The sequence below is a fragment of the Scyliorhinus torazame genome, chromosome 4 (genome assembly GCF_047496885.1).
Source record: "Scyliorhinus torazame isolate Kashiwa2021f chromosome 4, sScyTor2.1, whole genome shotgun sequence".
Classification (NCBI taxonomy): Eukaryota; Metazoa; Chordata; class Chondrichthyes; order Carcharhiniformes; family Scyliorhinidae; genus Scyliorhinus; species Scyliorhinus torazame.
Window position 1 is genome coordinate 34,041,241 of NC_092710.1, and position 54,131 is coordinate 34,095,371.

The 54,131-nt window shown below is 50.6% G+C and overlaps 2 long non-coding RNA genes across 9 annotated transcripts in view; one reads left to right on the plus strand and one right to left on the minus strand.

Annotated features, from left to right (window-relative positions):
• Window positions 1-10,285, minus strand: part of LOC140410180 (uncharacterized) — a 424,392-nt gene extending 414,107 nt beyond the window's left edge. Inside the window, exons 1-5 of one of the 8 annotated variants that reach the window (XR_011940524.1) lie at window positions 10,177-10,285; window positions 9,479-9,612; window positions 9,033-9,139; window positions 7,551-7,656; window positions 19-124 (exon numbers count right to left, since the gene is read on the minus strand). This is a non-coding gene — a long non-coding RNA (uncharacterized lncRNA). Of the gene's footprint in view, window positions 1-18; window positions 125-7,550; window positions 7,657-9,032; window positions 9,140-9,478; window positions 9,613-9,702; window positions 9,721-9,778; window positions 9,899-10,021; window positions 10,066-10,134; window positions 10,154-10,176 lie in introns of those variants that run through there. The other 7 variants (XR_011940526.1, XR_011940529.1, XR_011940525.1 and 4 more) reach the window with 7 other exon arrangements.
• A 17,120-nt stretch (window positions 10,286-27,405) lies between these two features.
• On the plus strand, window positions 27,406-53,788 carry LOC140411581 (uncharacterized). The gene is made up of 4 exons (XR_011940874.1): window positions 27,406-28,026; window positions 36,033-36,107; window positions 51,064-51,138; window positions 53,652-53,788. It is a non-coding gene; the product is annotated as an uncharacterized lncRNA (long non-coding RNA).
• The last annotated feature ends 343 nt before the right edge of the window (window positions 53,789-54,131 follow it).

Sequence of the window (54,131 nt, forward strand, 5' to 3'; positions counted from 1 at the left end):
AATAAAGAGACAACTCACGTGAGTGCGGCCTGTGGAATTGGCCTCAGTCCATCCACGTGTCCTCTGGAGAATAGCCTTTGTCCAAAGATTCCTGGTCGCATTGCAGTCTTCAAATTTCAAATTCCTGGGGAAAAGAGGGAGAAAATTAACTGAAACGCAGGAAAATGTTTAAACTTGTAGCACAGCAAGAGGCCAAGATCCCCCTCTCAGTTACACCCAAACTCTCAGCAACATCCACCTACAATAATCTGTTATAAACCACAGAATAAAAAGATTGAGAGACAGTTCCCGTTCCCTTGTGTTTCTCTTTCTCTCTCTCTCGCTATCTCATTCGGTCTCTCTATCCCACTCATTCATATTTCTGTCTCCCTCGTTATCCCTCATCACCCTCCCAGCATTTATTTCTATTTATTTCCCTAATTAGGGTCTCCCCAGAAAGATGTGATGAGACTCCCCATTGCAGTTTGTGGGGTGGTTTTCTTAGATTAAAGGTTTAAAGAGACACTAAAAAGCTGCAGAGAGATGGACAGATAGTGGCAGAAAGGCTGGGGAGATAGAGAGAGGCAAGAATGGAAAGAAGACAGAAAGGGAGAGAAAGCCTCTCTTTTTCACGACCTCCCTCTCCCTCCACATCTCTGTCTTTCTCCTCTCCCTCTCTCTAATCTCCATTACCCCCAGCCCCACACTCTTTCTGTACTTCTCTCTCTCTCTCTCTTTCTATCATTCTAATAGTTGGGAAGAGAAGAGAGAGAGAGACAGGGTCACACACAGGAATCCAACATTCACAACCACAGCAAACTAAATTCAAATGACCTGCAAATTTAATTTCACCTGATACTTGTGTCTCGGCCGAAACACAGGCTTCATTCCAGAATTATACCCGCTTCAAGTTAAGGGACTTTAATTCTGGGCAATCGAGATTACTTTACAGTCAATGGATCCATTTTAAAAGTGACTCCACTATCGATAATTTTGTGAATTCTGCAGGCAACCTGTGCACAGGGAGAGCCCAACAAACGATGACCACTTTCAAAATTGAGTTCAGAGTTTCTGATCTGAGATTTCTCTCTCTCTCTCTACCAGATTGCAGAGAGTGGCAGAAACAGTGAAATGCCCCCACCCCCACACCGCACCCCACCTCCATCCCTGGGACGCTCAGAATTAATATAACCCCTGTTATTTGGAACAAAATTAGTCAGCTTCATATTCCAGATTGGTATTTTACTCTTTCCGCCCACCAAACAGACAGAGAGGGAAACAGACAGAGGGCAGAACAGACCGAGAGAGAGAGAGAAACAGACAGAGACAGAACAAACAGAGAGACAGAGAGAAAGGAAAAATGCAAAGTCAGTACTCCACTAAACACAAATCCAAATATTTCCTGTGCATTTAACTCGACCTGGATTTATTGTAATGTCAGCTGTGTTGAGCCCTTTAAAACATGTGGCACACATTGCACACAGAGACAGACAGAAAGAGAGTGACACAACGTCACGCAGACAGGCAGGCAGAGACACAGGAGTGAGAGAGAAGTAAAGAGAGAGACAGGTAGTCAAGAGAGGTAGAGACAGACCGACAGGGAGAGAGGCACAGACAGAGACAGAAAGGGGAGACAGAAAGAGCCAGGTAGTCAGAGAGAGGTAGAGACAGACCGACAGGAGAGAGACACAGACAGAGACAGAGGGAGAGAGGAATCGGTGACTAACAGAATCAGGCAGTCAGAGAGAGGTAGAGACAGACCGACAGGGGAGAGAGAGAGAGACAGAAAGAGTCAGGCAGTCAGAGAAAGAGACAGAATGAGAAACGGCGCAGAGACCGAGGGAGAGAGAGAGGCAAAGAGAGAGACAGAGTTAGGCAGTCAGAGAGGTGTTGACAGAACGAGGAAATGACGCAGACACAGAGCGACAGAGAGAGAGACAGACACAGGGACAAATGCCAAGTCATCACGTCACTGCCTCTTTCCACTGGGAAATCAGCCGCCCATTCTTTTAGGAGACTTTTTATAATCGCCCCCCAGAATTTATTTCTATTCTAAATCAGGGAATCCCCACAGGGTGTGACAGAGCCTCCCCACCCCACCCCCATGCCTGGGACTGGGAGCTGGGCACCTTCACACTGGAGACTCCCAGATACTGTCTCTCTAACCATCCCCCCCCACACCTCCCTCGGCCCACCCTCCAAACTCCACCTCTATTCTGCCGTCTAGTCCTGTTTCCCTCACTCTCCCCTTTCTCTCTCTCTCTCTCTCTTCAAACAATTTCTCTCAGTCTGGCAGAACGATGGGGGCTGCGAGGGAGAGGGGGCTGCGAGGGAGAGGGGGGCTGCGAGGGAGAGGGGGGCTGCGAGGGAGAGGGGGGCTGCGAGGGAGAGGGGGGCTGCGAGGGAGAGGGGGGCTGCGAGGGAGAGGGGGCTGCGAGGGAGAGGGGGGGCTGCGAGGGAGAGGGGGCTGCGAGGGAGAGGGGGGCTGCGAGGGAGAGGGGGGCTGCGAGGGAGAGGGGGGCTGCGAGGGAGAGGGGGGCTGCGAGGGAGAGGGGGGCTGCGAGGGAGAGGGGGCTGCGAGGAGAGGGGGGCTGCGAGGGAGAGGGGGGGCTGCGAGGAGAGGGGGGCTGCGAGGGAGAGGGGGGCTGCGAGGGAGAGGGGGGCTGCGAGGGAGAGGGGGGCTGCGAGGGAGAGGGGGCTGAGAGGGAGAGGGGGCTGCGAGGGAGAGGGGGGCTGAGAGGGAGAGGGGGGCTGCGAGGGAGATGGGGCTGCGAGGGAGAGGGGGGCTGCGAGGGAGAGGGGGGCTGCGAGGAGAGGGGGGCTGCGAGGAGAGGGGGGCTGCGAGGGAGAGGGGGCTGCGAGGGAGAGGGGGGCTGCGAGGGAGAGGGGGGCTGCGAGGGAGAGGGGGGCTGCGAGGGAGAGGGGGGCTGCGAGGGAGAGGGGGCTGCGAGGGAGAGGGGGGCTGCGAGGGAGAGGGGGCTGCGAGGGAGAGGGGGCTGCGAGGGAGAGGGGGGCTGAGAGGGAGAGGGGGGCTGCGAGGGAGAGGGTGGCTGCGAGGGAGAGGGGGGCTGCGAGGGAGAGGGGGGCTGCGAGGGAGAGGGGGCTGCGAGGGAGAGGGGGGCTGCGAGGGAGAGGGGGGCTGCGAGGGAGAGGGGGGCTGCGAGGGAGAGGGGGGCTTGCGAGGGAGAGGGGGCTGCGAGGGAGAGGGGGGCTGCGAGGGAGAGGGGGCTGCGAGGGAGAGGGGGGGCTGCGAGGGAGAGGGGGCTGCGAGGGAGAGGGGGGCTGCGAGGAGAGGGGGGCTGCCGAGGGAGAGGGGGGCTTGCGAGGGAGAGGGTGGCTGCGAGGGAGAGGGGGGCTGCGAGGGAGAGGGGGGCTGCGAGGGAGAGGGGGGCTGCGAGGAGAGGGGGGCTGCGAGGGGAGAGGGGGGCTGCGAGGGAGAGGGGGGCTGCGAGGGAGAGGGGGGCTTGCGAGGGAGAGGGGGGCTGCGAGGGAGAGGGGGGCTGCGAGGGAGAGGGGGGCTGCGAGGGAGAGGGGGGGCTGCGAGGGAGAGGGGGGCTGCGAGGGAGAGGGTGGCTGCGCGGGAGAGGGGGGCTGCGAGGGAGAGGGGGGCTGCGAGGGAGAGGGGGGCTGCGAGGGAGAGGGGGGCTGCGAGGAGAGGGGGGCTGCGAGGGAGAGGGGGGCTGCGAGGGAGAGGGGGGGCTGCGAGGGAGAGGGGAAGACAGACGGGGAGAGAGAGAGACTGAGAATGTTACAAGCAGAAACTCAATTCAAACGGTCCCCTGGGCTTTCACAAGGAACCGTGACATTAATCACAGTACAACACGGGCACCGTGCGCTTGGGAAATTGTCTGATTAAATGGAAGCCCCTCTTTAAAATTGACAGTGGGGCAGGGGGGTGGGGGGGCAGCCTGGAAACTTTGGAGAACTCGGTGAGCTGAATTAACCCCCCTCCCACACACACAACCCCCCCCCCCCCCAATCACCAACACTTCACTAATCAGTCAGCCTTCAGCACGGGAGATATTCCGGGATTAGAAACAAGCCCTTACACAGCCTCACATTTACAAATTCAATCCCAGCACCTCGGGAACATTATGGAAGTCGATACGTTCATGTTTACATGTTGCAGTGTGCACAGCAGGATCCCACAAAAATAAACATGATGGAGACAGGAGCCCAGCCCAGATCCTGCATCTCTCTCTTAACCTCCCACTCAACCGCCCCCCTCCACACCCCCCACCTACACACACACACATTCGCCACCCCCACCAGCCTCCCCATTCAAATAACGACAAATCACATTGGTGTTTTTATCATTTTATTGGAAGAGGAAATATAGAGGGAAATAGCTGGAGAGAGAGGCTCGGTGAGGGGAGGGGGATGCGGTGGGGAAGAGTGAGACAGGCAATTTCTCCCACCCCCCCTCTCTTTCTCTCTCAGGGCTTCTTTCCCTCTGGAGGTATTTTCAAATCAACTCGTCTCAGGACAGGACAGGGCTGTCTCAGGACATTTTCAAATTGACTGTCTCAGGACAGGACAGGGCTGTCTCAGGACATTTTCAAATCGACTGTCTCAGAACAGGACAGGGCTGTCTCAGGACATTTTCAAATTGACTGTCTCAGGACAGGACAGGGCTGTCTCAGGACATTTTCAAATTGACTGTCTCAGGACAGGACAGGGCTGTCTCAGGACATTTTCAAATCGACTGTCTCAGAACAGGACAGGGCTGTCTCAGGACATTTTCAAATCGACTGTCTCAGGACAGGACAGTACTGTCTCAGGACATTTTCACATCGACTGTCTCAGGATTGTGTAAAATCGCACTTTCTAAAAGATAATGTAACTGGGCCGTGACAGTGAACAGCAGAACCCCCACCCCCAGACCCTGTGCCTGATCACCCCCTCACTCCACCCCACATCTCTCCCCCCGTTTTCCCTGACCCTCCCTTTTCTCTCACCCCCTCTCTTTTTCACTCCTCGCTCCCACCGCCCTCTCTCTCTCCCCCTTTTTCACTCTCTCCCTCCACCCTCTGTCTTTCTCTGTCCCCCTCCCCTTTTCACTTTATCTCCTTCCACCCTCTTGTCGTTCTCTCTCCCTCTTTTTCACTCCCTCTCCCTCCAGCCTGTCTTTCTCTGTCCCCCCTCTTTTTCATTCTCTCTCCCTCAACCCTGTCTTTCTCTGTCCCCCTCCCCTTGTCACTATATCTTTCTCCCTCCACTCTTTCTCTCTCCCCCTCTTTTTCACTCTCTCTTCCACCCTCTTTTTCACTCTCTCTCCCTCCACCCTCTGTCTTTCTCTGTCCCCCTCCCCTTTTCACTATATCTCTTTACCTCCACTGTCTCTCTCTTTCTCTCCCTGCCCTCTCTTTTTCACTCTCTTTCTCCCGCCACTCTCTCCACTCTCTCGACAAATCACATTGGGGTTCTCTATTACATTTAGTACAAGATGAAATGTAGAAAGAAATGGCTGGAAAGTAGGAGAGAGAGATAGAAAGCTGGGGTGACTGAGGCAGGGACATTTAACCCCAAACCCCCCTCAGAAATCCTTCCTATCCCACCGCCCTGTCTAAAACACAAACACCACCATTGAGGACAAACCTGTACCCAGGCTGCGGCCTATTCATTTCAGACCCTCTCCCGACTGCTGCACACTCAGTGAGCCAGTTTAATTTTAAATTGTGCGTGGTCACTAAGTTGACAGTTCAGGAAAGGCTGCAGGCCACTGACGCACAGCAGGATCCCACAACCAGCAATGTGATCCTGACCGGGTGGGACAGGCAGGTGAGTGGGGGGATGGGGGAGAGACATATTCCTTCCCTTGCCCGCTATATTCTTTCTTCCATCTCTTTCCCCCCCCCCCCCCCCCCCCAAATACCCCCACCCCTGAACACCACGGGTATTGTGAGTCTGGAGACACATCCACTGTCCCCAGAAAGTTACACTTCCCTCTTTAAACTGGGAAACCAGCTGCCTGGTCCGTCCGGAGACTTTTTACAATCGCCCTCCCAGCATTTATTTCTATTTATTTCCTAAATCAGGGTATCCCCAGAAAGATGTGATGAGACTCCTCATTGCAGTTTGTGGGATGGTTTCATTGATGAAAGGTTTAAAGAGACACTAAAAAGCTGGAGAGAGATGGACAGATAGTGGCAGAACGCTGGGGAGACAGAGCGAGAGAGGGGCTAGAATGGAAAGAAGGCAGAAAGGGAGAGAAAACCTCTCTTTTTCACTACCTCCCTCTCCGTCCAAACTCTCTCTCTCACATCTCCCTCTTACACCCCCCCACAGCCCTCCATGACCCCACTCTTTCTGTCCTCTCTCTCTCTCTCTCTCTCTCTCTCTCTCTCTCTCATCCCAGTAGTTGGGAAGGAGAGAGAGAGAGTGTCACACACAGGAATCCAACAATCACTTCCACAGCAAACTGAATTCAAATGGCCCCCTACCAATTTCATTTCACCCTCACATTTAAATCTCGGCCTAAAACACAGGTTTTATTCCAGATTTATACCCCCTTCAAATTAAGGGACTAGAATTCGAGATTACTTTACAGTCGATGGATTCATTATTAAAGTGACCCCACCGTTGGTTCATTTCCGGAATTCTGCAGGCAACTTGTGCACGGGGAGATCCCAAAAATGGTGACACTTTCCAAATTGAGTTCAGAGTTTCTGATGGTGGATTTCTCTCTCAGCAGCGATGAGATCATGGCTGAATATCACGTCAGTGCATGCAGAAAGGGTTCATTAACTCTCTCGTTCCCAAGCACTCAAATTTAAGAGTTTAAAATTCGAGACCTTCGAACCCACTTTGCAGTCCGTGAGCTATTTCATTTTTTTAAAAAAGTAGGTACTCTATATTTATTTATTTATATAAATTTAGAGTACCTAATTCATTTTTTCCAATGAAGGGACAATTTCGCGTGGCCAATCCACCTAGCCTGCACATCTTTGGGTTGTGGGGGCGAAATCCACGCAAACACAGGAAGAGAGCTATTTTATTTTAAGAGTTGTGGTCACTGTTGCTGCGCAGGCAAAGGCCACAGGCCTGTGAGTGAACAGCAAGATCCCACAGCAGCAGCAATCTGGACCTAACCAGATGGGACACTGTCCTTCCTCCCCCCACTCCCCCTCACTCCTGCTGGGAGCCCCATTCCCCACTGCACCTAACTCCCCCACCGCCGTGTCATGTGTGGATTGGAACATCCCTGGAGAAGTCCCTTCAGTTTCTGAAAGAGTTAAACTGCCTCTTAAAACGAAGAAAAACATTTTTTAAAACGAAATCCATTGGCACACAGAAAGATCCCAGGAGGTGCAGTCGGCAGTGTTGAGTGTCGTTGACATTTGCTACCAGGTTGCAGAGAGTGGCTGAGGCAGTGAAATCCCCACCCCACCCCACCCCACCCCCACCACACATACCTGGGATGCTCAGAATTAATATAACCCTTGTTATTTTGGAACAACATTAGACAGCTTCATATTCCAGATTGGTATTTTACTCTTTGTCACCCACCAAAGGGTTAATGTGTTTGTGTCGAAGTGCAAGGCCGGGGCGGCAATAAAGAGACAACTCACGTGAGTGCGGCCTGTGGAATCGGCCTCAGTCCATCCACGTGTCCTCTGGAGAATAGCCTTTGTCCAAAGATTCCTGGTCGCATTGCAGTCTTCAAATTTCAAATTCCTGGGGAAAAGAGGGAGAAAATTAACTGAAACGCAGGAAAATGTTTAAACTTGTAGCACAGCAAGAGGCCAAGATTCCCCCTCTCAGTTACACCCAAACTCTCAGCAACATCCACCTACAATAATCTGTTATAAACCACAGAATAAAAAAGATTGAGAGACAGTTCCCGCTTCCCTTGTGTTTCTCTTTCTCTCTCTCTCGCTATCTCATTCGGTCTCTCTATCCCTCTCATTCATATTTCTGTCTCCCTCGTTATCCCTCATCACCCTCCCAGCATTTATTTCTATTTATTTCCCTAATCAGGGTCTCCCCAGAAAGATGTGATGAGACTCCCCATTGTAGTTTGTGGGGTGGTTTTCTTTCTCTCTCTCTCGCTATCTCATTCGGTCTCTCTATCCCTCTCATTCATATTTCTGTCTCCCTCGTTATCCCTCATCACCCTCCCAGCATTTATTTCTATTTATTTCCCTAATCAGGGTCTCCCCAGAAAGATGTGATGAGACTCCCCATTGTAGTTTGTGGGGTGGTTTTCTTAGATTAAAGGTTTAAAGAGACACTAAAAAGCTGCAGAGAGATGGACAGATAGTGGCAGAAAGCTGGGGAGATAGAGAGAGGCAAGAATGGAAAGAAGACAGAAAGGGAGAGAAAGCCTCTCTTTTTCCCGACCTCCCTCTCCCTCCACCATCTCTGTCTTTCTCCTCTCCCTCTCTCTAATCTCCATTACCCCCCATCCCCACACTCTTTCTGTACTTCTCTCTCTCTCTCTCTTTCTATCATTCTAATAGTTGGGAAGGAGAAAGAGAGAGAGAGACAGGGTCACACACAGGAATCCAACATTCACAGCCACAGCAAACTAAATTCAAATGACCTCCTGCAAATTTAATTTCACCCTGATACTTGTGTCTCGGCCGAAAACACAGGCTTCATTCCAGAATTATACCCGCTTCAAATTAAGGGACTTTAATTCTGGGCAATCGAGATTACTTTACAGTCAATGGATCCATTTTAAAAGTGACTCCACTATCGATAATTTTGTGAATTCTGCAGGCAACCTGTGCACAGGGAGAGCCCAACAAATGATGACCACTTTCAAAATTGAGTTCAGAGTTTCTGATCTGAGATTTCTCTCTCTCTCTCTACCAGATTGCAGAGAGTGGCTGAAACAGCGAAATGCCCCCCCCCCCCCCCCCTCCCCCACACCGCACCCCCACCTCCATCCCTGGGACGCTCAGAATTAATATAACCCCTGTTATTTTGGAACAAAATTAGACAGCTTCATATTCCAGATTGGAATTTTACTCTTTGCCACCCACCAAAGGTTTAATGTGTTTGTGTCTTAAGTGCAAGGCCGGGGCTGCAATAAAGAGACAACTCACGTGAGTGCGGCCTGTGGAGTAGGCCTCAGTCCATCCATCCATGCTCTGGAGAAATACCCTTACCCAAAGGTTCCTGCTCACATTGCAGTCTTTCAAAATTCAAATTCCTGGGAAAAAGAGGGAGAAAATTAACTAAACCACAGGAAAAGAATGAAGCTATTCAATACAGCGAGAGCCCAGGGTCCCTTTTTCAGTTTTACAACCCCTCAGCAACATCCGAATACAAATAAGTCACAGCTTTCAACCAGAGGTTAAAAAAGATTGAGAGACAATTAATACTCAAAATCTTTTTATTGTCACAATTAGGCTGACATTAATACTGCAATGAAGTTACTGTGAAAATCCCCTTCTCTTGTGTTTCTCGCTGTCTCTCTATCCCTCTTATACATATTTCTGTCTCCCTCCCTCCCTCACTCTCTTTGATCCCTCCAATATTAAAATTAAACCTCAGTCAGGGTAATAACCCGGGTGAAGCCTGCGGACCAGGCCTCAGCCAGCGCTCCCTCGGGAAGAATTCACACTCCTTCGTCCTCCTCACTGGATTCCCGACCCCCTTCCAGTTTTCCAAATAAAAACGCCTCTGGAGAAAAAAAGGAGATAAAATTGATTATAAAGGCAATAACAGGGACATTTTAATAAAATATACAAAACAGCACAACAGGAGTCCAACATTTCCAATCACGAGTCAATCAGTAACATGTCAACACCCAAAATGCACAGCTCAAAACAGGCAGATTGACACACACACACACACACTGAAGCAGAGGGGTAATGTTTTCAGTGTAATGAGTTTTTGGTTTGTGAACTGAAGTCCCTCAGATACAGATATATCCTCAGTGAGCTGTGAGCAGACTCCACCCCTAGTCTCTGCCATGAGTGGAATGTCTGTCTCAGAGGACAGCTCTCTATTGACATGTAAATGACTGACTAGAGATACTGATCTCCTTGCTGCTCAGCCCCACACACAAAGAATGTGACTTCAGCCAAACCTTGGCCTTCCCCACACCAGTGTTGTTCACTGAGCAGGCCGGAAAAAGTTGGATTAAATGTAATTGTTAGACAGAGACGTTTTTATTTTTTCTACCCAAGTGGATAACCTCACATTTATCCACGTTATACTGCATCTGCCATATCTCTCACTCACTCATTCACTCCCCTCCAATAGGATTGAATCCTAATTTAAAATAGTATTGGGAAATGATTAGAAACAGTTTGGACTGAGATCTCCTCAGTGACGTGTGTACAGACCCCACCCCCGACGTTCTGTCAGGAATCTCCCTCGGTGTGTTTCCTGTGCCTGCTAAGGAAGACACTTGTCCTGTCTATGGTTATGTTAATTCAGCAGTCAACACGAGATTCAGCAATGTCCTGTCATTATTTCTGTCTTTGGTTTAACATTTGTTTCCCTCTGAATTTCTGACGTGTTTGGAATGACTATTCGTCTGTCGCCTTAGGAAGGCTTTCCATAGAATGAGTAAAAACCAGCAAGAAATCACAGAATGTGAGTTAAACACAACTTCATTTCTGCCTCCATTTTAAGAGAAGATTCCTGGCCACAAAAACAAAGCTCATTGCAAAGTTTCACTTCATATTTTACCTGTTGTTCACAGACAGATTTCTTCAATGAGCTGCTCTATAAATATGGATTCAATTTGACTTTTTCTCACTGAGATGTTAAGCTTATTCCTGAATCAATACAGGGTCATCGGCAACAACATCATTTTATTAGACAAGGAGGTTCAATGGGATTTTTCACTGAAATCCACAGATGTCAATTCCTGAGATTAGAATTTAAAATGAAACAATTTGGATTCAATGAAAACGGTCAGTTTAATAACCCCAATGTCCTGACTGCCTCACGTCCTGGCACCCTCACACCATCACATCCTCATGTCCCCTAACCCTCACATCCTGACCCACTCACGTCCCCGAAACCTCACATCCTGACCCGCTGTGTACCTCTTTCTGTGTGTGTCCCTCGCTCAGTCTGTGTGGCCCCCTCTCTCTGTCCCTCTCTGTATCCCTCTGTGTCCCTGTCTCTCTCTGTGTCCTTCTATCTCACTCTATCCCTCTATTTTACTGCGTACCTCTTTCTCTCTGTGTCACTCTCTCTGTGTCCCTCTCCCTCTGTGTCGCCCTCTCTCTGTCTCTCTCGCTGTGTACCTCTCTCTCTCTGTCCCACTCTCTCTCGCTGTGTCCCTCTCTGTCCCACTCTCTCGCTGTGTCCCCCTCTCTCTCGCTGTGTCCCCCTCTCTCTCGCTGTGTCCCCCTCTCTCTCGCTGTGTCCCCCTCTCTCTCGCTGTGTCCCCCTCTCTCTCGCTGTGTCCCCCTCTCTCTCGCTGTGTCCCCCTCTCTCTCGCTGTGTCCCCCTCTCTCTCGCTGTGTCCCCCTCTCTCTCGCTGTGTCCCCCTCTCTCTCGCTGTGTCCCCCTCTCTCTCGCTGTGTCCCCCGCTCTCTCGCTGTGTCCCCCGCTCTCTCGCTGTGTCCCCCGCTCTCTCGCTGTGTCCCCCGCTCTCTCGCTGTGTCCCCCGCTCTCTCGCTGTGTCCCCCGCTCTCTCGCTGTGTCCCCCGCTCTCTCGCTGTGTCCCCCGCTCTCTCGCTGTGTCCCCCGCTCTCTCGCTGTGTCCCCCGCTCTCTCGCTGTGTCCCCCGCTCTCTCGCTGTGTCCCCCTCTCTCTCGCTGTGTCCCCCTCTCTCTCGCTGTGTCCCCCTCTCTCTCGCTGTGTCCCCCTCTCTCTCGCTGTGTCCCCCTCTCTCTCGCTGTGTCCCCCTCTCTCTCGCTGTGTCCCCCTCTCTCTCGCTGTGTCCCCCGCTCTCTCGCTGTGTCCCCCGCTCTCTCGCTGTGTCCCCCGCTCTCTCGCTGTGTCCCCCGCTCTCTCGCTGTGTCCCCCGCTCTCTCGCTGTGACCCCCGCTCTCTCGCTGTGTCCCCGCTCTCTCGCTGTGTCCCCCGCTCTCTCGCTGTGTCCCCCGCTCTCTCGCTGTGTCCCCCGCTCTCTCGCTGTGTCCCCCGCTCTCTCGCTGTGTCCCCCGCTCTCTCGCTGTGTCCCCCTCTCTCTCGCTGTGTCCCCCTCTCTCTCGCTGTGTCCCCCTCTCTCTCGCTGTGTCCCCCTCTCTCTCGCTGTGTCCCCCTCTCTCTCGCTGTGTCCCCCTCTCTCTCGCTGTGTCCCCCTCTCTCTCGCTGTGTCCCCCTCTCTCTCGCTGTGTCCCCCTCTCTCTCGCTGTGTCCCCCTCTCTCTCGCTGTGTCCCCCTCTCTCTCGCTGTGTCCCCCTCTCTCTCGCTGTGTCCCCCTCTCTCTCGCTGTGTCCCCCTCTCTCTCGCTGTGTCCCCCTCTCTCTCGCTGTGTCCCCCTCTCTCTCGCTGTGTCCCCCTCTCTCTCGCTGTGTCCCCCTCTCTCTCTCGCTGTGTCCCCCTCTCTCTCTCGCTGTGTCCCCCTCTCTCTCTCGCTGCGTCCCTCACTCTCTCTAGCTGCGTCCCTCACTCTCTCTCGCTGCGTCCCTCACTCTCTCTCGCTGCGTCCCTCACTCTCTCTCGCTGCGTCCCTCACTCTCTCTCGCTGCGTCCCTCACTCTCTCTCGCTGCGTCCCTCACTCTCTCTCGCTGCGTCCCTCACTCTCTCTCGCTGCGTCCCTCACTCTCTCTCGCTGCGTCCCTCACTCTCTCTCGCTGCGTCCCTCACTCCCTCTCGCTGCGTCCCTCACTCCCTCTCGCTGCGTCCCTCACTCCCTCTCGCTGCGTCCCTCACTCCCTCTCGCTGCGTCCCTCACTCCCTCTCGCTGCGTCCCTCACTCCCTCTCGCTGCGTCCCTCACTCCCTCTCGCTGCGTCCCTCACTCCCTCTCGCTGCGTCCCTCACTCCCTCTCGCTGCGTCCCTCACTCCCTCTCGCTGCGTCCCTCACTCCCTCTCGCTGCGTCCCTCACTCCCTCTCGCTGCGTCCCTCACTCCCTCTCGCTGCGTCCCTCACTCCCTCTCGCTGCGTCCCTCACTCCCTCTCGCTGCGTCCCTCACTCCCTCTCGCTGCGTCCCTCACTCCCTCTCGCTGCGTCCCTCACTCCCTCTCGCTGCGTCCCTCACTCCCTCTCGCTGCGTCCCTCACTCCCTCTCGCTGCGTCCCTCACTCCCTCTCGCTGCGTCCCTCACTCCCTCTCGCTGCGTCCCTCACTCCCTCTCGCTGCGTCCCTCACTCCCTCTCGCTGCGTCCCTCACTCCCTCTCGCTGCGTCCCTCACTCCCTCTCGCTGCGTCCCTCACTCCCTCTCGCTGCGTCCCTCACTCCCTCTCGCTGCGTCCCTCACTCCCTCTCGCTGCGTCCCTCACTCCCTCTCGCTGCGTCCCTCACTCCCTCTCGCTGCGTCCCTCACTCCCTCTCGCTGCGTCCCTCACTCCCTCTCGCTGCGTCCCTCACTCCCTCTCGCTGCGTCCCTCACTCCCTCTCGCTGCGTCCCTCACTCCCTCTCGCTGCGTCCCTCACTCCCTCTCGCTGCGTCCCTCACTCCCTCTCGCTGCGTCCCTCACTCCCTCTCGCTGCGTCCCTCACTCCCTCTCGCTGCGTCCCTCACTCCCTCTCGCTGCGTCCCTCACTCCCTCTCGCTGCGTCCCTCACTCCCTCTCGCTGCGTCCCTCACTCCCTCTCGCTGCGTCCCTCACTCCCTCTCGCTGCGTCCCTCACTCCCTCTCGCTGCGTCCCTCACTCCCTCTCGCTGCGTCCCTCACTCCCTCTCGCTGCGTCCCTCACTCCCTCTCGCTGCGTCCCTCACTCCCTCTCGCTGCGTCCCTCACTCCCTCTCGCTGCGTCCCTCACTCCCTCTCGCTGCGTCCCTCACTCCCTCTCGCTGCGTCCCTCACTCCCTCTCGCTGCGTCCCTCACTCCCTCTCGCTGCGTCCCTCACTCCCTCTCGCTGCGTCCCTCACTCCCTCTCGCTGCGTCCCTCACTCCCTCTCGCTGCGTCCCTCACTCCCTCTCGCTGCGTCCCTCACTCCCTCTCGCTGAGCTCGAACGGCTGAATGGCCCAGTCCTGCTCCTATTCCTTGTGGTCTGTTATTGCTAATTATCTCTCTGTTTATCTATTTAAGATTATCCGGAAAAGTGGGATGGGAATGAATTCGGCATCGTTTTGGATTTGGATACTGGAGAAATCATCATTTGGGGTAAGTTCTGTTCTGTTGAGAATTCACTATCTTCTTTGAAAATAAAACCCTTCCTTTGAAAACATTGCCTCATTCCCACTACTTGCTGTAAATATCCTGGCAGCTTCTGTTGTGCAAATTGGAGAGGAACATTTATTCCGTTTGTAACCCCGTGGTGCACCTGTCCTGGTAGTGTTTGATGGGGACAGTATAGAGGGAGCTTTACTCTGTATCTAACCCCGTGCTGTACCTGTCCTGGGAGTGTTTGATGGGGCAGTGTAGAGGGAACTTTACTCTGTATCTAACCCCATGCTGTACCTGTCCTGGGAGTGTTTGATGGGGACAGTGTAGAGGTAGCTTTACTCTGTATCTAACCCCGTGCTGTACCTGTCCTGCGAGTGTTTGATGGGGACAGTGTAGAGGGAGCTTTACTCTGTATCTAACCCCGTGCTGTACCTGTCCTGGGAGTGTTTGATGGGGACAGTGTAGAGGGAGCTTTACTCTGTATCTAACGCCGTGCTGAACCTGTCCTGGGAGTGTTTGATGGGGACAGTGTAGAGGGAGCTTTACTCTGTATCTAACCCCGTGCTGTACCTGTCCTGGGAGCGTTTGCTGGGGACAGTGTAGAGGGAGCTTTACTCTGTATTTAACCCTGTGCTGTACCTGTCCTGGAAGTGTTTGATGGGGACAGTGTAGAGGGAGCTTTACTCTGTATCTAACCCCGTGCTGTACCTGTCCTGGGAGTGTTTGCTGGGGACAGTGTAGAGGGAGCTTTACTCTGTATCTAACCCCGTGCCGTACCTGTCCTGGGAGTGTTTGATGGGGACAGTGTAGAGGGAGCTTTACTCTGTTTCTAACCCCCGTGCTGTACCTGCCCTGGGAGTGTTTGCTGGGGACAGTGTAGAGGGTGCTTTACTCTGTATCTAACCCCATGCTGTACCTGTCCTGGGAGTGTTTGATGGGGACAGTGTAGAGGGAGCTTTACTCTGTCTAACCCCGTGCTGTACCTGTCCTGGGAGTGTTTGCTGGGGACAGTGTAGAGGGAGCTTTACTCTGTATCTAACCCTGTGTTGTACCTGTCCTGGGAGTGTTTGATGGGGACAGTGTAGAGGGAGCTTTACTCTGTATCTAACCCCGTGCCGTACCTGTCCTGGGAGTGTTTGATGGGGACAGTGTAGAGGGAGCTTTACTCTGTTTCTAACCCCCGTGCTGTACCTGCCCTGGGAGTGTTTGCTGGGGACACTGTAGAGGGTGCTTTACTCTGTATCTAACCCCGTGCTGTACCTGCCCCGGGAGTGTTTGCTGGGAACAGTGTAGAGGGAGATTTACTCTGTATAAAACTCCGTGCTGTACCTGTCCTGGGAGTGTTTGATGGGGACAGTGTAGAGGTTGCTTTACTCTGTATCTAACCCCATGCTTTACCTGTCCTGGGAGTGTTTGATGGGGACAGTGTAGAGGGAGCTTTACTCTGTCTAACCCCGTGCTGTACCTGTCCTGGGAGTGTTTGCTGGGGACAGTGTAGAGGGAGCTTTACTCTGTATCTAACCCTGTGTTGTACCTGTCCTGGGAGTGTTTGATGGGGACAGTGTAGAGGGAGCTATACTCTGTATCTAACTCTTTGCTGTACCTGTTCTGGGAGTGTTTGATGGGGACAGTGTAGAGGGTGCTTTACTCTGTATCTAACCCCGTGCTGTAGCTGCCATGGGAGTTTTTGATGGGGACAGCATAGAGGAACCCTTACTCTGTATCTAACCCTGTGCTGTACCTGTCCTGGGAGTGTTTGATGGGGACAGCGTGAGTGAGTGGTTGTGTCAGTGTATAAGTGAGTGAGTGTGTAAGTGTGAATTAGTTAGTGTGTGAGTATGTGAGTGAGTGACTGTGTCAAGAGTTACTGAATGTGTAATGGTGAGTTTGTGTAAGAGTGAGCAAGTCAGTGTGTGTGTGTATGTCAGTGTGAGTGATTGTGTAAGTGAGTTTGAGTGTGTGGGCGAGTTAGTGTGGAACAATGAGTGAGTAGGTGAGTGAGTGTGCGAGTGTGTGTGTAATAGTGGATGTGTAATAGTGGATGTGTAATAGTGGGTGTGTAATAGTGGGTGTGAGTGAGTGTGTGTGAGTGAGTGAGAGTGAGTGAGTGTAAGAGCGAGTGTGTGTGTGTGTGTGTGTGAAGGAATGTGTAAGAGTGAGTGAGGGAGTGTGAGTGAGTGTGCAAGTGAGTGCTTACGTATGAGAGAATAAGTGTGTGTAAGACTGAGTGAGTGGTGTGAATGTGTAAGTGAGAGTGTGAGAGTAAGTCAGTGTGTAATAATGAGTGAGTGTGTAGGAATAATTGAGTTTCAGTGTGTGAGCGAGTGTGTAATAGTGAGCAAGTGTGCATCAGGGTGTGTAAGCGTGATTTCGTTATTAAGTGCGTGATAGTGTGTGTTAGTGAGCGATTGTGTCAGGGTGTGAGTGAGTGTGTAAGAGTGAGTTAAATCTAACCCCTCGATTAGATTCCCGTCTGTAACTCACTCCCGGGTATCTGTTATTCTCTACATATGATGTGGAGATGCCGGCGTTGGACTGGGGTGAGCACAGTACGCAGTCTTACAACACCAGGTTAAAGTCCAACAGGTTTGTTTCGATGTCACTAGCTTTCGGAGCGCTGCTCCTTCCTCAGGTGGCAGGATTCACCTGAGGACGGAGCAGCGCTCCGAAAGCTAGTGACATCGAAACAAACCAGTTGGACTTTAACCTGGTGTTGTAAGACTTCGTCCTATTCTCTATATAAACTATCCTGAACCCCTCGATTAGATTCCAGTCTGTAACTCATTCCTGGGTATCTGTTATTCTGTATATAAACCATCCAGAACCCCTCGATTAGATTCCAGTCTGTAACGCACTCCTGGGTATCTGTTATTCTTTATATAAACTATCCTGAACCCCTCGATTAGATTCCAGTCTGTAACTCACTCCTGGGTATCTGTTATTCTATATATAAACTATCCTGAACCCCTCAATTAGATTCCTGTCTGTCACTCACTCCCGGGTATCAGTTATTCTATATATAAACTATCCCGAAGCCCTCGATTAGATTCCAGTCTGTAACTCACTCCCAGGTATCTGTTATTCTATATATAAACTATCCTGATCCCCTCGATTAGTTTCCAGTCTGTAACTCACTCCCGGGTATCTGTTATTCTGTATACCATCTATCCCGAAGCCCTCCATTAGATTGCAGTCAGTAATTCATTCCCAGATATAATCTATTCTGTGTATTAACCAATGATATGCCGGACTGAGATGAGGAGGAATTTTGTCACTCAGATGGTGGTGAATCCTGGGAATTCTCTATCCCAATGGGATGTGGAGACTCAGTCATTGAGCCGGTTCTGGACTGCGATTGATGGATCAACAAGAGGCACGTGGATAGGGCAGGAAGACGGTGTTGAAATGGAAGAATCTCCATGATCATATTGACTGGTGGAGTGAGTTCGAAGGGCTGAATGGACCAGTCCTGCTCCTATTCCTTGTGGTCTGTCATTGCTAATTATTTCTATGTTTATCTATTTAAGATTATCCGGAAAAATGGGATGGGAATGAATTCTGCATCGTTTTGGATTTGGATATTGGAGTAATCATCATTTGGGGTCAGTTCTGTTATGTTGATAATTTGCGATCTCTTTTCAAAATAAAACCCTTCCTTTGAAAACATTGCTTTGAAAACCGTGCTGTACCTGTCCTGGGAGTGTTTGATGGGGACAGCGTCGAGGAAGCTTTACTCTGTATACATCATCGTAATGTAGCTGCCCTTGGAGTGTTTGATGGGGACGGTTTAGAGGGATGTGTAATCTGTATGTAACCCCATGATGGACTTTTGCTAACAGTGTTTGATGGAGATTCTGAATCTTGAATTGATGTATTCTGTTAGTCTCCCCATCTTATCTGTCTCTGCATCTCTCTATCTCTCTCTGAGAATCTGTCTAAACAAATCCACGATCAGCAGTCAGCCATTTTAAGTTACTTAACGGTGGCCATTTTATGTGAGCACAACACTGAGACAATTCGGACAGTTGTCCAAGTTAGTGTCAAACAAAAACTGAAGGAAAGAGTTGTATTTAAACATGATATGTTGGGCAATGTGGATGTACAAATGGAGCTTGTACACCAGTCACTGAAAGAGGAGAGGGGGGTGCAGCAAGCAGTTAAGAAGGCCAATGACACGTTGGCCTTCATTGCAAGAGGGATTTGAATTCAGAAGTGGAGATGTCTTCCTGCAGTTACACAAGGCCTTGGTGAGACCACACCTGGAGTATTGCGTATAGTTTCGGTCTCCCTAACTGAGAAAGGATATAGTTGTCAAAGAGAGAGTGCAGCGGAGGGTCAATCGTCTGATAGGGAGGTTGCCGGACTGTCCTAGGAGGAGAGATTGGTTCAATAGGGCCTGAATGAGCCCTGTTTCTCCAACCTAACCCTGGAGATCAAATCCCACATTCCTGGTGATTTCTCCACTCTCAAAGATGGAAAGATATTGACTAAGTTTATAGCAGAAATTGACTGATTTCTAAATCGCATTGACATAAAGGGATATGGGGATAGTGTTGGGGAAAAGACATTGAAGTGAAGATATTTCACAGCTGGATTCACAGAATACAGACAGCAAAGTACCTTAAATTTTGGAAGTGCCACAAATGTTGTCAAACATTTGGGAAATGATTGGAAACAGTTTGGACTGAGATCTCCTCAGTGACCTGTGTGCAGACCCCACCCCCGACTTTCTGTCAGCAATGTCCCCCTCGGTGTGGTTCCTGTGTCTGCTAAGGAAGACACTTGTCCTGTCGATGGTTATGTTAATTCAGCAGTCAACAACAGATTCTGTCCTGTCCTTATTTCTGTCTTTGGTTTAACATTTGTTTCCCTCTGAATTTCTGACGTGTTTGGAATGACTATTCGTCTGTCGCCTTAGAAAGGCTTTCCATAGAATGAGTAAAAACCAGCAAGAAATCACAGAATGTGAGTTAAACACAACTTCATTTCTGCCTCCATTTTAAGAGAAGATTCCTGGCCAGACAAACAAAGCTCATTGCAAAGTTTCACTTCATATTTTACCTGTTGTTCACAGACAGATTTCTTCAATGAGCTGCTCTATAAATATAGATTCAATTTGACTTTTTCTCACTGAGATGTTAAGCTTATTCCTGAATCAATACAGGGTCATCGGCAACAACATCATTTTATTAGACAAGGAGGTTCAATGGGATTTTTCACTGAAATCCACTGATGTCAATTCCTGAGATTGGAATTTATAATGAAACAATTTGGATTCAATGAAAACGGTCAGTTTAATAACCCCAATGTCCTGACTGCCTCACGTCCTGGCACCCTCACACCATCACATCCTCATGTCCCCTAACCCTCACATCCTGACCCACTCACGTCCCCGAAACCTCACATCCTGACCCGCTGTGTACCTCTTTCTGTGTGTGTCCCTCGCTCTGTGTGGCCCCCTCTCTCTGTCCATCTCTGTATCCCTCTCTCCCTCTGTGTCCCTGTCTCTCTCTGTGTCCTTCTATCTCACTCTATCCCTCTCTTTTACTGAGTACCTCTTTCTCTCTGTGTCACTCTCTCTGTGTCCCTCTCCCTCTATGTATGGCCCTCTCCATGTCTCTCTCGCTGTGTACCTCTCTCTCTCTGTCCCACTCTCTCTCGCTGTGTCCCTCTCTGACCCCTCTCTCTCGCTGCGTCCCCCTCTCTCTCGCTGCGTCCCCCTCTCTCTCGCTGCGTCCCCCTCTCTCTCGCTGCGTCCCCCTCTCTCTCGCTGCGTCCCCCTCTCTCTCGCTGCGTCCCCCTCTCTCTCGCTGCGTCCCCCTCTCTCTCGCTGCGTCCCCCTCTCTCTCGCTGCGTCCCCCTCTCTCTCGCTGCGTCCCCCTCTCTCTCGCTGCGTCCCCCTCTCTCTCGCTGCGTCCCCCTCTCTCTCGCTGCGTCCCCCTCTCTCTCGCTGCGTCCCCCTCTCTCTCGCTGCGTCCCCCTCTCTCTCGCTGCGTCCCCCTCTCTCTCGCTGCGTCCCCCTCTCTCTCGCTGCGTCCCCCTCTCTCTCGCTGCGTCCCCCTCTCTCTCGCTGCGTCCCCCTCTCTCTCGCTGCGTCCCCCTCTCTCTCGCTGCGTCCCCCTCTCTCTCGCTGCGTCCCCCTCTCTCTCGCTGCGTCCCCCTCTCTCTCGCTGCGTCCCCCTCTCTCTCGCTGCGTCCCCCTCTCTCTCGCTGCGTCCCCCTCTCTCTCGCTGCGTCCCCCTCTCTCTCGCTGCGTCCCCCTCTCTCTCGCTGCGTCCCCCTCTCTCTCGCTGCGTCCCCCTCTCTCTCGCTGCGTCCCCCTCTCTCTCGCTGCGTCCCCCTCTCTCTCGCTGCGTCCCCCTCTCTCTCGCTGCGTCCCCCTCTCTCTCGCTGCGTCCCCCTCTCCCTCGCTGCGTCCCCCTCTCCCTCGCTGCGTCCCCCTCTCCCTCGCTGCGTCCCCCTCTCCCTCGCTGCGTCCCCCTCTCCCTCGCTGCGTCCCCCTCTCCCTCGCTGCGTCCCCCTCTCCCTCGCTGCGTCCCCCTCTCCCTCGCTGCGTCCCCCTCTCCCTCGCTGCGTCCCCCTCTCCCTCGCTGCGTCCCCCTCTCCCTCGCTGCGTCCCCCTCTCCCTCGCTGCGTCCCCCTCTCCCTCGCTGCGTCCCCCTCTCCCTCGCTGCGTCCCCCTCTCCCTCGCTGCGTCCCCAGTGTCTGAGTGAGTGTGTAAGTGCGAGTGAGTGTGTATAACAGTGAATGAGTGTGTCAGAGTCAGTGTGGATGTGAGTGTGTCATACAGTGATTGAGTGTAAGAGTGAGAATTGGTGAGAACTAGTGTGTGTGAGAGTGAGTCAGTATGAGTGTGTGTGTGTGTAAGTGTGTAAAGAGTGTGTTTGAATAAGAGTGACTGAGTGTATAAGAGTGAGCGTGTGAGTGAATGTGAATGTGCGAGTCTGTGGGCGTGGTTGTGAGCGGGTTGGTGTGTGAGTGATTAGTGTGTGAGTGGGTATGTGAGTGTGAGTGATTGCAAGTGTGGGTGTGTGTGTAAGACTGAGCGAGTTAATGTGTAAAAGTGAGTGAGTATGTGTGTGTAAGTGTGTGTATGTAAGAATGTGTGTGTAATAGTGTGAGAGTGAGGATGTGAGTGAGTGTGAGTATGTAAGATTGTGTGTGTGACAGTGTGTAAGAATGATAGTGTTTGTGTAAGTGTGAGTGTGTAAGTGTGAGTGTAAGAGGATTGTGCAAGCGTGAATGTGAGTGAGGAATTGTGTGTAAGTGAGTGTGAACAACTGAGTGTGTCTGTGTCTGAGTGAGAGTGATTGAGCGTGTAGGAGTGAGTGAATGTGTGAGTGTATGAGTGAGGATGTGAGTGTCTGAGTATGTATGAGTGAGTGTGAGTGAGTGTGAATGAGTAATTGTGTGTAAGTTAGTGTGAATGAGTGAGTCAGTCTGTGTGTGAGCGAGAGTGAGTGCGTGTGTAAGAGTGAGTGAGTGTGAGTGAATAATTGTGTGTGAGTGAGTCTGATCCTGAGTGAGTGTGTGTGAGTGAGTGAGCGTGTGAGTGCATGTGTGAGGATGTGTGTGCCTGAGTATGTATGACTGAGTGAGTGTGAGTGAGAGAGTGTGTAAGAGTCGGGGTGTAAGAGTGAGTGTGTGATTGGGTGAGTTAGTGTGTGTAAAAGTGAGTGTGGATGTAAGAGTTAGTGTGAGTGATTGTGTAAGTGTAAGTGTATAAGTGAGTGAGTGTAAGTGTGAATTAGTTAGCGTGTATGAGTATGTGAGTGAGTGTGTAATGGTGAGTGTGTAAGAGTGAGCGAGTCTGTGTGTGTATGTCAGAGTGAGTGATTGTGTAAGTCAGTTTGAGTGTGTGTGAGTGTGTGAGAGAGAGTTGGCGTGTAAGAATGAGTGAGTGGATTATTGAGAGTGAAAGAGTGTATCTGTATGTAATAGTGAGCATGTGATTGACTGTGTTGGGGTGAGAGTGAGTGATTATGTAAGAGTGAGTGTGAGTTAGCATGTGGGAGTGACAGTGTGTCAGAGTGACAGTGTGTCAGAGTGACAGTGTGTCAGAGTGACAGTGTGTGTGTGAGAGTGAGTGTGAGTGTGTTTAAGACTGAGTGATAGTGTGTGAGTGATAGTGTGTGAGTGATAGTGTGTGAGTGATAGTGTGTGAGTGATAGTGTGTGAGTGATAGTGTGTGAGTGATAGTGTGTGAGTGATAGTGTGTGAGTGATTGTGTGTGTGTGAGTGGGTGTGTGTGAGTGGGTGTGTGTGAGTGGGTGTGTGTGAGTGGGTGTGTGTGAGTGGGTGTGTGTGAGTGGGTGTGTGTGAGTGGGTGTGTGTGAGTGGGTGTGTGTGAGTGGGTGTGTGTGAGCGGGTGTGTGTGAGCGGGTGTGTGTGAGCGGGTGTGTGTGAGCGGGTGTGTGTGAGCGGGTGTGTGTGAGCGGGTGTGGGTGAGCGGGTGTGGGTGAGCGGGTGTGGGTGAGCGGAGTGTGGGTGAGCGGAGTGTGGGTGAGCGGAGTGTGGGTGAGCGGAGTGTGGGTGAGCGGAGTGTGGGTGAGCGGAGTGTGGGTGAGCGGAGTGTGGGTGAGCGGAGTGTGGGTGAGCGGAGTGTGGGTGAGCGGAGTGTGGGTGAGCGGAGTGTGGGTGAGCGGAGTGTGGGTGAGCGGAGTGTGGGTGAGCGGAGTGTGGGTGAGCGGAGTGTGGGTGAGCGGAGTGTGGGTGAGCGGAGTGTGGGTGAGCGGAGTGTGGGTGAGCGGAGTGTGGGTGAGCGGAGTGTGGGTGAGCGGAGTGTGGGTGAGCGGAGTGTGGGTGAGCGGAGTGTGGGTGAGCGGAGTGTGGGTGAGCGGAGTGTGGGTGAGCGGAGTGTGGGTGAGCGGAGTGTGGGTGAGCGGAGTGTGGGTGAGCGGAGTGTGGGTGAGCGGAGTGTGGGTGAGCGGAGTGTGGGTGAGCGGAGTGTGGGTGAGCGGAGTGTGGGTGAGCGGAGTGTGGGTGAGCGGAGTGTGGGTGAGCGGAGTGTGGGTGAGCGGAGTGTGGGTGAGCGGAGTGTGGGTGAGCGGAGTGTGGGTGAGCGGAGTGTGGGTGAGCGGAGTGTGGGTGAGCGGAGTGTGGGTGAGCGGAGTGTGGGTGAGCGGAGTGTGGGTGAGCGGAGTGTGGGTGAGCGGAGTGTGGGTGAGCGGAGTGTGGGTGAGCGGAGTGTGGGTGAGCGGAGTGTGGGTGAGCGGAGTGTGGGTGAGCGGAGTGTGGGTGAGCGGAGTGTGGGTGAGCGGAGTGTGGGTGAGCGGAGTGTGGGTGAGCGGAGTGTGGGTGAGCGGAGTGTGGGTGAGCGGAGTGTGGGTGAGCGGAGTGTGGGTGAGCGGAGTGTGGGTGAGCGGAGTGTGGGTGAGCGGAGTGTGGGTGAGCGGAGTGTGGGTGAGCGGAGTGTGGGTGAGCGGAGTGTGGGTGAGCGGAGTGTGGGTGAGCGGAGTGTGGGTGAGCGGAGTGTGGGTGAGCGGAGTGTGGGTGAGCGGAGTGTGGGTGAGCGGGTGTGGGTGAGCGGGTGTGGGTGAGCGGGTGTGGGTGAGCGGGTGTGGGTGAGCGGGTGTGGGTGAGCGGGTGTGGGTGTGGGTGAGAGTGAGTGAGCGGGTGTGGGTGAGAGTGAGTGAGCGGGTGTGGGTGAGAGTGAGTGAGTGGGTGTGGGTGAGAGTGAGTGTGTGGGTGAGAGTGAGGGTGTGGGTGAGAGTGAGTGAGTGGGTGTGGGTGAGTGAGTGAGTGGGTGTGGGTGAGTGAGTGAGTGGGTGTGGGTGAGTGAGTGAGTGGGTGTGGGTGAGTGAGTGAGTGGGTGTGGGTGAGTGAGTGGGTGTGGGTGAGTGAGTGAGTGTGGGTGAGTGAGTGGGTGTGGGTGAGTGAGTGGGTGTGGGTGAGTGAGTGGGTGTGGGTGAGTGAGTGGGTGTGGGTGAGTGTGAGAGCGTGAGTGTGAGAGACCGATTGAGTATGGAATCAGCGTGCAATAATGAGTGAGTCTGTAGTAATGAGTGAGTTTCAGTGTGTAAGTGAGTGTGAGTGAGTGATTGTGTAATGGTGAGTGAGTGTGAGTCGGGGTGTGTAAGAGTGAGTTAATGAGTGAGAGTATGTTAGTGAGTGATTGTGCAAGAGTGTGTGAGTATGTGTGTGTGTGAGACTGATTGAGTGAGTGTGTGAGAGTGAGTGAGTGTGGAATCAGTGTGTAATAATGAGTGAGTCTATAGGAATGAGTGAGTTTCAGTGTGTAAGTGAGTGTGAGTGAGTGTGTAAGCGTGAGTTAAATCCACTCGATTAGATTGCACACTGTATCGCACTGCAGTGTATCTGTTAACTGTGAGTGTGTGCAAGAGTGAGCGAGCCAGTGTGTGTGATTGTGTAAGTGAATTTGAGTGTGTGAGCGAGTTTGTGTGTAAGAAAGAGTGAGTGTGCGAGTGTGTGTGTGTTATAGTGGGGGTGAGTGTGTGTGTAAGAGTGAATGATTAAGTGTGTGAGGGAGTGTGAGTGCGAGTTTGTAGCAGTGTGTGTGAGTGAATGTATAAGAGTGAGTGAGTGTGTGTGTGATTGAATGTGTAAAGGTGAGTGGGGGGTGTGAGTGAGTGTTTAAGTGTGAGAGAGTGTGTGAGAGACTGAGTGAGTGTGTGAGAGTAAGTGAGTGTGTAATAATGAGTGAGGGTGTAGGAATACGAGTGTGAGTGAGTGTGTAATGGTGAGCGAGTGTGAGTCAGGGTGTGTAAGAGTGAGTTAGTGAGTGTGTTAGTGAGTGATTGTGTACAACTGTGTGAGTGAGTGTGTAAGCGTGAGTTAAATCCACTCGATTAGATTGCACACTGTATCGCACTGCAGTGTATCTGTTAACTGTGAGTGTGTGCAAGAGTGAGCGAGTCTTGCACGACTAGAGAGCTTGATTAGATTCCAGTCTGTAACTCACTCCCGGGTATCTGTTATTCAATATATAAACCATTGTGAACCCCTCGATTAGATTCCAGTCTGTAACTCACTCCCAGGTACCTGTTATTCTATATATAAACACCCCTGAATCCCTCAATTAGATCCTGCTCCTATTCCTTGTGGTCTGTTATTGCTAATTATCTCTCTGTTTATCTATTTCAGAGTATCCAGAAAAGTGGGATGGGAATGAATTCGGCATCGTTTTGGATTTGGATATTGGAGAAATCATCATTTGGGATAAGTTCTGTTACGTTGATAATTTCCTATCTTCTTTAAAAATAAAACCCTTCCTTTGGAAACATTGCCTCATTCCCTCTACTTGCTGTAAATATCCTGGCAGCTTCTGTTTTGGAAACTGTAGAGGAACATTTATTCCCTTTGTAACCCCATGCTGAACCTGTCCTGGGTGTTTGCTGGGGACAGTGTAGAGGGAGCTTTACTCTGTATCTGACCCTGTGCTGTACCTGCCCTGGGAGTGTTTGATGGGGACAGTGTAGAGGGAGCTTTACTCTGTATCTAACCCCGTGCTGTACCTGCCCTGGGAGTGTTTGATGGTGACAGTGTCGAGGGAGCATTACTCTTTATCTAACCCCGTGCAGTACCTGTCCTGGGAATGTTTGATGGGTCTTTAAGAGAAGATTCCTGGCCACAAAAACAAAGCTCATTGCAAAGTTTCACTTCATATTTTACATGTTGCTCACAGACAGATTTCTTCAATGAGCTGCTCTATAAATTTGGATTCAATTTGATTTATTCACACTGTGAGATGTCAAGCTTATTCCTCAATCAATACAGGGTCATCGGCAACAACATCGTTTTATTAGACAAGGAGGTTCAATGGGATTTTTTCACTGAAATCATCTGATGTCATTTATTGAGATTAGAATTTATAATGAAACAATTTGGATTGAATGAAAACGGTTAGTTTGATAACCCCAACTGCTTTCTGTTAACTCGCCCGTCACTCTCCACTCTCACCTTGTTTTTAAGTTGGGGAATTCTGCTGGCAGCTTGTGCACAGGAAGAGCCCCAAAATGGTGGCACTTTCAAAATTAAGTTCAGAGTCTCTGAAGATGGATTTCTTTCTCTCTTTCTACTTGAACATGTACACACTGACAGCAGGCATATTGATTGCACAGCAAGATTCCCCAGTCAGAAATGTGATCATGGTGGAAAATTCCCCTACGTCCCCTGTGGAAAGGTTGAATTAACTCCCTCATTCCCACGTTTAAGTTTAAGACTTTTAACTCATGACCTTCAAACATTTTGTAGTCCGTGAGCTACTTTTTAATAAGTGTGGTTAATGTTGCTGTGTTTTTTGAAAATATTTTCATTCCGATGAGGACGGACATAACAACATACAAACAATCAGTCAGTCACAACACAAACAAAATACTATTCTCCTCATTTGACATTTATTCCTTTATTTCCATTAAACCTTTCCGCTCTTCCCTCCCCTTACCCACTGGCAACAAACAGATCTGTAAATAGAGACAAGAACAGCTTCCATCTCGTCCAGAAACCCCCATCTGAGCCACAAAGGGCTAACTTTAGTTTCTCAAGTTTAAGGAATTCCGCAATATCCCTCAACCATGTCGATATTTTTGGCGGATCTTCTGACTTCCCTTCCAATAAAATTAGCCTCCGGGCGATCAATGTGGCAAAGGCCACCACATCGGCCCCGTCCCCACCTATTAGTCCCGGTACTTCCGACACCCCAGAAATTGCCTCGTGGTCCCAGTAATATTCCCACCTCCACAACTTTTGTTCGTGTTGAAATAGCGAGAGCCAGAAGCCCACAAATCGTGGACGTGACCAGAAGATGTGGACATGGTTAACTGGTCCTCCTTTACACTCTCACATTTATCTTCTTCCTCTGTGAGGAATCTGCTCATTCGTTCCTGTGTCATATGGGCCCCTGTGTACATCCTTGAATTGTATCAAGCCCATCCGAGCACATGAAGATGTCGCATTGACCCTGTGTATAATCTCACTCCATAGTCCCCATTCCAACTCCATATCCAACTCTTCCTTCCACTTTTGTTTCATCTCTTCAATCGCTGCTTTCTTTCTGTCCATCGGCCACCTGTAAATGTTAATAATTCTCCCATCACCAACTCAGCTGGGAGGAGCAATTTCTCCAGCAGCTTGTTCTCCGGTAGGCAAACGAACGAGGACAACTCCTTTTTCACCAAGTTTCATCATTGAAGATAATTAAACTTCACCTCCCTCTGCATTTTATGTTTCTCCCTCAATTCTTCAAATCTACTTTCCAACAAGTCTGTAACCTGTCTCAGCCCAGCTTTATGCCACTGTTTAAATATTGTATCCAGTCTTGCCGCTGGGGTGAATCGGTGGTTTCCATAAATAGGGGCTTGCACCGTCAAGTTTACCAAAGCAAAATGGCATCTCCGCTTGCTCCAGATGTTGAAGGAAGATGCCAGCACCGGGCTTTGTGTCAACCTCCCCGGGGGAAATGGGAGTGCAGCTGCAGCGGAAGTCTGCAAACTAGCCCCCTTACACGATTCTTCCACCACCTGTACCCATTCCGCTTCTTCCTCTCCCCACCATTGCCCAATCTTCTCCAAATTCACCGCCCAATAATAATACAAAAGATTGGGAAGCACCAACCCTCCCACCCACCCATTCTTTTTAAATATGAGCTGGTCTTTTTGAAGAGAAATCCAATTAATCACCTTCCAGTTACCGATGGAGAAGTCATCTGCCGCATTTTCTATCTGATTAGAGCAGGGTGTCTGTGTGAGGGTAAGTGTGTTACTGTGTGTGTGGACTTTTCTCTATCTGTCTATCTGCCAGTCGCCCTGGTCCAAGATTATATTTCACTCTCCATAGATGCTGCCTGACCTGCTCAGTATTTTCCTGCATTGGTACAAGAGCGCGGAGGTAAGGCTGAACTTATACAAGACACTAGTTAGACCTCAGCTGGAATATTGTGGACAGTTCTGGGTGCCACACTGTAGGAAGGATGTGAACACACTGGAGCGAGTGCAGAGGAGGTTCACAAGAATGGTTCAGGAATGAGATACTTCAGTGATGAGGTTAGATTGGAGAGGTTGGGTCTGTTCTCCACGGAGAGAAATGGCCAAGAGGAGATGAGATAGAGGTGTTCAAATCTTGGGGGTGCCGGACAGAGTAGACAGGGAGAAACGGTTCCCACTATTAAGAAGATCAAGAACGAGATGGCAGAGAATTAAAGTGAATTGGAAAAGAAGCAAATATGATGTGAGAAAATGGAAACAGTATAGTGTAGAGAGAGCCCTGCTCGATATCTGACCCCGTGCTGTACCTGTCCTGGGAGTGTTTGATGGGGACAGTGTAGAGGGAGCTTTACTCTGTATCTAACCCCGTACTGTACCTGTCCTGGGAGTGTTTGATGGGGACAGTGTAGAGGGAGCTTTACTCTGTATCTGACCCCGTGCTGTACCTGTCCTGGGAGTGTTTGATGGGGACAGTGTAGAGGGAGCTTTACTCTGTATCTAACCCCATGCTGTACCTGTCCTGGGAGTGTTTGATGGGGACAGTGTAGAGGGTGCTTTACTCAGTATGTAACCCCGTGCTGTACCTGCCCTGGGAGTGTTTGATGGGGACAGTGTAGAGAGAGCTTTACACTGTATCTAACCCCATGCTGTACCTGTCCTGGGAGTGTTTGATGGGGACAGTGTGAGGGAGCTTCACACTGTATCTAACCCCATGCTGTACCTGTCCTGGGAGACTTTGATGGGGACGGTGTAGAGGGAGCTTTACTCTGTATCTAACCTCATGCTGTACCTGTCCTGGGAGTGTTTGATGGGGGACAGTGTAGAGAGAGCTTTACTCTGTATCTGACCCTGTGCTGTACCTGTCCTGGGAGTGTTTGATGGGGACAGTGTAGAGGGTGCTTTACTCTGTATCTAACCCCGTGCTGAACCTGTCCTGGGAGTGTTTGATGGGGACAGTGTAGAGGGAGCTTTACTCTGTATCTAACCCCGTACTGTACCTGTCCTGGGAGTGTTTGATGGGGACAGTGTAGAGGGAGCTTTACTCTGTATCTAACCCCGTGCTGTACCTGTCCTGGGAGTGTTTGATGGGGACAGTGTAGAGGGAGCTTTACTCTGTATCGAAACCCATGCTGTACCTGCCCTGGGAGTGTTTGATGGGGACAGTGTAGAGGGTGCTTTACTCAGTATGTAACCCCGTGCTGTACCTGCCCTGGGAGTGTTTGATGGGGACAGTGTAGAGAGAGCTTTACATTGTATCTAACCCCGTGCTGTACCTGTCCTGGGAGTGTTTGATGGGGACAGTATAGAGGGAGATTTACTCTGTATCTAACCCCGTGCTGTACCTGTCCTGGGAGTGTTTGATGGGGACAGTGTAGAGGGAGCTTTACTCTGTATCGAAACCCATGCTGTACCTGTTCTGGGAGTGTTTGATGGGGACAGTGTAGAGGGAGCTTTACTCTGTATCTAACCCCATACTGTACCTGTCCTGGGAGTGTTTGATGGGGACAGTGTAGAGGGTGCTTTACTCAGTATGTAACACCGTGCTGTACCTGCCCTGGGAGTGTTTGATGGGGACAGTGTAGTGAGAGCTTTACACTGTATCTAACCCCATGCTGTACCTGTCCTGGGAGTGTTTGATGGGGACAGTGTGAGGGAGCTTCACACTGTATCTAACCCCATGCTGTACCTGTCCTGGGAGTGTTTGATGGGGACGGTGTAGAGGGAGCTTTACTCTGTATCTAACCTCATGCTGTACCTGTCCTGGGAGTGTTTGATGGGGGACAGTGTAGAGAGAGCTTTACACTGTATCTAACCCCATGCTGTACCTGTCCTGGGAGTGTTTGATGGGGACAGTGTGAGGGAGCTTCACACTGTATCTAACCCCATGCTGTACCTGTCCTGGGAGTGTTTGATGGGGACGGTGTAGATGGAGCTTTACTCTGTATCTAACCCCGTGCTGTACCTGCCCTGGGAGTGTTTGATGGGGACAGTGTAGAGAGAGCTTTACACTGTATCTAACCCCGTGCTGTACCTGCCTGGGAGTGTTTGATGGGGACAGTGTAGAGGGAGCTTTACTCTGTATCTAACCCCGTGCTGTACCTGTCCTGGGAGTGTTTGATGGGGACAGTGTAGAGGGAGCTTTACTCTGTATCGAAACCCATGCTGTACCTGTCCTGGGAGTGTTTGATGGGGACAGTGTAGAGGGAGCTTTACTCAGTATGTAACCCCATGCTGTACCTGTCCTGGGAGTGTTTGATGGGGACAGTGTAGAGGGTGCTTTACTCAGTATGTAACCCCGTGCTGTACCTGCCCTGGGAGTGTTTGATGGGGACAGTGTAGAGAGAGCTTTACACTGTATCTAACCCCATGCTGTACCTGTCCTGGGAGTGTTTGATGGGGACAGTGTGAGGGAGCTTCACACTGTATCTAACCCCATGCTGTACCTGTCCTGGGAGACTTTGATGGGGACGGTGTAGAGGGAGCTTTACTCTGTATCTAACCTCATGCTGTACCTGTCCTGGGAGTGTTTGATGGGGGACAGTGTAGAGAGAGCTTTACTCTGTATCTGACCCTGTGCTGTACCTGTCCTGGGAGTGTTTGATGGGGACAGTGTAGAGGGTGCTTTACTCTGTATCTAACCCCGTGCTGAACCTGTCCTGGGAGTGTTTGATGGGGACAGTGTAGAGGGAGCTTTACTCTGTATCTAACCCCGTACTGTACCTGTCCTGGGAGTGTTTGATGGGGACAGTGTAGAGGGAGCTTTACTCTGTATCTAACCCCGTGCTGTACCTGTCCTGGGAGTGTTTGATGGGGACAGTGTAGAGGGAGCTTTACTCTGTATCGAAACCCATGCTGTACCTGCCCTGGGAGTGTTTGATGGGGACAGTGTAGAGGGTGCTTTACTCAGTATGTAACCCCGTGCTGTACCTGCCCTGGGAGTGTTTGATGGGGACAGTGTAGAGAGAGCTTTACATTGTATCTAACCCCGTGCTGTACCTGTCCTGGGAGTGTTTGATGGGGACAGTATAGAGGGAGATTTACTCTGTATCTAACCCCGTGCTGTACCTGTCCTGGGAGTGTTTGATGGGGACAGTGTAGAGGGAGCTTTACTCTGTATCGAAACCCATGCTGTACCTGTTCTGGGAGTGTTTGATGGGGACAGTGTAGAGGGAGCTTTACTCTGTATCTAACCCCATACTGTACCTGTCCTGGGAGTGTTTGATGGGGACAGTGTAGAGGGTGCTTTACTCAGTATGTAACACCGTGCTGTACCTGCCCTGGGAGTGTTTGATGGGGACAGTGTAGTGAGAGCTTTACACTGTATCTAACCCCATGCTGTACCTGTCCTGGGAGTGTTTGATGGGGACAGTGTGAGGGAGCTTCACACTGTATCTAACCCCATGCTGTACCTGTCCTGGGAGTGTTTGATGGGGACGGTGTAGAGGGAGCTTTACTCTGTATCTAACCTCATGCTGTACCTGTCCTGGGAGTGTTTGATGGGGGACAGTGTAGAGAGAGCTTTACACTGTATCTAACCCCATGCTGTACCTGTCCTGGGAGTGTTTGATGGGGACAGTGTGAGGGAGCTTCACACTGTATCTAACCCCATGCTGTACCTGTCCTGGGAGTGTTTGATGGGGACGGTGTAGAGGGAGCTTTACTCTGTATCTAACCCCGTGCTGTACCTGCCCTGGGAGTGTTTGATGGGGACAGTGTAGAGAGAGCTTTACACTGTATCTAACCCCGTGCTGTACCTGCCTTGGAGTGTTTGATGGGGACAGTGTAGAGGGAGCTTTACTCTGTATCTAACCCCGTGCTGTACCTGTCCTGGGAGTGTTTGATGGGGACAGTGTAGAGGGAGCTTTACTCTGTATCGAAACCCATGCTGTACCTGTCCTGGGAGTGTTTGATGGGGACAGTGTAGAGGGAGGTTTACTCAGTATGTAACCCCGTGCTGTACCTGCCCTGGGAGTGTTTGATGGGGACAGTGTGAGGGAGCTTCACACTGTATCTAACCCCATGCTGTACCTGTCCTGGGAGTGTTTGATGGGGGACAGTGTAGAGAGAGCTTTACTCTGTATCTGACCCTGTGCTGTACCTGTCCTGGGAGTGTTTGATGGGGACAGTGTAGAGGGAGCGTTACTCTGTATCTAACCCCGTGCTGTACCTGTCCTGGGAGTGTTTGATGGGGACAGTGTAGAGGGTGCTTTACTCTGTATCTAACCCCGTGCTGAACCTGTCCTGGGAGTGTTTGATGGGGACAGTGTAGAGGGAGCTTTACTCTGTATCTAACCCCGTGCTGTACCTGTCCTGGGAGTGTTTGCTGGGGACAGTGTAGAGGGAGCTTTACTCTGTATCTAACCCTGTGCTGTACCTGTCCTGGGAGTGTTTGATGGGGACAGTGGAGAGGGAGCTTTACTCTGTATCTAACCCCGTGCTGTACCTGTCCTGGGAGTGTTTGCAGGGGACAGTGTAGCGGGAGCTTTACTCTGTACCTAACCCCGTGCTGTACCTGTCCTGGGAGTGTTTGATGGGGACAGTGTAGAGGTTGCTTTACTCTGTATCTAACCCCGTGCTGTACCTGTCCTGGGAGTGTTTGATGGGGACAGTGTAGAGGGAGCTTTACTCTGTATCTAACCCCGTGCTGTACCTGTCCTGGAAGTGTTTGATGGGGACAGTGTAGAGGGAGCTTTACTCTGTATCTAACCCCGTGCTGTTCCTGTCCTGGGAGTGTTTGCTGGGGACAGTGGAGAGGGTGCTTTACTCTGTATCTAACCCCGTGCTGTACCTGCCCTGGGAGTGTTTGATGGGGACAGTGGCGAGGGAGCTTTACTCTGTATCTAACTCTGTGCTGTACCTGTCCTGGGAGTGTTTGATGGGGACAGTGTAGAGGGTGCTTTACTCTGTATCTAACCCCATGCTGTAGCTGCCCTGGGAGTGTTTGATGGGGACAGCAGAGAGGAACCCTTACTCTGTATCTAACCCCGTGCTGTACCTGTCCTGGGAGTGTTTGATGGGGACAGCATAGAGGAACCCTTACTCTGTATCTGACCCCGTGCTGTACCTGTCCTGGGAGTGTTTGATGGGGACATCGTGAGTGAGTGGTTGTTTCAGTGTATAAGTGAGTGAGTGTGTAAGTGGGAATGAGTTTGTGTGTGAGTATGTGAGTGAGTGACTGTGTCAAAAGTTACTGAATGTGTAATGGTGAGTTTGTGTAAGAGTGAGCAAGTCAGTGTGTGTGTGTATGTCAGTGTGAGTCATTGTGTCAGTCAGTTTGAGTTTGTGAGTGAGTGTGTGTGAGTGGTGGTGTGTAAGAATTAGTGAGTGGGTTATTGAGTGTGAAAGAGTGTGTAGGAGTGAGTGTGTGTTAGCATGTGGGTGTGATAGTGTGTCAGAGTGATAGTGAGTGTGTGAGAGTGTGTGTGTGTAAGACCGAGTGAGTGTGTGAGACTAAGTGAGTGTGTGTGAGTCAATGTGTAATAATGAGTGAGTCTGTAGGAATGAGTGAGTTTCAGTCTGTATGTGAGTGTGAGTGAGTGTAATCGTGAGCGAATGTGAGTCAGGATGTGTAACAGTGAGTTAGTGAGAGTGTGTGTTAGTGAGTGATTGTGTAAGAGTGTGAGTGAGTGTGTCAGACTGTGTGATTGAGTGTGTGCGCGTAAGAGTGAGTGACTGTATAAGTGTGAGTGTATGAGTGAGTGTGTAAGTGTGAACGAGTTAGTGTGTGTGAGTATGTGAGTGAGTGACTGTCAAGAGTGACTGAGTGTGTAATGGTGAGTGTGTGTAGGAGTGAGTGAATCAGTGTGTACGTATATCAATGTGAGTGATTGTGTAAATCAGTTTGAGTGTGTGAGTGAGTGTGAGCTAGTATGTAAGAATGAGTGAGTAGGTGATTGAGTGTGAAAGTGTGTGTCTGTGTGTAATTGTGAGAGTGTGAAGAACTGTGTGAGTCAGTATGCAAGAGTGATGTGTGTTAGCATCTGGGAGTGATTGTGTCAGAGTGACAGGTGTGTAAGAATGAGTGTGTGACTGTGACAGTGAGTGTGTGACAGTGAGTGTGTGAGTGAGTGTGTGTGCGACTGAGTGAGTGTGTGAAAGTAAGTGAGGGTGTGTGGATCAGTGTATACTAATGAGTGAGTCTATAGGAATGAGTGAGCGTGAGTGAGTCAGTGTGTAATAGTGAGCGAGTGTGACAGAGGTGTGTAAGAGTGAGTTAGTGAGTGAGAATGTTAGTGCGTGATTGTGTAAGTGTGTGAGCGAGTGTGTAAGCGTATGCGTGTGAGCGAGTGTGTAAGAGTGTGTGAGAGAGTGAGTGAAATCTACCCCCTCAATTAGATTGCACACTGTGTTGCACTCCAGTATATCTGTTAACAGTGAGTGTGTGTTAGGGTGACTGTGTGTAAGAGTGAGTGAGTCAGTGTGTGAGTATGTAAGTGTGGGTGATTGTGTAAGTGAGTTTGAGTGTGTGGGCGAGTTAGTGTGGAAGAATGAGTGAGTGTGCGAGTGTGTGTAATAGTGGGTGCGAGTGAGTGTGTATGAGTGAGTGAGTGTGTATGAGTGAGTGAGTGTGTAAGAGCGAGTGTGTGTGTGTGTGAAGGAATGTGTAAGAGTGAGTGAGGGAGTGTGAGTGAGTGTGCAAGTGAGTGCTTACGTATGAGAGAATGAGTGTGTGTAAGACTGAGTGAGTGGTGTGAATGTGTAAGTGAGAGTGTGAGAGTAAGTCAGTGTGTAATAATGAGTGAGTGTGTAGGAATAATTGAGTTTCAGTGTGTGAGCGAGTGTGTAATAGTGAGCAAGTGTGCGTCAGGGTGCGTAAGCGTGATTTTGTTATTAAGTGCGTGATAGTGTGTGTTAGTGAGCGATTGTGTCAGGGTGTGAGTGAGTGTGTAAGAGTGAGTTAAATCTAACCCCTCAATTTGGTTTCACTCTGTAACGCACTTCTGGGTATCTGTTATTCTCCATATAAACTATCCTGAACTCCTCGATTAGATTCCCGTCTGTAACTCACTCCCGGGTATCTGTTATTCTCTACATATGATGTGGAGATGCCGGCGTTGGACTGGGGTGAGCACAGTACGAAGTCTTACAACACCAGGTTAAAGTCCAACAGGTTTGTTTCGATGTCACTAGCTTTCGGAGCGCTGCTCCTTCATCAGGTGGCAGGATTCACCTGAGGAAGGAGCAGCGCTCCGAAAGCTAGTGACATCGAAACAAACCTGTTGGACTTTAACCTGGTGTTGTAAGACTTTGTACTATTCTCTATATAAACTATCCTGAACCCCTCGATTAGATTCCAGTCTGTAACTCACTCCTGGGTATCTGTTATTCTATATATAAACTATCCTGATCCCCTCGATTAGATTCCAGTCTGTAACTCACTCCTGGGTATCTGTTGTTCTATTATAAACTATCCTGAACCCCTCGATTAGATTCCAGCCTGTCACTCACTCCCGGGTATCTGTTATTCTATATATAAACTATCCCGAAGCCCTCGATTAGATTCCAGTCTGTAACTCACTCCTGGGTATCTGTTATTCTGTATATCATCTATCCCGAAGCCCTCCATTAGATTGCAGTCAGTAATTCATTCCCAGATATAATCTATTCTGTGTATTAACCAACGATATGCCGGACTGAGATGTGGAGGAATTTTGTCACTCAGATGGTGGTGAATCCTGGGAATTCTCTATCCCAGAGGGATGTGGAGACTCAGTCATTGAGCCGGTTCTAGACTGCGATTGATTGATCAACAAGAGGCACGGGGATAGGGCAGGAAGACGGTGTTGAAATGGAAGAATCTCCATGATCATATTGACTGGTGGAGTGAGTTCGAAGGGCTGAATGGACCAGTCCTGCTCCTATTCCTTGTGGTCTGTCATTGCTAATTATTTCTATGTTTATCTATTTAAGATTATCAGGAAAAGTGGGATGGAAATGAATTCGGCATCGTTTTGGATTTGGATATTGGAGTAATCACCATTTGGGGTCAGTTCTGTTATGTTGATAATTTGCGATCTCTTTTCAAAATAAAACCCTTCCTTTGAAAACATTGCTTCATTCCCTCTACTTGCTGTAAATATCCTGGCAGCGTCTGTTGTGGAAATTGGAGAGGAACATTTATTCCGTTTGTAACCCCGTGGTGCACCTGTCCTGGTAGTGTTTGATGGGACAGTGTAGAGGGAGCTTTACTCTGTATCTAACCCCGTGCTGTACCTGTCCTGGGAGTGTTTGATGGGGCAGTGTAGAGGGAGCTTTACTCTCTTTCTAACCCCGTGCTGTACCTGTCCTGCGAGTGTTTGATGGGGCAGTGTAGAGGGAGCTTTACTCTGTATCTAACACCATGCTGCACCTGTCCTGGAAGTGTTTGATGGGGTCAGTGCAGAGGGAGCTTTACTCTATATCTAACCCTGTGCTGTACCTGTCCTGGGAGTGTTTGATGGGGAGAGTGTAGAGGGAGCTTTACTCTGTATCTAACCCCATGCTGTACCTGTACTGGGAGTGTTTGATGGGGACAGTGTAGAGGGAGCTTTACTCTGTATCTAACCCTGTGCTGTACCTGTACTGGGAGTGTTTGATGGGGACAGCATAGAGGAACCCCTACTCTGTATCTAACCCCGTGCTGTACCTGTCCTGGGAGTGTTTGATGGGGACAGTGTAGAGGGAGCTGTACTCTATATCTGACCCTGTGCTGTACCTGTCCTGGGAGTGTTTGATGGGGACAGGGTAGAGGGTGCTTTACACTGTATCTAACCTCGTGCTGTACCTGTCCTGGGAGTGTTTGATGTGGACAGTGTAGAGGGAGATTTACTCTGTATCTAACCCCACGCTGTACCTGTCCTGGGAGTGTTTGATGGGGACAGTGTAGAGGGAGCTTTACACTGTATCAACCCTGTGCTGTACCTGTCCTGGGAGTGTTTGATGGGGACAGTGTAGAGGGAGCTTTACTCTGTATCTGACCCTGTGCTGTACCTGTCCTGGGAGTGTTTGATGTGAGCAGTGTAGAGGAAACCTTACTCTGTATCTAACCCCGTGCTGTACCTGTCCTGGGAGTGTTTGATGGGGACAGTGTAGAGGGAGCTGTACTCTGTATCTGACCCTGTGCTGTACCTGTCCTGGGAGTGTTTGATGGGGACAGTGTAGAGGCAGCTTTACTCTGTATCTGACCCCGTGCTGTACCTGCCCTGGGAGTGTTTGATGTGGGGACAGTGTAGAGGGAGCTTTACTCTGTATCTAACCCCGTGCTGTCCCTGTCCTGGGAGTGTTTGATGGGGACAGTGTGGAGGGTGCTTTACTCTGTATCTAACCCCGTGCTGTCCCTGTCCTGGGAGTGTTTGCTGGGGACAGTGTAGAGGGAGCTTTACTTTGTATCTAACCCCGTGCTGTACCTGTCCTGGGAGTGTTTGATGTGGACAGTGTAGAGGAAACCTTACTCTGTATCTAACTCCTTATTCATGGGTCACTAAACGCTAGCGTGCGGGTACATTAAGCAATCAGGAGGTCCAATGGTACGTTAACTTTCATCGCTCGGGGTTATTAGTACAGGGGTTAAGATGACTTGCTGCAATTGTTCAGAGCAATGGTCACAACACACCTGGACCATTGTGTAGAGTTTTGTTCTCCATATATAAGGAAGGATATACTTGCTGTAGAAGGAGTGTAACGGAGATTCACCAGACAAATCCCTGGGATGGTGAAGTTGTCTGATGAGGAGAGATTGAGGAAAATGTACCCGTGTTCCCGAGAGTGCCGAAAAATGAGAGGTGATCTTGAAACATACACAATTCATACGGGGCATCACAAGATAGATGTAGGTTGGATGATCATTCTGACTGGTGAGATTAGAACCAGGGGAAGGGGGGCACAGTCTCAAACCATAAGACATAGAAGCAGAATTAGGACACTCGGCCCATCGAGTCTGCTCCGCCATTCAATCATGGGTAATATTTTTCTAATTCCCATTCTCCTGCCGTCTCTCCATAAACCCTGATCCCCTTATTGATCAAGAACCTATCTATCTCTGTCTTAGAGATACTCAGTGATTTGGCCTCCACACCCTTCTGCGGCAAAGAGTTCCACAGATTCACCACCCTCTGGCTGAAGAAATTCCTCCTCATCTCTGTTTAAAAGGATCGTCCCTTTAGTCTGAGATGGTGTCCTCTGCTTCTAATTGTTCCTACAAGTGGAAACATCCTCTCCACGTCCACTCTATCCAGGCCTCGCAGTATCCTGTAAGTTTCAATAAGATCCCCCCTCATCCTTCTGACCGCCAACGAGTACAGACCCAGTGTCCTTAACCATTCATCATACGACAAGTTCTTCATTCCAGGGAACATTCTTGTGAACCTACTCTGGACCCTTTCCAAGGCCAGCACATCCTTCCTTAGATACTGGGCCCAAAACTGCTCACAATACTCCAAATGGGATCTGCCTAGAGCCTTATACAGCCTCAGAAGTACGTCTCTGGTCTTGTATTCTCGCCCTCTTGACATGAATGCTCAGAATCAGGGGTAGACCATTGCAGACTGAGATGAGGAGGAATTTCTTCATTAAGAGGGTGGAGACTCCAGAGGGTTGTGGAAGCTCAATCATTGAGCATGTTCCAGACACAAATCGAGTGTGTATAATGCAATAGGAATGTGTGTGTGAGTGTGCGTGCGTCTGTGCGTGCCAGGATCTGTTTGAATGGTGGAGCAGACTCGATGGGCCAAACCGCCTACACCTGCTCATATTTTCCTTTGAGACTTAAATGCGTATACACACACAGATTCACAGATACACACACACACACACACACACATGCGCGTGCACACACTGACTGATACATACACGGGTCCAGATACATGCATACATACACACACATGCGTGCATAGACACATGCGTGTACACACACATTGCCGCACACACACATATATATTAGCCATTTAAGACCATTTGATAGAATGCTACACATCCCAGTTTGCCAATGACACCAAACATTAGACAGCATTGGAAGCAACATAGCTGGAAATATCAAATTGCAGGGAGATATTATCCTTTTGGCAGTAGACTGAACTGGTGGACGTGTTTCTGTGTTGGGAAATGTAAGATGATGTACTTTAGACTTAAAAAGGATAGAACCGTGATCTTTATAAACGATGAGAAGACAGAAACAGTGGAAGTTTAAACTGTACAGATATTTCACAGCTAGATTCACACACACACAATACAGACAGCAATGTATGGTAGATTTTGGAAGTTCCACAAATGTTGTCAAGTGCAGTGCGAGGCGTACCTCAATGTTTCAGTCTTACTGAGAAACTGTCAGCCCACAGGGACAACATTTTTGTATAATAGGATTGAAGCACAAGTTCAAATAGTTTTGTTTCAAAGTTTAAAATAACCAGTCATTTTTCTGTGCAGCTTTCGGAATCTGTCAGTGGAATTTAGGTTATACAGGCAAGTGTTAACAAGAGTATTGGGAACTGATTAGAAGTTTTGATGGAGATATTCCTGCATTATGGAAATGTGTGAGATCTATTTAGGGTTGGGGAATGGATTGATCAAAGGATGTAGTTTTTTGTTATCTATATCAGACTGACAGCCTTGAAGATTCACAACTTCCATGTGCTGAAATAAAGGTTTGATTAACAAAGGCCTATTATTCAAATACTTCAGACAAGTGACAAAACAACAATAACAGAGAATATACAAACCGAGACAAGCAGACACCTGGAATCGGAGCTTAAACTTCATGTTTAAATGTGAAGGGCTGAAATAAGCAAGAGTCCACCCTGGGATTCGGTGCAATTTGAGTTCTGCTTTTCCATAAAATAAAAATAACTATCTGCAATGAAAAATTCTTTGGACAGGACAGAGGGATTTTGACTCTGTATTTAAGCCCAGACAGTGTTTGGGTTGTGAGTGTTTGATGGACAGTGCAGATAAAGCTTTACTCTGAAACACTGGAATTTAGCTTAAGGGTGATTTAATCACATGCTTCAGAATAATAATTGATATTGTACATCTCGTGTGTGTCTCAGTGTCAGCTGTGAAACATGTACAGCACAATCTCATCCTGTTTCTGTGTGTCTCTCTGAAATTAGCTGGTCCATTTCCTAAATTACCACTGACTCAATTTCAAAAGGGCTCCATTGCCTGTGAAGCAGTTTGTGATACCCAAAGGTTATGAAAAGTGCTTTCGAAAAGTCTGTCCCCAAGCTGTTGTGAGGATGTTCAGAGTCAGTGTGTAACTTGGGTCACACACAGGCCAGATACACCTCTCCAAGTTAAAGGTGGAGAATGGATCTCGCTCCATTTGAAAGATGTAATGACGCAGCCTGTCTGAGTTTGTGTCTGTGTGTGAGTTTGTGTTTGTCTGTACACGTGTTTGTGTGTCTTGGGTGGGGTGGGAGGTTGTGTGTGTGACTCATTACGCGGCACGGTAGCACAGAGGGTAGCACTGTGGCTTCACTGCTCCAGGGTCCCGGGTTCGATTCCCGGCATGTTCTCCCTGTGTCTGCGTGGGTTTCCTCCGGGAGCTCCGGTTTCCTCCCACAAGTCTGAAAGACGTGCTGTTAGGTAATTTGGACATTCTGAATTCTCCCTCTGTGTACCCGAACAGGCGCCGGAATGTGGCGACTAGGGATTTTCACAGTAACTTCATTGCAGTGTTAATGTCAGTCTATGTCTGACAATAAAGATTATTATAAATGGTAGTCCCACAGGCTCTTACCCTGGGTACATGGTAGTCAGCACTCCAAAACAGTTAATTGTAGTGTCCACAGCAGTGTGGTGTAATGTAGTATTAACTGGGACAAGAGCTCATAGTATAAACAGTGACGGGGTCAACTGCAGTGATCACTGGGAAAGGAGCTAATGTGTTCTCAATAGAGATGTGGATGAGAACGGTTATATATTACAAGGTAATATTCACAATGACATTCTCTAATGCAGTAATATTTCTCACACCGTGTAGAGCAGGATTTACAGCTACTGATACTGCTGGGAAATAAAGTCATCGAGGGCTTTGTATCGGATTATTAAAATAGGTTATTGATTAAGGTGGTCTAGTCGCTAAGGCAGGCTCGATCAGCTGAATGGCCCATTCCTGTTCCTATGTACCTCTCCTGGGCGTATTTGGTGAGGACAGATGTACAGAGAGCTACATCTGGACAATTTTGGACACTAAGGGCAATTTAGCATGGCCAATCCACCTAACTTGCACATCTTTGGACTGTGGGAGGAAACTGGAGCACCCAGAGGAAACCCACGCACACACGGGGAGGATGTGCAGACTCCGCACAGACAGTGACCCAAGACGGAATCGAACCTGGGACCCTGGAGCTGTGAAGCAATTGTGCTTTCCACAATGCTACCATGCTGCCCCAGAGCTTTACTCTGTATCTCACCGCGTGCTGTACCTGTCGAGAAGTATTTGATGGGGACAGTGCAGAGGGAGCTTTACTCTTTATCTAACCTTATGCTGTACCTGTCCTGGGACTGTTTGATGGGGATGACGTGGAGGGAGCTTTACTCTGTATCTAACCCCGTGCTGTACCTATCCTGGGAGTGTTTGATGGGGATAATGTAGAGGGAGCTTTTTACTGTATCTCACCCCGTGCAGTACCTGTCCTGGAAGTGTTTGATGGGGACAGTGTAGAGGGTGCTTTACTCTGTATCTAACCCCGTGCTCTACCTGTCCTGGGTGTGTTTGCTGGGGACAGTGTAGAGGGAGCTTTACTCTGTATCTAACCCCGTGCTGTACCTGTCCTGGGGATGTTTGATGGGTACAGTGTAAAGGGATCTTTACTCTGTATCTAACTCCGTGCTGTACCTGTCCTGGGAGTGTTTGATGGGGACTGTGTAGAGGGATCTTTACTCTGTATCTAACACCGTGTAGTACCTGTGCTGGGAGTGTTAGATGGGGACAGTGTGAGGGTGCTTTACTCTGTATCTAACCCCGTGCTGTACCTGTGCTGGGAGTGTTTGATGGGGTCAGTGCAGACGGAGCTTTAATCTGTATCTAACCCCGTGCTGTACCTGTCCTGGGAGTGTTTGATGGGGACAGTGTAGAGGGAGCTTTACTCTGTATCTAGCCCCGTGCTGCACCTGTCCTGGGAGTGTTTGATGGGGACAGTGCAGAGGGAGCTTTACTCTGTATCTAACCCCATGCTGCAACTGTACTGGGAGTGTTTGCTGGGGACAGTGTAGAGGGAGCTTTACTCTGTATCTAACCCCGTGCTGTACCTGTCCTGGGAGTGTTTGATGGGGACAGTGGAGAGTGAGCTTTACTCTGTATCTGACCCTGTGCTGTACCTGTCCTGGGAGTGTTTGATGTGGTCAGTGTAGAGGAAACCTTACTCTGTATCTAACTCCTTATTCATGGGTCTCTAAACGCTAGCGTGCGGGTACATTAAGCAATCTTAAATTGGAGGGCCAAAGGTACGTTAACTTTCAACGCTCGGGGTTATTATTACAGGGGTTAAGATGACTTGCTGCAATTGTACAGAGCCTTGGTCACAACACACCTGGACCATTGTGTAGAGTTTTGTTCTCCATATCTAAGGAAGGATATACTTGCTGTAGAAGGAGTGTAACGGAGATTCACCAGACGAATCCCTGGGATGGTGAAGTTGTCTGATGAGGAGAGATTGAGGAAAATGTACCTGTGTTCCATAGAGTGCCGAAAAATGAGAGGTGATCTTGAAACATACACAATTCATACGGGGCATCACAAGATAGATGTAGGTTGGATGATCACTCTGACTGGTGAGATTAGAACCAGGGGGAGGGGGCACAGTCTCAAACCACCAGACATAGAAGCAGAATTAGGCCACTCGGCCCATCGAGTCTGCTCCGCCATTCAATCATGGGTAATATTTTTCTAATTCCCATTCTCCTGCCTTCTCTCCATAAACCCTGATCCCCTTATTGATCAAGAACCTATCTATCTCTGTCTGAGAGATACTCAGTGATTTGGCCTCCACACCCTTCTGCGGCAAAGAGTTCCACAGATTCACCACCCTCTGGCTGAAGAAATTCCTCCTCATCTCTGTTTTAAAGGATCGTCCCTTTAGTCTGAGATGGTGTCCTCTGCTTCTAATTGTTCCTACAAGTGGAAACATCCTCTCCACGTCCACTCTATCCAGGCCTCGCAGTATCCTGTAAGTTTCAATAAGATCCCCCCTCATCCTTCTGACCGCCAACGAGTACAGACCCAGTGTCCTCAACCATTCCTCATACAACAGGTTCTTCATTCCAGGGACCATTCTTGTGAACCTCCTCTGGACTCTTTCCAAGGCCAGCACATCCTTCCTTAGATACCGGGCCCAAAACTGCTCACAATACTCCAAATGGCATCTGACCAGAGCCTTATCCAGCCTCAGAAGTAGATCCCTGGTCTTGTATTCTTGCCCTCTTGACATGAATGCTCAGAATCAGGGGTAGACCATTGCAGACTTAGATGAGGAGGAATTTCTTCATTAAGAGGGTGGAGAATCCAGAGGGTTGTGGAAGCTCAATCATTGAGCATGTTCCAGACACAAATCGAGTGTGTATAATGCAATCGGAATGTGTGTGTGAGTGTGCGTGCGTCTGTGCGTGCCAGGATCTGTTTGAATGGTGGAGCAGACTCGATGGGCCAAATCGCCTACACCTGCTCATATTTTCCTTTTGAGACTTAAATGCGTATACACACACAGGTTCACAGATACACACACACACACATGCGCGTGCACACACTGACTGATACATACACGGGTCCAGATACATGCATACATACACACACATGCGTGCATAGACACATGCGTGTACACACACATTGGCGCACACTCACACATATATATGAGCCATTTAAGACCATTTGATAGAATGCTACACATCCCAGTTTGCCAATGACACCAAACATTAGACAGCGTTGTAAGCAACATAGCTGGAAATATCAAATTGCAGGGAGATATTATCTTTTTGGCAGTAGACTGAACTGTGGACGTGTTTCAGTGTTGGGAAAGGTTTAGATGATGTACTTCAGACTTAAAAAGGATAGAGCCGTGATCTTTTTAAATGATGAGAAGACAGAAACAGTGGAAGTTTAAACTGTACAGATATTTCACAGCTAGATTCACACAATACAGACAGCAATGTATCGTAGATTTTGGAAGTGCCACAAATGTTGTCAAGTGCAGTGCGAGGCGTACCTCAATGTTTCAGTCTTACTGAGAAACTGCCAGCCCACAGGGACAACAATTCTGTATCATAGGATTGAAGCACAAGTTCAAATAGTTTTGTTTCAAAGTTTAAAATAACCAGTCATTTTTCTGTGCAGCTTTCGGAATCTGTCAGTGGAATTTAGGTTATACAGGCAAGTGTTAACAAGAGTATTGGGAACTGATTAGAAGTTTTGATGGAGGTAATCCTGCATTATGGAAATGTGTGAGATCTATTTAGGGTTGGGGAATGGATTGATCAAAGGATGTAGTTTTTTGTTATCTTTCTCAGACTGACAGCCTTGAAGATTCACAACTTCCATGTGCTGAGATAAAGGATTGATCAACCAAGGCCTATTATTCAAATACTTCAGACAAGTGACAAAACAACAATAACAGAGAATATACAAACAGAGACAAGCAGACACCTGGAATCGGAGCTTAAACTTCATGTTTAAATGTGAAGGGCTGAAATAAGCAAGAGTCCACCCTGGGATTCGGTGCAATTTGAGTTCTGCTTTTCCATAAAATAAAAATAACTATCTGCAATGAAAAATTCTTTGGACAGGACAGAGGGATTTTGACTCTGTATTTAAGCCCAGACAGTATTTGGGTTGTGAGTGTTTGATGGACAGTGCAGATAAAGCTTTACTCTGAAACACTGGAATTTAGTTTAAGGGTGATTTAATCACATGCTTCAGATTAATAATTGATATTGTACATCACGTGTGTGTCTCAGTGTCAGCTGTGAAACATGTACAGCACAATCTCATCCTGTTTCTGTGTGTCTCTCTGAAATTAGCTGGTCCATTTCCTAAATTACCACTGACTCGATTTCAAAAGGTCTCCATTGGCTGTGAAGCAGTTTGTGATACCCAAAGGTTATGAAAAGTGCTTTCGAAAAATCTGTCCCCAAGCTGTTGTGAGGATGTTCAGAGTCAGTGTGTAACTTGGGTCACACACAGGCCAGATACACCACTCCAAGTTAAAGGTGGAGAATGGATCTCGCTCCATTTGAAAGATGTAATGACGCAGCCTGTCTGAGTTTGTGTCTGTGTGTGAGTTTGTGTTTGTCTGTACACGTGTTTGTGGTCTGGGGTGGGGGGGGAGGTTGTGTGTGTGACTCATTATGCGGCACGGTAGCACAGAGGGTAGCACTGTGGCTTCACAGCTCCAGGGTCCCGGGTTCGATTCCCGGCATGTTCTCCCTGTGTCTGCGTGGGTTTCCTCCGGGAGCTCCGGTTTCCTCCCACAAGTCTGAAAGACATGCTGTTAGGTAATTTGGACATTCTGAATTCTCCCTCTGTGTACACGAACAGGCGCCGGAATGTGGCGACTAGGGATTTTCACAGTAACTTCATTGCAGTGTTAATGTAAGTCTACGTGTGACAATAAAGATTATTATAAATGGTAGTCCCACAGGCTCTTACCCTGGGTACAAGGTAGTCAGCAGTCCAAAACTGTTAATTGTAGTGTCCACAGCAGTGTGGTGTAATGTAGTATTAACTGGGACAAGAGCTCATAGTATAAACAGTGACGGGGTCAACCTCAGTGATCACTGGGAAAGGAGCTAATGTGTTCTCAATAGAGATGTGGATGAGAACGGTTATATATTACAAGGTAATATTCACAATGACATTCTCTAATGCAGTAATATTTCTCACACCGTGTAGAGCAGGATTTACAGCTACTGATACTGCTGGGAAATAAAGTCATCCAGGGCTTTGTATCGGATCATTAAAATAGGTTATTGATTAAGGTGGTCTAGTCGCTAAGGCAGGCTCGATCAGCTGAATGGCCCATTCCTGTTCCTATGTACCTCTCCTGGGAGTATTTGGTGAGGACAGATATAGAGGGAGCTACATCTGGACAATTTTGGACACTAAGGGCAATTTAGCATGGCCAATCCACCTAACTTGCACATCTTTGGACTGTGGGAGGGAACCGGAGCACCCAGAGGAAACCCACGCACACACGGGGAGGATGTGCAGACTCCGCACAGACAGTGACCCAAGACGGAATCGAACCTGGGACCCTGGAGCTGTGAAGCAATTGTGCTATCCACAATGCTACCATGCTGCCCCAGAGCTTTACTCTGTATCTCACCCTGTGCTGTACCTGTCTTGGGAGTGTTTGATGGGGACAGTCTAGAGGGAGCTTTACTCTGTATCTCACCGCGTGCTGTACCTGTCGAGAAGTATTTGATGGGGACAGTGCAGAGGGAGCTTTACTCTTTATCTAACCTTATGCTGTACCTGTCCTGTTAATGTTTAATGGGGACAGTGTAGAGGGAGCTTTACTCTGTATCTAACCCCTTGTTGTACCTGTCCTGGGACTGTTTGATGAGGACGACGTGGAGGGAGCTTTACTCTGTATCTAACCCCGTGCTGTACCTATCCTGGGAGTGTTTGATGGGGATAGTGTAGAGGGAGCTTTTTACTGTATCTCACCCCGTGCTGTACCTGTCCTGGAAGTGTTTGATGGGGACAGTGTAGAGGGTGCTTTGCTCTGTATCTAACCCCGTGCGCTACCTGTCCTGGGTGTGTTTGCTGGGGACAGTGTAGACGAAGCTTTACTCTGTATCTAACCCCGTGCTGTACCTGCCCTGGGAGTGTTTGCTGGGGACAGTGTAGAGGGAGCTTTACTCTGTATCTAACCCCGTGCTGTACCTGCCCTGGGAGTGTTTGATGGGGACAGTGTAGAGGGAGCTTTACCACACGCTCTCGGTGCGTCCCTCGCTCTCGGTGCGCCCCTCGCTCTCGGTGCGCCCCTCGCTCGCTGTGCGCCCCTCGCTCGCTGTGCGCCCCTCGCTCGCTGTGCGCCCCTCGCTCGCTGTGGGGGTGCCAGGGAGAGAGGGGGGGCCAGGGAGAGAGGGGGGGCCAGGGAGAGGGGGGGCCAGGGAGAGGGGGGGCCAGGGAGAGGGGGGGCCAGGGAGAGAGGGGGGGCCAGGGAGAGAGGGGGGGCCAGGGAGAGAGGGGGGGCCAGGGAGAGAGGGGGGACTCTCCCTGTCCCCCTCTCTCTCCCTGTCCCCCTCTCTCTCCCTGTCCCCCTCTCTCTCCCTGTCCCCCCCTCTCTCTCTCCCTGTCCCCCCCTCTCTCTCTCCCTGTCCCCCCCTCTCTCTCTCCCTGTCCCCCCTCTCTCTCTCCCTGTCCCCCCTCTCTCTCTCCCTGTCCCCCTCTCTCTCTCTCCCTGTCCCCCTCTCTCTCCCTGTCCCCCTCTCTCTCTCTCCCTGTCCCCCTCTCTCTCTCTCCCTGTCCCCCTCTCTCTCCCTGTCCCCCTCTCTCTCCCTGTCCCCCTCTCTCTCCCTGTCCCCCTCTCTCTCCCTGTCCCCCTCTCTCTCCCTGTCCCCCTCTCTCTCCCTGTCCCCCCCTCTCTCCCTGTCCCCCCCCCTCTCTCCCTGTCCCCCTCTCTCTCCATCCCTCACTCTCGCTGCATCTCTCACTCTCCCTCGCTGCATCCCTCACTCTCTCTCTCGCTGTGTCCCTCTCTCTCGCTGTGTCCCTCTCTCTCTCTCTCTCTCGCTGTGTCCCCCTCTCTCGCTGTGTCCCCCTCTGTCGCTGTGTCCCCCTCTCTCGCTGTGTCCCCCTCTCTCGCTGTGTCCCCCTCTCTCGCTGTGTCCCCCTCTCTCGCTGTGTCCCCCTCTCTCGCTGTGTCCCTCATTCTCTCTCGCTGTGTCCCTCATTCTCTCTCGCTGTGTCCCTCACTCTCTCTCGCTGTGTCCCACACTCTCTCTCACTGTGTCCCTCACGCTCTCTCTCGCAGTGTCCCTCACTTTCTCTCTCGCAGTGTCCCTCAGTCTCTCTCTCGCAGTGTCCCTCAGTCTCTCTCTCGCTGTGTCCCTCAGTCTCTCTCTCGCTGTGTCACTCTCTCTCGCTGTGTCACTCTCTCTCGCTGTGTCACTCTCTCTCGCTGTGTCACTCTCTCTCGCTGTGTCCCTCACTCTCTCTCGCTGTGTCCCTCACTCTCTCTCGCTGTGTCCCTCACTCTCTCTCGCTGTGTCCCTCGCTCTCTCTCGCTGTGTCCCTCGCTCTCTCTCGCTGTGTCCCTCGCTCTCTCTCGCTGTGTCCCTCACTCTCTCTCGCTGTGTCCCTCTCTCTCGCTGTGTCCCTCTCTCTCTCGCTGTGTCCCTCTCTCTCGCTGTGTCCCTCTCTCTCGCTGTGTCCCTCTCTCTCGCTGTGTCACTCTCTCTCGCTGTGTCCCTCACTCTCTCTCGCTGTGTCCCTCACTCTCTCTCGCTGTGTCCCTCACTCACTCTCACTGCGTCCCTCACTCTCTCTCGCTGCGTCCCTCACTCTCTCTCGCTGCGTCCCTCACTCTCTCTCCCTGTCCCCTCTCTCTCCCTGTCCCCCTCTCTCTCCCTGTCCCCCTCTCGCTCCCTGTCCCCCTCTCTCTCCCTGTCCCCCTCTCTCTCCCTGTCCCCCTCTCTCTCCCTGTCCCCCTCTCTCTCCCTGTCCCCCTCTCTCTCCCTGTCCCCCTCTCTCTCCCTGTCCCCCTCTCTCTCCCTGTCCCCCTCTCACTCCCTGTCCCCCTCTCACTCCCTGTCCCCCTCTCACTCCCTGTCCCCCTCTCTCTCCCTGTCCCCTCTCTCTCCCTGTCCCCTCTCTCTCCCTGTCCCCTCTCTCTCCTTGTCCCCCTCTCTCTCCCTTTCCCTCTCTCCCTGTCCCCCTCTCTCTCCCTGTCCCCCTCTCTCTCCCTGTCCCCCTCTCTCTCCCTGTCCCCCTCTCTCTCCCTCCCTGTCCCCCTCTCTCTCCCTCCCTGTCCCCCTCTCTCTCCCTCCCTGTCCCCCTCTCTCTCCCTCCCTGTCCCCCTCTCTCTCCCTCCCTGTCCCCCTCTCTCTCCCTCCCTGTCCCCCTCTCTCTCTCTCCCTGTCCCCCTCTCTCTCTCTCCCTGTCCCCCTCTCTCTCTCTCCCTGTCCCCCTCTCTCTCTCTCCCTGTCCCCCTCTCTCTCTCTCCCTGTCCCCCTCTCTCTCTCTCCCTGTCCCCCTCTCTCTCTCTCCCTGTCCCCCTCTCTCTCTCTCCCTGTCCCCCTCTCTCTCTCTCCCTGTCCCCCTCTCTCTCTCTCCCTGTCCCCCTCTCTCTCTCTCCCTGTCCCCCTCTCTCTCTCTCCCTGTCCCCCTCTCTCTCTCTCCCTGTCCCCCTCTCTCTCTCTCTCTCCCTGTCCCCCTCTCTCTCTCTCTCTCCCTGTCCCCCCCTCTCTCTCTCTCCCACCCTGTCCCCCTCTCTCTCTCTCTCTCCCTGTCCCCCTCTCTCTCTCTCCCTGTCCCCCTCTCTCTCTCTCCCTGTCCCCCTCTCTCTCTCTCCCTGTCCCCCTCTCTCACTCTCCCTGTCCCCCTCTCTCTCTCTCCCTGTCCCCCTCTCTCTCTCTCCCTGTCCCCCTCTCTCTCTCTCCCTGTCCCCCTCTCTCTCTGTCCTCCGCTCTCTCTCTGACGCCATCTCTCACGGTGGGTCCCTCTCTCTCTCGCTGTGTCCCCCTCGCTCTCTCTGCCCCTCTCTTTCTGCATCCCTCACTCTCGCTGCATCTCTCACTCTCCCTCGCTGCATCCCTCACTCTCTCTCTCGCTGTGTCCCTTTCTCTCACTGTGTCCCTCTCTCTCTCTCTCTCTCTCTCTCGCTGTGTCCCCCTCTCTCGCTGTGTCCCTCACTCTCTCTCTCGCAGTGTCCCTCAGTCTCACTCTCGCTGTGTCCCTCAGTCTCTCTCTCGCTGTGTCCCTCAGTCTCTCTCTCGCTGTGTCCCTCACTCTCTCTCGCTGAGTCCCTCACTCTCTCTCGCTGCGTCCCTCACTCTCTCTCGCTGGGTCCCTCACTCTCTCTCTCAGCGTCCCTCACTCTCTCTCTCTGCGTCCCTCACTCTCTCTCTCTGCGTCCCTCACTCTCTCTCGCTGCGTCCCTCACTCTCTCTCGCTGCGTCCCTCACTCTCTCTCGCTGCGTCCCTCACTCTCTCTCGCTGCGTCCCTCACTCTCTCTCGCTGCGTCCCTCACTCTCTCTCGCTGCGTCCCTCACTCTCTCTCGCTGCCTCCCTCACTCTCTCTCGCTGCCTCCCTCACTCTCTCTCGCTGCGTCCCTCACTCTCTCTCGCTGCGTCCCTCACTCTCTCTCGCTGCGTCCCTCACTCTCTGTCGCTGCGTCCCTCACTCTCTCTCGCTGCGTCCCTCACTCTCTCTCGCTGCGTCCCTCACTCTCTCTCGCTGCGTCCCTCACTCTCTCTCGCTGCGTCCCTCACTCTCTCTCGCTGCGTCCCTCACTCTCTCTCGCTGCGTCCCTCACTCTCTCTCGCTGCGTCCCTCACTCTCTCTCGCTGCGTCCCTCTCTCTCTCTCGCTGCGTCCCTCTCTCTCTCTCGCTGCGTCCCTCACTCTCTCTCGCTGCGTCCCTCACTCTCTCTCGCTGGGTCCCTCACTCTCTCTCGCTGCGTCCCTCACTCTCTCTCGCTGCGTCCCTCACTCTCTCTCGCTGCGTCCCTCACTCTCTCTCGCTGCGTCCCTCACTCTCTCTCGCTGCGTCCCTCACTCTCTCTCGCTGCGTCCCTCACTCTCTCTCGCTGCGTCCCTCACTCTCTCTCGCTGCGTCCCTCACTCTCTCTCGCTGCGTCCCTCACTCTCTCTCGCTGCGTCCCTCACTCTCTCTCGCTGCGTCCCTCACTCTCTCTCGCTGCGTCCCTCACTCTCTCTCGCTGAGCTCGAACGGCTGAATGGCCCAGTCCTGCTCCTATTCCTTGTGGTCTGTTATTGCTAATTATCTCTCTGTTTATCTATTTAAGATTATCCGGAAAAGTGGGATGGGAATGAATTCGGCATCGTTTTGGATTTGGATACTGGAGAAATCATCATTTGGGGTAAGTTCTGTTCTGTTGAGAATTCACTATCTTCTTTGAAAATAAAACCCTTCCTTTGAAAACATTGCCTCATTCCCACTACGTGCTGTAAATATCCTGGCAGCTTCTGTAGTGGAAATTGGGGAGGAACATTTATTCCGTTTGTAACCCCGTGGTGCACCTGTCCTGGTAGTGTTTGATGGGGACAGTATAGAGGGAGCTTTACTCTGTATCTAACCCCGTGCTGTACCTGTCCTGGGAGTGTTTGATGGGGCAGTGTAGAGGGAACTTTACTCTGTATCTAACCCGGTGCTGTACCTGTCCTGGGAGTGTTTGATGGGGACAGTGTAGAGGGAGCTTTACTCTGTATCTAACCCCGTGCTGTACCTGTCCTGGGAGTGTTTGATGGGGACAGTGTAGAGGGAGCTTTACTCTGTATCTAACCCCGTGCTGTACCTGTCCTGGGAGTGTTTGCTGGGGACAGTGGAGAGGGTGCTTTACTCTGTATCTAACCCCGTGCTGTACCTGCCCCGGGAGTGTTTGCTGGGAACAGGGTAGAGGGAGATTTACTCTGTATAAAACTCCGTGCTGTACCTGTCCTGGGAGTGTTTGATGGGGACAGTGTAGAGGTTGCTTTACTCTGTATCTAACCCCATGCTGTACCTGTCCTGGGAGTGTTTGATGGGGACAGTGTAGAGGGAGCTTTACTCTGTCTAACCCCGTGCTGTACCTGTCCTGGGAGTGTTTGCTGGGGACAGTGTAGAGGGAGCTTTACTCTGTATCTAACCCTGTGCTGTACCTGTCCTGGGAGTGTTTGATGGGGACAGTGTAGAGGGAGCTTTACTCTGTATCTAACCCCGTGCTGTAACTGTCCTGGGAGTGTTTGCTGGGGACAGTGTAGAGGGAGCTTTACTCTGTATCTAACCCTGTGCTGTACCTGCCCTGGGAGTGTTTGATGGGGCCAGTGTAGAGGGAGCTATACTCTGTATCTAACTCTGTGCTGTACCTGTTCTGGGAGTGTTTGATGGGGACAGTGTAGAGGGTGCTTTACTCTGTATCTAACCCCGTGCTGTAGCTGCCATGGGAGTTTTTGATGGGGACAGCATAGAGGAACCCTTACTCTGTATCTAACCCTGTGCTGTACCTGTCCTGGGAGTGTTTGATGGGGACAGCGTGAGTGAGTGGTTGTGTCAGTGTATAAGTGAGTGTGTAAGTGTGAATTAGTTAGTGTGTGAGTATGTGAGTGAGTGACTGTGTCAAGAGTCACTGAATGTGTAATGGTGAGTTTGTGTAAGAGTGAGCAAGTCAGTGTGTGTGTTTATGTCAGTGTGAGTGATTGTGTAAGTGAGTTTGAGTGTGTGGACGAGTTAGTGTGGAACAATGAGTGAGTAGGTGAGTGAGTGTGCGAGTGTGTGTGTAATAGTGGGTGTGAGTGTGTGTGTGTGAGTGAGTGAGAGTGAGTGAGTGTAAGAGCGAGTGTGTGTGTGTGTGTGTGTGAAGGAATGTGTAAGAGTGAGTGAGGGAGTGTGAGTGAGTGTGCAAGTGAGTGCTTACGTATGAGAGAATGAGTGTGTGTAAGACTGAGTGAGTGGTGTGAATGTGTAAGTGAGAGTGTGAGAGTAAGTCAGTGTGTAATAATGAGTGAGTGTGTAGGAATAATTGAGTTTCAGTGTGTGAGCGAGTGTGTAATAGTGAGCAAGTGTGCATCAGGGTGTGTAAGCGTGATTTCGTTATTAAGTGCGTGATAGTGTGTGTTAGTGAGCGATTGTGTCAGGGTGTGAGTGAGTGTGTAAGAGTGAGTTAAATCTAACCCCTCAATTTGGTTTCACTCTGTAACACACTCCTGGGTATATGTTATTCTCTATATATGATGTGGAGATGCCGGCGTTGGACTGGGGTGAGCACAGTACGAAGTCTTACAACACCAGGTTAAAGTCCAACAGGTTTGTTTCGATGTCACTAGCTTTCGGAGCGCTGCTCCTTCCTCAGGTGGCAGGATTCAACTGAGGACGGAGCAGTGCTCCGAAAGCTAGTGACATCGAAACAAACCAGTTGGACTTTAACCTGGTGTTGTAAGACTTCGTCCTATTCTCTATATAAACTATCCTGAACCCCTCGATTAGATTCCAGTCTGTAACTCACTCCCGGGTATCTGTTATTCTGTATATAATCTATCCCGAAGCCCTCCATTAGATTGCAGTCTGTAATTCATTCCCAGATATAATCTATTCTGTGTATTAACCAACGATATGCCGGACTGAAATGAGGAGGAATTTTGTCACTCAGATGGTGGTGAATCCTGGGAATTCTCTATCCCAAAGGGATGTGGAGACTCAGTCATTGAGCCGGTTCTGGACTGCGATTGATGGATCAACAAGAGGCACGTGGATAGGGCAGGAAGACGGTGTTGAAATGGAAGAATCTCCATGATCATATTGACTGGTGGAGTGAGTTCGAAGGGCTGAATGGACCAGTCCTGCTCCTATTCCTTGTGGTCTGTCATTGCTAATTATTTCTATGTTTATCTATTTAAGATTATCCGGAAAAGTGGGATGGGAATGAATTCTGCATCGTTTTGGATTTGGATATTGGAGTAATCATCATTTGGGGTCAGTTCTGTTATGTTGATAATTTGCGATCTCTTTTCAAAATAAAACCCTTCCTTTGAAAACATTGCTTCATTCCCTCTACTTGCTGTAAATATCCTGGCAGCTTCTGTTGTGGAAATTGGAGAGGAACATTTATTCCGTTTGTAACCCCGTGGTGTACCTGTCCTGGTAGTGTTTGATGGGACAGTGTAGAGGGAGCTTTACTCTGTATCTAACCCTGTGGTGTAGCTGCCCTGGGAGTGTTTGATAGGGACAGTGCAGAGGGAGCTTTACTCTGAATCCAACCTCGTACTGTACCTGTCCTGGGAGTGTTTGATGGGGACAGTGTAGAGGGAGCGTTACTCTGTATCTAACCCCGTGCTGTACCTGTCCTGGGTGTGTTTGATGGGGAGAATGTAGAGGGAG